The 72,089-nt window shown below is 41.3% G+C and overlaps 1 long non-coding RNA gene across 1 annotated transcript; it reads left to right on the top strand.

The window, feature by feature from the left end:
- The first annotated feature begins 24,054 nt into the window (after window positions 1–24,054).
- LOC311522199 lies at window positions 24,055–67,565 on the top strand. The gene is made up of 4 exons (XR_014712076.1): window positions 24,055–24,140; window positions 28,563–28,629; window positions 31,342–31,488; window positions 67,260–67,565. It is a non-coding gene; the product is annotated as an uncharacterized lncRNA (long non-coding RNA).
- Window positions 67,566–72,089: the final 4,524 nt, after the last annotated feature.

Below are 72,089 nucleotides of genomic sequence, written 5' to 3'. Positions count from 1 at the left end.
CTTACCCACAAAATAATGCATGACATAGAAACAGAAAAATCCTGTTTGATCTTCCCCCTGTTGTGTGAGAGCAAAATAGACTGACAGCATTGTGACTGTGTGGTCTGATGGGCTTTGCTGACGGGCTCCAATCTCACTCTCTCTCTCTCTTTCTCCTCTGTGTGTATGGACTGTGGATGCCTGTGCACTGTTAGACCTGTGGAAACAAATTACATGATTATTACAAGAAAACCAACTTCCTCTGGGTATTGACTGTGCCTTCCTTTCATCATTCTGACTCTCAATGATAGGGAGTGGATAGACAGCAATGGAAAGATGGTGCTATCCCCAATGAGATATTCAGTTTTGCCATCCCTTTTGCATCACTCTCTTCGAACTGCTCCTCTCCAAGCATCTTGCTACATTTCCTCTCTACTCTCTCCCTAAGGCATCCACCTCAGATTACATCAGAATGGAGTCCTTGCCTTACATTTACACTCAATGTCTTCCATTTCTATAGAGGCAACTTGATAAATTCACCAGAAACACCCAAGGCTAAAATTGTATTCTTTATAGAAAAGCTTTGGGCTGACACTTCTGAGTTATTGAAAGGTGGAAAGTAGCTCCTTAATGGAAAGAGTCAATGGAACAAGGTGCTCTCCTCCCCAGGTCTTTCCATTGTTTAATTTCCCGATTTAACACCCTTAGTCCCATTCCACATTTCTTATTTACTCACCAATTCCCTTACTCACCAAAGACCTGCCTTTTTATCAGTGGGCTTAGGACCCTACACCCATATTTAGCAGAGTTCTTCTATCTGAACATAGATCTGCTTCTGAATTTCTGCACTGTTCCATCTTCATAAAGAGATGAATCAAAACTCCAGAGCCAACCCTTCTACCTCCCCCCTTCTCTTTAGGGTGTCAGAAATCTCAGTCCATATCTATTTGGTTTTGGGTTTTAGAATAATTTATTAAAATGGGACTAAGTGGCTAATGTTGTTGGCAATGAGATATTTGGCCAATTTTTAAAAATATCTCAGCACCCACAGGCAGAGCCGGGTTTTCCAACAAATTCACCTCCCATTTCAGCACCTAAATAAATGACCATAGTTTCAATAGTAAATCTGGGTATTATAATGGGAGCTGCTAGAGCTGAGCACTTTTAATATATCTGCTTGTTATTCATGTGCTTAAATAAGAGATGATCTCTTTAGTAAATCTTGCCCTAGAACTTGAAAATTTGAGCACTTGAAAATCAGCCACTGAGTTTTTTTGGAAAACCTAGCTCATGGAGTCTATCAGTTGTGTTGGCCAGAAGGCATCTCCCTCTCATACTGAAGTGCATGGGAGGGAGCCAGAGGTATGAAAAATCTCATTAAAGTTACACAGAGTGAAAAGTCCCCTCCTGCTTCTCCCCAGCCAACTGCTGATAAACCCAGCAGAGTCCTTATTGTTCAGAGAGTCTGCACTAGGACATCTGTGATGTTCCAGGAAGAGGGGGACAGTTTCACAGAGAATCATTCCCCATCTTACATGTGACACAATTGGCAAGCACACAGAGGAACCATTTCACCCTCCTCTGAACTGCAGCCTGTTCACATGTGGTGAAATATGACTTTTGGCTTAGAAATGTAAGGGGACTGTTGCCACCTTACTAACATTCAGTGGGGGTGTTTTACTTGCTAGCTCCCAGTACTAAAAGGGGGAAGGGTCAATGGGGAATCAGGACCCTGAGACTGACAACCCCCAGGTAAAATGGGGAGAGGCCAATGCTCCAGGTCAGCCTGAATGACAGGGTGCGCAGGCTAATCAGGGAGTCAGGAGGCCAGGGAGGTCCTGTCCTCTGTGTGAGCTGGATTTGCCTGGGTCAGACAGAATGGGGCCGGCCTAAGGAGAAAGCAGGGGCTCAAGCTGAGCTGGGGAGCAGAGCTGTGCCAGATCCAGAGGGACCAGAAAAGCAGCCCAGAGAGAGCAGACCCTGTCCTGGGAGCAGAGTTGCAGCCCCAAAGCCAGAGGCACAGACCAGAGAGAGCAGACTTGCCCTGGGGGGAGAGCTGCAGGAACCAGAGCCAGAGGGGCCAGAAAAGCAGCCCAGGAAGCAGATCAGTGCTGGGAGCAGAGTCACAGAAACAGCCTGCAGAGCAGACCTGTCCTGGGAGCAGAGCTGCAGCAACCAGAGGCAGAGGGGCCAAAGAAGCAGCCCAGGGAGCTGGAGGCAGAGCAGCAGCAGCAGTGCAGAGACAGAGTGGTGCAGCTGGGGCTGGAGCAGTCTGGAGCTGGGAGCGGTGAGCAGCTGGGGAGACGGAGGGGGACCCTGGGCAGCAGGCCCAGCACAGGGAGATGCCTCAGCCAAGAGGCTCTGCAGGCCAGGCTTGGATCATAACCCCAACAAGGCAGGGGCAACACTGGGAAGAAGGGTCCTAACACTTAGAGCCTGAGAGCGTGTGGCCACCACCAGAGCAAGTATCCAACCCACAGCATCCCTGCAGCAAAGCCAGGGCCTGAGAAGAAGGCCTGGGACTTACAAGGAACAGACTGTGAACTGCCCTGACATTCCAGAGACACTGTTTGTAATGTTCCCTGCCACAGAGCAGGTTGATGTGTTTCCTTTAACCTTTCTCATTTTCCCTTATTCTTTTTAAAATTAATTGTTGATCAAATAACTTGCATTTGCTTTAACTTGTATGTAATGGTCAGTGGGTCAGAGAAGTATCCAGCGCAGAGAGAGTACCCTGGAGCGGGGACACCCTAGCCCCTGTCCTAGATGACCACAGCAGGGTTGGGGGTCAAGCCCCCCAGGAATCCCGGGCCCAGGCTTGTTGGGGTTATGAGGGTTCTGTCAGACACGAGAGTGGAAGGGGAGTCCTCAAGGGCAGGGAGGCCACTGGGTAAAGGAAGTGGGAGCGAGGACTCAGATCCTTTCGCTAGCCCACTTCACCAGGGTAGTGCAGAAGCCAGGAAATTTCCCTACAATAGCGGGACTATTCCTTCGCTTACAGAAAGATGCCCCTGGAGGTCAGAAAGCAAAGAAGAGTACCACATCCTATTCAAGCTACAGGGCATATCCGGGGTGGGGGGAGGCAGGGTGGTAGAAAATATATGTATTATCTCGTTCAGATTTGTTCAGGATACTACTGCTAACATGCCAGCTCTCGAGAAAAATGCCAGAAGAGCTTTCACAACAAATGGTCAAGACCTCAGTTTTATGTCTTATCTGAAATAAGGAATCACAAGCGACTTTTCATGCCTTATATGGCAAAGTCTAATGCTTGTTAATTCTACTGTACATACCTCTCAACATGACAGGATCCAAATGTTAGACAAGACGCAAAATGAGGGACATTTGCGCGATAAAAGGACAGGGAACTCTAAAAAAATGGTTATTAAATTTGCCTGCCATCAAATGTTCGTTCAGTTTAAAAAAAATAGCTAAATCATGTAATCATTATGAAGGTCTTTAAACTCTCAGCATTCAGAAGGTAAATCTCAGTGATAGCGCTAGCAAACTATACCTTGTATGTCATAAATTATGGTAATTTAAGAAGAAGCATCTCTTGCTGCCTAGTTGTTAACTTGAGTTGTTAACAGTTTTAAAATGTTTCCCGTATATTTGCAAGCCGTTCAAAATATACTCTGGCTTATAACTGGCAACAGAATTTCGCTTACAGAATAAAATATTTTATTCAACAGAATCTTTTACATTTCTGCTGCTCTAAAACTGAGTAGAACCATAACTTGTTGAAAGATAACTATGAATACTCCTCCTCTCATTTTTCCCTTAAGCTCCCCCAACTCCATGGAAGAAATGAATAGTCAGCAATCAACTGAAACGTTATCTGATACAATCAAACTTTTTTAAATAATAGGGTTACATTGAACTATTTGATCTTTCCATAATCTCTAGCAAACATACCCTTTCAAGCATGCATTTCAAGACACAATTCACATTCCCAGCAAACTCAATGAGACTTGGATCAAGCCCTAAGTTTACGGTGAAGAGTGAGCATAACATAACCACTTGACCACTGCCAAATGTTCTGTCTTCATCCAGATAGACTGTACCTGCTATGCTGCCAAAAGCTGCAGGTATACCCAGAAAGAACAGCAGTCATAATGCTGAAAATTATGGCTCTGTACAAATAAAATATATGTGCCATGCTATTAAGCTATTGATTAGATTCTGCTTGTACAAAACAGATGCTTCCATGTAGAATACAATTGCTGTGTTGCGGAACATGCTGAATATATTAATGTAAAATGTAATGTTCTGCTCTTTTGCTGAAAGTATCAGATACACAGAGATAGAACATACAAACCATGCTGGTGCCAATACTAGAAAGAACATTCCTTCTCAGGATGCTGAACCTGACGCTGAATGTACATTCGTTGATGTACTTCCTGAAAAATATATATCCAGGTATTCGCACCTGCCATGTTACTGAGCAGCAGTCCTAACATACTATTGCCTTAAGCAAAATTTCATTTCATTTCCAGTAGTTATCTGGGCAAAGAAATCTAGAATGATTGATCCCACAGAGAAGCAGATGTATGTCACACACTCACATATGCAATTCTGGTAACTGAGTATTGTTCGGAAGGAACATCCTTTTTATTTATATATTTATTTTATTAAATCAAGCCAGTTAGCTACAACTTTTCTTGTTATGACAAAATATTTGAAAATTTTTCTTCTTTCTTTCTTTCTTTCTTTCTTTCTTTCTTTCTTTCTTTCTTTCTAGAATAAATGATATTTCCCACAAGAAAACAAATAAAACGCTCCCTATGTCATTATGTATCCAACAAATATTTTTGTATTGCAAAATAGATCAAGAAAATGATAGTTTCATGCAGATTGATATCGGGTAGATCAATGTGGGAGACATGAAACGCATCAGTAAACATCTGCCACATCCTAAACTCCGGACATTCAAGGCATCATTTCTATGCAGAAAACATTAGTTATGGAGAGGTTTTGGGTTGAGGACACTTTTATTATTAATATTTGTTTATTTATGCGAAGTTGCAAACAGAGGCATGTTTTAAGAAATATAATCACACAGACGTTAATATGAAATACTATTTAAAAGAAAAATCATGTACAATAATCATTCAGTTATAGAAAACAGATGAAACAAAACACCTCAAATTGTGAACAAGGATCAAAGCACAGTAGATTTTCTGGTTTTGAGATATACATTACACAATAAAAATAATAAGCAGCCAATGCACTCAGCTGTGCTGCCAAAGAAGAAAGGACTATGATGCTGATCCAAAGTACAATGAAGGCAATGGAAATTCTCCCATTGACTTTAATGGCCCATGCATTTCAGCCCTTGGTTTGGAGGCACGAAAAGAGTATCAAGGGTTTTTTTCTAATGAAAAAGGATCGACTTTCATTTTGCAGTTCCCGCCTGCCAAAATCCAATTTAATATATCACTCTGCATTTGTTACCTGGCACAGTGAGTGGAAAACTTGGAAAAGGTAATTAATGTGGGGGAGAAGATTCATCATAAAAGAGACAATCCTTGCCCTGCAAGGGGCTTCGTCTGAGGGGGAACACTGCATTGTAAGCACCTCACCTCCAACAGAATATCATCTTGTGTGACTTAGTGTATCTCAGGTGAATTGTAATAGGATAGTGGACAGACAAAGATTCTAAATACCTAATATTGTAAGGCTTTGGTGACAATCATATCTGAAGAGATCTATAGGAACATATTTGTTTATACAGTACCTACCAAATTAAGTAGGGTCCTTGTCATAAATATAAAGGGAAGGGTAAACCCCTTTGAAATCCCTCCTGGCCAGGGGAAAGCTCCTCTCACCTGTAAAGGGTTAAGAAGCTAAAGGTAACCTCCCTAGCACCTGACCAAAATGACCAATGAGGAGACAAGATACTTTCAAAAGCTGGGAGGAGGGAGAGAAACAAAGGGTCTGTGTCTGTCTGTAGTCATCTTTGCCAGGGACAGAACAGGAATGGAGTCTTAGAACTTTTAGTAAGTAATCTAGCTAGGTATGTGTTAGATTATGATTTCTTTAAATGGCTGAGAAAAGAATTGTGCTGAATAGAATAACTACTTCTGTCTGTGTATCTTTTTTGTAACTTAAGGTTTTGCCTAGAGGGGTTCTCTATGTTTTTGAATCTAATTACCCTGTAAGTTATCTACCATCCTGATTTTACAGGGGGGATTTCTTTATTTCTATTTACTTCTATTTTTTATTAAAAGTCTTCTTGTAAAACACTGAATGCTTTTTCATTGTTCTCAGATCCAAGGGTTTGGGTCTGTGGTCACCTATGCAAATTGGTGAGGCTTTTTATCCAACATTTTCCAGGAAAGGGGGGGGTGCAAGTGTTGGGAGGATTGTTCATTGTTCTTAAGATCCAAGGGTCTGGGTCTGTAGTCACCTAAGCAAATTGGTGAGGCTTTTTACCAAACCTTGTCCAGGAAGTGGGGTGCAAGGTTTTGGGAAGTATTTTGGGGGGAAGGACGCGTCCAAACAGCTCTTCCCCAGTAACCAGTATTAGTTTGGTGGTGGTAGCGGCCAGTCCAAGGACAACGGGGGGAATATTTTGTACCTTGGGGAAGTTTTGACCTAAGCTGGTGAAGATAAGCTTAGGAGGTTTTTCATGCACGTCCCCACATCTGTACCCTAGAGTTCAGAGTGGGGGAGGAACCTTGACAGTCCTGGTTCATGATTTGGTGCTACAACAAAGCAAGTAATAAATATTATTGATAATTATTAATACATAATAATTATTTATGTGTTCATTTCCGTTTTACAAAATAGGCAAATCCACCTCTGGTGTTACCCCACTCATTTCACTGACGCTACATCGGTGTGAACTAGGCTCATTGAATCTTGTGTACCTCATATCAAGATCTAGGAGACAGCTGAAAGAGTAGCAGACAACACAAACAGGCACCAGAAAGTTACATATCTGGAGAGATGGAGAGAGAGAGTTAAATATGCTGCCTGTTTCATCTCTGCTAGACAGTCCTGTCTTCATCAAACATTTTAAAGCATCCTCATATGTACAATTTTGTTCAGCATTTAGTAGACCCACCCATCTCTGCTAAAAGAGACTGATTGTGTTGATCCCTCAGGTGGTCATTTCAGACAGGTTTCATTTCATATTGTGTCACTCATCTCAAAAAGTGATGTGATAGCAAATTATTTTGTGGACATCAGAGTTATTGTTGCAACAGTAGATAAGTACTATTATCACTGTTCTACAGATGGGAAATTGAGGAACAGACAGGAAGTGCCTAAGGTCAGACAGGAAGACTGTGGTAGAGTAGGGAAATAGAATCTGGGTCCTCAGGCTAGCGTCCCAAACACTCGATCTCCCTTCTTCCAGCTGGCTAAGTAGTGGATGCAAAAACCAAAAGAAAACCCCATCCCTACAGCGGGGAAAAAAAAGAAAAAAAAAAAGATTAATCCTGTCCAAAGCTGTAGATCTCCATGATTTACTGTGCATTTTATGCCACATAGCTCTATGGTTATCGATAAGGTTACACCCAGACTTGGTGGATGTGGGTAATCATTTATATTATCATATTTTTGGCCCTTGAGAATAAAAAAATATTTAATTATTGCCATCTTATGAACTTTTTATGATGTGCACCCCTCAGTTCCAAGCAGGGATTAAAACAGTTTAAATCACACACACACACACACACACACACATACCCTCAGTTCCAGGCAGGGATTAAAACAGTTTAAATCACACACACACACAAACACTCACTTTAAAAAAAAACACAAAACATTTTCCTGCATTTTGTTTACCCTGTAAAAATCAAATAATTAAAAAAATCCTCCTCCATGCCGTATGTATATTCTTACATTACCTTTGAGACTGACAGTGTTAGTAGACTTGGCACATATCTTCTGCGTTTTGAAATACAAAACGGTGAGCAAAGGTGACTTATTCTCCTGGAATATAAATGGCAAAAGTTTGTGACTGGCTTTAACTTCCTAAAAGTGTTCCTTCTTTCAAGTGTTTTGGGGCATCCAGTGAAGCTGACTGAAATTAAGCTGTCATTCAGAGCTTGTGAGGGGCAGCACACTTTCTTCTCTCGAACCCTTGGCTCCGCCTTTCGTTGATGTGATATTTCAGTGAGTAATTCTGCCAAAGGTGAAGTGGAGAGACCCCTACCTCTCAGTAAAAGATCCCAACTCAGAGTGGTAGGTTTCATATAGGGATGTCTTTACACTGTTCAAGCCAGCATTGACTGGCAGTCTGTCTCTAAGGGAAGAACTGATTTAAAAAAACAAAACAAAAACCCAACTCACTCTTGTGTCATTTTACATACCTTGACTTAGATCGGTGTTAAGTGCAGAAATAGGCTCAAGCCCAGTTCCAGTGTCCATGGGACAAGCATAAACCTTGAGTTCCACCTTCCCCAGATGGTGAACAGTACATTAAAAAGAGTTTTAAAGACAGCTTGGGAAAGATTCAGGTGGGAGTCACCTGAGCCTTTAGAGTCAGATGAAAGCTACTAGTGAACTACTAGACACAGTGTGTTGGTTGGCACATTCTATAGAAGGTTTGGGACAAAAAATTCAAAAGTGCCTAAGAAACTATAGCTCATTTTTCAAAGCTGACAGACCCAGATCCTCAAAGATATTTAGGTGCCCAGTTCCCATTGGTTTCAACAGGAGTTAGGCGCCTCATTGCCTTTGAGGTTTTGGGCTTTAGACACATAAGGTAATATTTTAAAAAAGGTCTAGTGGCCAGATTCACACAGGTATTTAGGCAAATGAAGATAGTAATAGGCACGTGGGATTTTCAAAAACACCGTAAGTGAGTTAGATGCCTAATGCCCATTGACTTTCAATGAGACTTAGGCTCAGGTGAGCCAGGTTTTTAAACGCAGTTAGGGGTTTGGAGATGTGGACAGGCGCCGAGTGGGTTTCTGAAAATTGTCTCGATGCCTGCTTCCCACTGATTTCAGCGTAGCGCTCTGGAAGTGACAAGCTTACGCGCTGCCCCAGTACGTTGTGTATTTGCCAGGGACGCCTGTAACATTGTTCAGATGTTGCCATTCTTCATCAAGGAAAACTACCACTGGAGTCAATCAATCAGCACATGATTCAATATAGGACTGCAAAATTGCACCCTTGCAATTGTAACACAGATGGGCACAGCACTTTAAAGTATTTACTTTCTGAGGCTCAGCACATGCTACGCAGCTAGGTTCACTCTTTTGACTGCCACAATCAAACAGATAAGAGTCAGACTGCTAATGAATCAGAGTGCTAGCATGTTGGGCTGCTGGGGAGTGAGGCTACCTTCTAAATGCTGGATGTCTGGCAATATAGCTTATTGGCACAGCAGAACCAAGAGAGTGCTATACAAATTGGGTCTATGAACATTACAGTGACACATTCCACTGATGCATTAACATCTGGCAGGAATAGAGAGTGAAAGCAAGAGAGAAAGATGGGGGAGCTGGTCACAGGCCTCCGTTAGTCTTAATTATCTTCCATTTCCACTCCTGCTTCCCAAATCAGGAACACAGATGGAAAAGTAATTAATGCATAAACTAATTAGCAATCTCATTTGCCAGTTGCTACATGATAAAGTAGGCTGTGTGCAGACAGGCTTCTGCAGGTAGAAAAAGAGGGTCTGGAGAGTGAAGCTGGGAGGAGGGTGGGTAACTTTTCCATGTGTTAAAATGCTGCAGCCAGGCTGACAGTTTTCAAAAGGTCCCAGGGAAATGTCAGCACCACAGCTGGTGCAAGTATAAAATCGCCAAGTCCTTGCTCTGCTCTGCTGTAGCAGAGAGGAGCAAAGAGATGACTACTTGTGCAGAAAAACCCTGAAAGGAGCAGCAGAAGGAGCAGTGACTCTATGGCATGTTCCCCCGCCTCCCCAGGGGCCCTCAAAGGATCTTTCACAGCATTTCCACATGGCAGGGCATCCATGCTGCTTTATAGAGGGGTCAGATTGTTTTATGGTGGGAGTGTAGAGGGAGGGGGGACTAAGGTGAAGAGTAGGCACTTTGTATTGCATGCTGTCCTGTGAATGGATTACAATGCTACTGGGAAAACCATCAAAAGTACATGCTGCTGCTGCTGGGTGATGTGTTAAGGTGCAGATATGGCAGGAGTGGCCACAGCTCCCACAGGAACTATGCAGTTAGCAAAAGGGGATGGGAGGGTGAGCCACAGAACAGCACAGAGTGGTTAGAGTCCATGAGATTAAAGCTCCAAGGATGCTTTATGGCTCCCAAAAAATCATTCTCCCCTGAGGGGAACACTGAAAGGAACAACTGCAATGTGACCCTCATGCAGTCTCCTGGGGCCTCTGTCCCCGAGCCATGGAGGATAAATGGTCTACAAAATTAGAGATGGGAAAGACCTGTTAAATTCCATAGTCTGTATCCCTGCCTGCTGCAAGATTGTTTCCTTTATTGTAGCTTGTAGTGTGTTTTGTCCTGTTTACTTCCACTTATAACTGACTGAAATGCCAAACCTAAACCCCTGATCTGAAGCAGCTAAGAAGTGCCATTCTTAGGTGATAATTGTTAACGTTGTTTAGTGTATTTGGAGCAGAAATTTAAGAGGATATGGTTTGGTCACATGCTGATGTAGATGATATTTCTTATCCACCCTCTTGAAATCTACTAAGTGTTTTCCTTTTTGCTTGAATTCTCGATTATATTTGACTGTCTCAGTAACAGGAGGATCTCCAGTTCTCATGCAAGTACAATACTCTAAGAAACCTCTTACTTAGCAGAGGGAGATCAGGAAGCAAAGCAACATATTTTTCACTAGTTTATCATGACTGTACTTCAGTGCTTTCTAGGGAATATTTCTTGAAATGCCAAAGCAGGTGTCTTAAAATGCCTCAGACCTTCAGCAGTAACCCTCTATCATAAAAATCCTGCTATGCATGTTAAAATGTAATAGCTGGAATATATCATATTAACACATCAACAGGTACATAAAAGTAACATTAGAGGATGGACTTACACCCAGCAGAAGCCAGGAAATTCAGAGATAGTGATTCCACTCAAGCATTACTTCTCTTTGCACTCTACCTGAGCATTACAGGGGCATGTAACTAGTGTGTGATGGTACATAGCTGATGTTCTGTGAGACCTGGGCTGAGCAAGGTGAATGAATGAAGGCAAAGAAAGCATGATAATTGCACGCTGGTGGCCAATTAGAAGGATTTCAGAGGAGATTGACTAAAATGATTAAGGAGCTGGGAAGACTGGTATGCAATGAATGAGGAAATGAGGACTAAAAGAATGTGAATCAACCCTACCTCAAAGCTAAACCTCCACCTTCCCCCTCTTTCTGTTCTACACCCACATTCTTTCTTTTTGTCCTGGGAGAACAGAGGTGACTGTGTGTCAGGGAACCATAAAGTGGGGTTGTGTAGGGAATGATGGGGTCATTCATTTTGGTGGGATTAGTCTGCAGAAGTTTCAAATAATTGGATAAGCTTCTCCAAATTAACCCACTCTCTAAATGTTTTGAGGTTCCTATTGCTGCCTATAAGGAATAGTTAAAATAATTAAAGTCAGTGTGGATAGCTTAGCTAAATGGTGACCAATACCCAGAACATAGCTGGCCCTACACAGGTGTGAAAGAAGGGGACAGGGCACAAGGAGCTTTCAAACAGAAGAGCTAGCCATCATGTGGCTGAGGCACAGAGAAACTGACCCCTGACAGTACTGGTGGTACCAGCCTCATCAAAGGGGGCAAGTAAGAGGAGCAGGAAAGGAGGGGCACTATCACCTTAATCACCACTGGCCAGATGATTTGATTGTGTACAGAGAAGAACCCACATCCTATATCTTTACATACATGATGGTGGAGCTACCGCTGTTCCTCAGGAACCCCATGAGGAATTGCAATATGGCCCATCTGTAAGCTCCCCAATAGAACTCCCCAGTCTGAGGCCCATCTGTAAGCTCCCCAATAGAGGGATGTGCCTTTGAGTCACAATGTGTTTGAAACCATCTTCAGTGTTTGAAATATGGACACTGAGAAGGTATAGGAATGGCTTGGGTGGTCAGAGGAGATATGGGTAAGCATAACAGGATGTATCTGAGCAAAAGAAAATTTAGGCTGAATATTAAGCCCCATTTCCCAATAACAAGATTTTCTGGGCTCTGAAGTAGCCATCCTAGGGAAATGACAGAAGCCTCATCTCTTGAGTAATGTCAAAGTAGATGAAACAAAGCCCTGGGGAATGGTGAGTCCAGCACTAACTAGAGGGATGGACAAGAAGATCTGACAAATCTTTGCTGCTCTTTTTTTTTAAATTTTCTCCACTGTGGAGGTGCGTATTTCACACAAACAGACGATGATTTTTAAAGCTCAATATCCTCCTCTTTAAACTAAGCTATGGAATCCTTTCCAGTTCTTTCTAATCCCACTATCTTTTGCCTCTCATTTTTTCTTCCTCTGAATTCCCAAACAAACTAGATACTCTTATATGTACCCATACATTCATCCATATCCTCCAGCAATACTCTTTTCTTCTCTGTAGGCCTGCCAGTTGTTTTCTGGTTCCTCCCATCACCTTCAACCAGCCAGAATCTGGGAACTTTAGAACGGCAGAAAGATAGATAGTTCCTCTCCCTTCCCAAAGCCTCAAACAGGGTCTCTGCCTTTCTGCAATACCTCCAAGTTCCCTGTATTTTTGAGGCTCTTACCTGTATCTGATTGGGTATGGCCTATGCTTCAGTCACGCCTCGCACATGCTAGTGTTCCCCAGATTAGAGACTATAGTCCATTCTGTGCCAGATTGCATTAGATTTACCAGGAGCCTAACACATACACTGGCAGGCACCACCATGGAATCGTCAGAGGTAGAATAGTCTCCTAGGCTAGGTCATGGAGAGGGAGTGGGGTCCTGAAGAGTGAAGCAGGGCTAGCAGGAAGTTAGCTAGAAGTAGCAAGAGATCCAGGGATTTACTTACAGGAAAGAAGGGGGTGTGGGTTGATTTTAATGGGCCATGTTTTGCACGAGTTATGTCTTCCAAATGTGTTTGGCCAGTCTTACTTGAAGTGAGTTCAGTTAAATGCATTAATCGCATAAACCTAGAATCTTCCCCGGGAGTGTTCCACATTTCAGCACCATGTGAACTTTTATGACCAAGTTATTTCCCCCGTAGAAATTCAGCAGGGCTTTATAATGGAAACAATGACAGACAGACTCTTAACTATTGTAATGCTAGTTGCGGGCTGTTCAAATACAGAGACATTATTGGAGTCCTAGGAGGAACTGCAGCTACTTTTCAGTGTATATATTGGCCTGACAAAAACTTGTCATCTTCACTTTATTCAGGAAGTCCCGGAATGCTGCAGTTTCTGCTGCCCTCTAGAATCTAGACCTCTTAAATAATGCATAGTTTAGGACCCTTACCTACACTGATAGATTAGGTATTAATATAGCATGGTAGTACTCAACATGAGTAAAGGGGGTGAGGGGAAATAACCCTTGATTAGGCACCAAAACATGAACCAGAAGTAAGATAAAACCTTTCTACAGTCTAAAGCAGGTTGATTAAGTTTAATTTAATTATTTTTCACTCTCACTATCTCAGCAGTTCTCAGTTTAGAGAAACAATTAGAAATAATTGTCAAAATCCAGAGGGAAAGGTTCTTCCCACATTTGCTGCCCAGCCAGAGGCAGAAGGTTCTTGGAATCTCAAGAGAAAACCTGTCCTTGCTTTAAAAAAAAAAAAATCAAAGCCAATCTGACAGATTGAAGAAACTCAAGTAGTTTGGTATGATACAGAACAGCATCCAAGCTTTTGAGTGATTATCCGCAGTGACCCTGAACTCTTGAGCCTTCCAAACAGTAATTTTAATGTAGGTGAACTGTGTGCATTTTTTTGAGGTCTGTTATTAATAAAATTTGTTAATAGACCTACTGATGTTTCCAGCTCATAATCTTTGTACTCAGAGGCAGAGGCTGAGGCCTATACAGTATTTTCATCTTCAAAAACCTTATACAAACACGAGCAAAAACCATCTCCTTACACCACCCCAGTATTAATCTCATTTTACCCATGGGGAAATGAGTCAAACAGGTTAAATGATCTGCTGTAGGTGACAGATGGAGTCACAATCAGGATGGGCTGAGAAGTCAGACGTTTCGAGCTCCCATACCTCTCTCTGACACCTACAGTATGAACTAAGACACATGCCTGAGATCCCCAGCACAGTTTAATAGCACGTTTATGCCTGACCTTTCCCATTGCTGGTGGGTTTCTGTGTGTTGTCAGCAGGCTATCTTAAAACCAGGGAGGATGTGTGAATGATTCCCACATTACTGCTCACCTCCTCTCCCACAAAGTAGCAATGCTGATGAGACTGGAGACAACCCCCATATCATCTGAGATGAAGTAAGCTCTTTTTGCAACACTTCACACCTCTGTCCTCTTGAGCTGTGGGATTCCAGATTGGTTCTGCATTTCCCAACTCGTAGTTCAGAATAGCAGACATCCTCCACCAGGCCAGATATGTGAGCATTGTTTGCTTTTTTTTTTTAAGCTATTTTTCTTTCTCCCCTCCTTGTTTCATATTATTATCATGACAAATGCAGCTGAACTGCCATTAGAACTGAAGATTTATTCTTTCTTTTCAATAAAGTGAAGATTCAAGACTAGAGGTCTAATTGAAGGTCAAAGAGTTCCTAATAACACTTGAAGTTTGGAGTTCAAAAGTCAAATGGCTTTGGACTGCCATCTGGGTCCCAGGAAAATAAGAATGAAAACTAAGATATCCCTCCCACTATGGTTTTATTTTCCCCCTACACCATTCAGTCTAAGCAAAGCAATGCTACAACAATATTAATACTTTGCACCTTTTATTTAAACTTCAAAGTTGAGGAGGTATCACAATTCCCACTTCACAGGAGAAACTCAGTCCAAGAATTATTAAGTGATTTGTCACAGAGTAATTGAATTGGTAGTAGAACCCAGATCTCCTGACTCCAGTCCTCTGCTCAAACCTCTGAATACACTCCCATCCCATATTGTACAGTGTGGGCCAGATTCTCAGCCCTGCTTTAAGAAACTCAGGTGTTACACAGAAGCAGAAATTACTCACATATCCATAGCTGGAGATTATCCCAATGTGAGGAAGTCCCAAGCTGTCATAGAACCTGTGTAGGTGGCTCCTGTGTCAATCCCACTGAAGCCCAGGGCAAAGGGGATGAAAGTACATGGGGAGGGGACATAAGCAGAGCCCTGTTTTTCCTAGCTATCATCAGCTGACAAATGGTTTATGAACTAGGGTGGACCCAGGCAGACAATCAGCAGGCTGTAACCATCTCACCAAGAAATCCACTTCTCCGCTTTGCCAAGCAGATCTCATCTACAGAAGAAAAAAAAAAAAAAAGCCTGCCTCTTCTTATTCTCAAGCAGCCAAATGTTGAGCTCCCACTAATGTCAATGGGAGTTTGAGTAAAGCCATCATTAAAACCTGATCAAGGAGCTCAGCATATGTCCAGATGAGAAGAAAAATGGTTTATATGTAAAAGTCTGAGCCAGTATGATTATCAAAAAGAACCTTGTACATTTTATATGATGAACTGTTCTTCATCTGAGTTATATTTCAACCTTTTGATTAACTATTTAAAAAGTATAACACCAGAAAACATGCAGTAAGCTTCGCATTTTCTCTCCTTACTTAAATGCCATTCAATTCTACATGATTCAGCAATTGAGGTACCGGCAACTGGGAAGAGTTCCCAGGGACAAGTGGTTCTCTTTTATTTGTTGTTCTACAAAGTGCTTCGCATGCTTTGGTCTCCACAATAATAAATAATGGTAGTTAACCATAGGGAGAATTGGAGGCAAAAACCACAAACTCTTAAAAAAAACGAACACCACAGCACCAACTCTCTCAAGCTATCTCCCCCCACGCCCCCCCCCCAAAAAAAACACTTCAAAACTAATCTCATAATAGTAAACCATTAAGAAACTAAAAATAAATCAATGCTGAGCCTTCTGTTTTCATGAAAAAAGGTTTCTTCTGTCCCCCATGTTAATGTTACCACAAGATAATGAGCTTGAACATTTATCTATATTTATAAAACCTGTTTGACATGTTATTAGTATAGAGAATTTTGTAGCTGAATAGAATGTTACCTAGGGAAATTTACATATGTAAATTAGAGAAGTATGGAGATGACATTGCTGGAGTTTTCTGCTTTCGTTGATAATTATTCAATGTAACATTGTTGCTCAAGTACAAATTTACACAGTCTTCTATATGACTCTTATTTTAGTATATTACTTTAATAACTAGCCACTATAAGTCATAAGAGACTTTAGCTAGATCGGATTGGCTAGCTCCCAAGGGCCATTAGGTCTTATAATTTTAATTCAAAATAGAGTTTATGTTCAACATATTTGAGGAGTAAATTAAGTGTCAATCTGGTGCTGGCTGGTTGGGGAGGATTATGTGACTGTGATCATATAATGCAGAAAATGTTTCCAGAAATCTAGCATAGCAATTAAACTAATTGAAATTAGCTTGAATTTTATTTTTAATACCAGTTTGATTCATTTATAAATCAGTTTCATAATGTTACCATAGAGCTACAGTCTTTATTAGTGATCACACATTTATACATAATATAATCTTTGGGTTTTCATGGCTAGATATAGTAGAGTGGCAGAGTTTCCTTACCTTCTTACCAATTTTTAAACTACAGTGCATCACACCACTGTAGTGAAGACTCATTCCTATGCAATGGGCTGATCTGAGGTGGGTCAGGGTGCGGGCGGATTTCTTTCATCCCCTGGAGCTATGAAGTGGCAGTACAACCTCAGGGCTGCAGTAACCCACATATGCTACTCTCCCCCTCCTAGGCACGAATGGCCAGTACATCAGCATATTTACTCAATCGGTTCCCTAAAACTGATTTAGCTCTGTCCCTAAAACTGCCATCTACCTGGGGCACAGGGATGCCCACAGTGCCCAGTCCATGAGCAAGATCCCAACATCTTGCTCAAATACTACTGCATCCAAGGCCCACAGTTAAAGGCAGGAGAAGGAATTTCCCATAGGGACCCTGGATAGAATAAATCTGTGTCTAGTGAAGTAAAAAATGAGCATTCCCAATTGATTCAATGTCCTGCAGTGTGCTGAATGCAGTTGTGCTTAGAGTGGGTTTAGGGTGAAGGTCTTCTCTGAAAACAATGAGTTCACTCTAAGAGAGCATCGTTTTATGCCACATTGAAATCATCACCCTATGAATTGCTGGAATTGTCAATTGCTGGAACACGTTATTACTGCATGATGGTGTGTATTGCTAAGTGCCTTATGATGGAAATCCTGTGCAATAGTACAATAATAATGTGCAAATTATGTTAAAGCAGAGATAATTCCACTCCTCCCGTTGCTGCAAAAATAAAATATGACATTGACAAAACTGGTGTTGGATAATCCAGCACCCTGGAGGGAGCAGAGCAGGAGGAGAAGACTGCTTTACAGATACTGCGGCACTCAGAGGATACAATGGTCTCACATTGAAACCATTTGTGTCAATTACATTTCCAGATTTTAACATTCCATGGAATTGACTTGTCAATGTGACAACTGGGAGAAAAGAGATGAGGCAGGACAGGAAAAGGCAAAGTTGAGAGGAAATTAGATCAACTTTGCATGCCAGAGCCATAGTGCATAGTTGTCCTAGATCAGTTACAGGCATTAGTTAGGGGCTGCTAAAATTGTGGGCCAGATTTTCAAAAGTTATCAGCACCCACAGTTGGGATCAGATTTTCTAATGAGCTCAGCTCCCATCTGGCTACTGAAATAAAGTAGCCCAATTTCAAAAGTGCTTGGCATCCAGCAGCTCCTATTGATCTCAAAGTTTTCATGGGCAGATGCTAGACATTGAGTCCAATCCCTGTTATCGTAAGCAATGCCGTCATATAGCCCCATTTATAAACATATCAAGCTCCATCTTTTAAAAAATTGCCACTGCATGATTCATATGGGGTGTGTATGTGTGTGTGTATGTACATATACACACTCTCTCACACACAAATAAAGAATTGGCTGTGTGAAATTACTTATTGACTCTAATTAGAGCTCATCAACTAGGGCTAAATTCCTTGGCTGTTGCAAATTATGGACCAGATTCTGACATCCTTACTTACATTTTTTAATACCTCACTTGTTGCGCTATCCCAGTGAAATCAATGGGGCTGCTAACATAGAAAGGGATGGCACAACAAGTGAAGTATTACAAAATGTGAGTAAGGAAGTCAAAATCTTGTCCATAATTTGCAACAGCCAAGGAATTTAGCCTCTTTTTCTGCTAATCTAATAGCCTCAGATATATTGGGATCTCCTCAAATTTATTCTTTATTTGAAAATATTCAGGAAAATATTTTGCATTTTTTTACCGCTGTGGATTCATTCCCATCCTGTAGATATGACATTTGCTATTCTACGGGGATTGTTTGGTTGTGATTGGTCAGAGAAATCCCATGGTATTGTTTCTGTCCCTTAACTGAATGAGGATCCAAGCACTTCTGACGTAGCTACTGATGTTCACAAATTAAAAATTTGATTTTTTCCAGGAATTGCTCACACACATTTTTTAAATTAAATTCACTTTTGTTATGCTCCCTCTCCTTTCCTCTTTACTTTCCATAGCCTTTCATGAGATGAAGTTTTACTTGCTTTTAATGATGAAGAAAATGAATTCCAATGGTGCACATATGGATATTCATGGAAACCAAATTTTGCATTCAAACAACAAATAGTCACTTTGGAAGTGCTTGCACTTTTATATAATTGGGTAACAATTTAAAAATGCCACGTGACTTATCTAATTCCTCAAATTTAACCAGCAGAGATTGAATTTCAGACATTCACGATCAATCCATAGATTAAGAAACTTGATAATTCAGCACAAAAAATCCCAATAATAATAATAATTAATAAGAATCATGAAATTGAAATCTGCTTGTACATGTTCCATGATGAGAAAAGAATGTTATGTTCTCTGAATAAATTACACGTCACTTTATTTATTCTGTTCTGCTATAGTTTTTGGCTGAGACCAGGAGCAGAAATATCAGGAGAGATGCTAAATTTAAGGTATTTCTGAAATGGATGAGATCATCTTAACTTTTGTATAAACTATTGCTGAATAGGACTCAGTTTAATATAAGCTGATGATGTTTTCCTTTGAATTCTATTTGCATTGTGTCTTTTCCAAAGGACTAGCAGTGGGCTCATTCTGGCTTCAGTAGAGCAATGTCAGTCCAAATTAGGAACAGAAGGATCAGATTTAGATATTCCCTTACCAATTGCCATCCTGTTTTTCTCCAGTTTACAGAGTCAAAACTGAGTCTGAGAAATGGTGAGAAAGTTTTAGTAACTTTGTATAAAGCAGTTAATGTAGCATACTGTATCAACAGTTGTGTACTGAATATTGTACATGTTATACCCACCATGGAGCATTAATATTTACTCTTGTTGCAGAGGCAGAGAAAGTGCAATGGCTTTGATTAGATTTCAGGAAAAGGAAATAATACAACACAATGAAAAACTGCTAATCTGATGAAATAATTGTACAGGTAGATTGAATGGAAATGGTCATTTATTTTTTAATGAGCAATACTGTTCCCTAAGTACAAGTCACAAGTGAAAGTACTGAGTTCTTTTCTGAATATTTTTCTTGGTACAATCTCTGGACTGTATCCAAGGTCAATGAAGATTGTGGGTTCCCAATCCCTGGAAAAAATAGATGCTGCATGACAAAGGAAGAAGAAAACAGAGAGTGACTCCTTGCTAAGTATGCCACTGTGAGGGAGGGAGGATTAGCTCTCAGCAAACACAGAGTAAATTTTACTACAATGAAGGAACATGCTGGAGTTCTACAAATATAGAGGCTTGTAATTGCATGAGTTTGGAGTTTAGTTATTGTGTCTCATTTGGCCTTTTGGATGCGTCTTCCTCACCCTACATCCATACGTAGGCTCAGTTTGTTCCACTGATTCACACCTGTATCTTGCTTCAAAGCTACCATACCTAATAATAGCTGCTGTCTCACCAGCAGGGCTATTCAGGACTCAGCTCCTCCCACTAGTAGGGTAAGAGACCCCCATCTTTTAAAAATCTTTACTTAGGAAATTGAAACATCTTGCCACCATGCACACCCAAATTGGCTGGATTTATGACAAATATATTTGCAAATACTTGTTGGTGTTGTATTTTTCTTAGATTCAATCATAAAAACAGAAATGTAGGGCTGAAAGGCACCATGAGAAATCATCAGGTCCAGCCCCCTATGCTGAGGCAGGACCAAATAAACCTTGACCATCCCTGACAGATGTTTTTCCAACCTGTTCTTAAAAACCACCAATGATTGGGGATTCCTCAAATTCTCTTGTAAGTGTATTCCAGGGTTTAACTACCCTTATAGCTAGAAGGTCCCCCCCTCCCCCGCCCCCTAATATCTAACCTAAATTTCCCTTGCTGCAAATTAAGCCCATTACTTCTGGTCCTACCTTCAGTGGACACGGAGAACAATTTACCACCATCTTCTTTATAATAGCTCTTTGTTTTTCAATACTAAACATGCCCAGCTTTGTAAATATTTTCTCATTTTTGTTGGTCTCCTCTGGACTCTCTCCAATTTGTTCCTATCTGTCCTAAAGTGTGTTGCCCAAAATGGACCACAGTACTCCAGCTGAGGCCTCACCAGAGCCTAGTAGAAAAAAGACAATTAGCTCCCATATCTTATATTCAACACTCCAGTTAATGCACCATAGAATGATATTATCCCTTTTCTCAACTGCGTCATATTTTGACTCATATTCAGTTTGTGATCCAGTATCACCTCTAGAATCTTTTCAACAGTACTGCAACCAAGCCAGTTATTCCCCATTTTGTAGCTGTGCATTTGATTTTTCCTTTCTTTGAAGTACTTTGCACCTGTCTATTGAATTATCCCCATTTTATTTACATTGTTGCTGCACACTATTTAAGAACTGCTACCTTTCACTACAGAGGTTGCTGCAGTTCAGCGGCATCTGAGGTAATACAGGCATTATATATATTAGGCCTAATCCTGCTTGCCGTACTCATACTTATAGTCCCATTGAATTCAATGGGATTTTTGTTGTGCATAAATTGAGCAGGATTTGACATATTTTGAAATTCTACCTCCACAGAAAGAAATAGCAAAACTCCCATCGTTTTTAATGGAGCCAAGATTTCACGCATAGTTTGTAATATGGTTTTGGTATCCTTTGCAATGATACATTCTATAGAAATGTCTGATACAAGATTTCTGTCACAAGTTGGCTGGAACACTGTGATTGAAATCGGTCCAGCTCCCCTGTGCCACAGCAGGAGATCCCAGTTGAGCCTACTAAGAGGACAGAGCTGCATGTGGGCTGTAAAGGGTCAGAGGGAATTTTAGGGTTGACAGAGCTAAAACGGGAACTTCAGAGTGAAGCTGCAGGGAGATAGGGTCTCTTGTAGTGGTCCCTAAGGACGGGAATTGAGGCTGAGCAGAAAATTTTGTGTTTCCTTTAGGAGCATGCAAAAAAGGAAGGCTGGGTCTTGTGTCTTCTCTGGCTGGTCAGACAACAGAAACTGTACTTCAGGGAGTATGGGTTGGGCCCAGCTTAATGTGATGTGGAAAATTTTTGTATTTGCTTTTTTGGAACTTAGTGTTAATAAAGAAACCAGACCCCAAGAAGGGCTGTGATTGGATGAGCAAGACTATGTGGCATTTTGTCTAAGGAGCCCTGTGGAAGGGGAAAACAGGGGCAGGGTACAGCAGAGTCGCCCTTGGCCACAAGGAGGTGTTTGGATGGCATTCAGTGTATTGCAATGGTATTAGAGCGAGTATCCATGCATACATCAGTTCCTTAGTGAAGGGCCTATCTTTTTATTGTGTTTGAACAGAGCCTAGTTGGTGTTCTGGTCCATGGCAAGAGCTCCTAGCTGCTACTGCCACATAAGTAATAAAAGTAGCATAAGTGAATGGTTATTCAGCCTTGGAGTTTAGTTCCCACCCTAGGTGTGCTGCATATTAGAACACTTAAATGGTTGCATGAATGATTGTGCTTTGGCAACAAAACCTATCAATTTCTATTTGTTTTAGAAACTTCTCTATGCTCCTTCACATAAATGTCTCCTCTAATTGTAGTCAATGACACTTAGCACTTCTGATTTAATTTGTTGCCACCAAGGAGGTTTAATAGATGCCCTTAATCTTCTTTAGGTGACACCCCTTTACAGGTGTTCCCCAAGCATAAAATCCTCATTCAGGAGCAACCACATGAATGTTGATGGTGCTTCAGTCCACAGTGAAATTTTGAAGAGCCAGAGCCCTTTGAAGCCCCACAACTCTTCCCAGACTCACCTTTGAACAAGAAAGTGGGGAGAAGTATTGCGGGGGCGGAGAGGGGAATCACATGTTGAATATTTAGAAGAAGGAAAACAGGGCCATCATCTGCCATTGTGTGAATGGAAGACCAAGGAACTTACTAATGAGCCTTTAAACTCTCTTTGGAGATAAAGAAATGTCATAATAACAATGGATGAGCAGTTTAAGGATATTAAACATGGCCCAAAAGCCTCAGCCTTGGAAGATAAAAGAAGCAGTTACTCAAGTTGCCTGAGATAATTTTTCTGCATGTAATAATAGCATTCCTCCTCCTGATGTCTCAGCCTTGAAACCTGGCACATGCTGATAAGGTTCATGACTGAGAATTTCCCAGGTTTAGGCCACTTGCCCTCCCACCCCCTTTCTTTTTTTTTTTTTTTCGGCTGCTTCAAAGTACTTCATGTTATCTGCTCCTTGACTGGGAGACAAACACATGGCAGAGCTGATATTTAAATTCCTCCCAATTCTTCTAATCGCTTCACCCTGTCAGGGAAAGAGAGAGAGAGAAAAAAACCCTCTGGAACTTGGGAACTGTGAGCCAAGGGTCAGCTCTAACTGGTTTCATCTGCAATCAGTTTGTGCCTGCCAGATTGCTTATGGTGAGAAAGGAATAAAGCTATAGTTTGAACTGTGTCCCTTTGGCTACTGTCCAGGTGTTCAACCAACAGAGATACAAGCAGATCAGTCCTTGTCATTCCCTGTCATCTTATTTCTCCCTCAACCCCCCTTTTTCTTTTAATGATGCTAAGCCACAGAATCAGGCATGTGATGTTACAGTTATTCAAAGACTGGTACCCTCCATAGGATCCAGTGCTCATCTGGAGGCCTTAATAACCCATTTCGATTAGCACATCAAGCATAAATTTGAAGTGTCTCCAGAAGAAGGAAAAAAAATACAAAACAAAGTTTTCTTCCTTATGTGGGATTAGATTTAAATGATAATAAAGCTGCCAAAGTGATCTGAAAGTTGTAGCCAAAAGGGGTGATGCCCTTCCTGGCTCACTGGTTTTCTATTGGGTGCCTGTCATAATTTATAAAGCATAATCCACAGAACGATCAGAACAAAGGGACACCCGGCATGCCAATGTTGATAAGATAACTAGGGAAGTACTAATATGTCATGGGGTCGTTCAACGCTAGTGATTTTTGGATCCTCTCTCTCAAATACCTTCATGACCCAATCTAGTCTGGTCAGATTAAATGAAAAGCGAGGAGCGGGGAGGGGGCGGCGCAGGAGAGAATGGTGCGGTTTGGGTTTTTTTAAAAGAATGTTACCTCTTCTGTGCAGCCACAAAGCAGCTGAAATTCCTTTCTGCAAAAATAAGAGAGAGTGAGTCTGTTTTAGATAAATCTCCTTCTCTCTCTCCCTCTCTCACTCTCTCTCTCACACACACACACACTTTCAGTATTTTTTTCTTTTCTTTTCTTTTTTTAGTTTAACAGAGGCAAGAGCTTAAAATAATTATGCTCGCAAAGCCCTCCCTTCAGAAATGGTTGATAACATCAATGATTCATGTGTTCTTAAAATGGATAGATAGGATACTGTAGGCAAAAAAAAAAGGCTTTTACTTGTGTTCTCTTCGATGTTGGAGGAGTTTCTGCAGCCTCGGCTAAAATCACTGAAGCTGAAAGTCAATTTCCCCAGGGTCCATCCACAGTATCAGTAGCCTGCCGGAGAGGGGTTACATATCTTGTCCTCATCCTACTCATATTCTCCATCAATAGACAAGCTTCTGTTCTTTACCCTTGTTGGCAGGTAAGGTACAATGCTCTTTTAAAAAAAAAACAATAACAAAAAGCAATTGCTTAATAAATAAAAGAGTTGATGGGATCCTATTTTCTGGAGATCAATTCCTCAAGATATTTGCTGTAATTTTCTACCCTTCTTCCCCCACATACACTTTCTGGTACTTGTTAAGGAGCTAGTATATATGCCCAGATTTCTCTTCTGCAAATGGATTCTGGCATACATTTAATCTCTTTTCCAGGTTAGTTCATTAAAAGACTGTATAACCCCATGTTCATAGGATATCTTGTATGACCTTAGGTCTCTTTGTTTTTACACAACACTCTGGCTGGCTCCATCATAAAGGTACAAATAGGTATCACACATGCAGTAAAATATTTAATAACTGGTTACCGAGTGAGTGACTTTACATTTTGGAAAACGTCACTGCCTAGGGCAGTGAAAGTCATATTTGTGCATTCAAAGACATAAGGTCTGAGTATTTGCTCAACTGTTTGTTTTCCAAGGAATTCTGACCGATTGTTCTAAAACTGTTAGGCCAGAATTTGACTCTGGAGAAACAGAACCAGTCTGAAGAAACAGAGAGCAGAAAACAAAGAAAGAAAAGGCTTATGTTGCATAGAAGTAAATGAGATAGAATGTAATGCAGGCTGAAGCCAAGTGCCTCTGAACATTAATTTTCACTGGATATCTTTTAAACTATTGACCCAGGAGAGTTGCAGGATGTTTGCATGGCTACTGACACAGATTTCCAACTGGAATTCTGTGACACTTTAAATCACGTGAAACACTTGCTAAGGTAAAAGTGTATATTATACCCTTTGTAAAAAAATAAAATAAAATAAAGTAACCTTTCTTTCAACCACAGGAAAGAGATGTTTTCTTTCTCATCGTTTCTTATCATTCAAGTTAACAGCAGTAGTTCAGGAGTTAGCACTGACAATGGGGATAATAGAAGAAACCTTATAACTTAGAGAAGAGCCTCAAGAATCCATTCGTGGCCTGAAACCTCCTCCAATCACAGAGAACATAGAGGAAATATATTGGGGAATCAGTCAGACATGATCGTTAGCCATTGGCCAGTGAGAATGTTGCAGAGCAGAGTCAGGACACCAAAGCAAGTCTGGAACAGTTACCATCTTCATCTGAATTGTACTGGACAGAGCAGTGAAGGCCTTACAGCATTTGTCCAGACACAGGAGGTGACAAATGGATAGCAAAGCCCCTTTCTTTTGTGATTAGAAGTGTCTGTATGAGGGGCATATTTGAGCCAATATCTCTGTACTGTGCACATGGCTGTCCCAAGGGGCACAAGTGAGAGGGAAGACTCCTTATATATCTCCACCTCTGGTGTACCCATGAAGAGATAACTGTAATCTAGCCCAAAGTGTTTAAGAATAGAAGAAAACAATGTTTACCTTGAATAAGGAACTAAGATTCCATGAAAAAAGAAAAGGAGTACTTGTGGCACCTTAGAGACTAACCAATTTATTTGAGCATGAGCTTTCGTGAGCTACAGCTCACTTCATCGCGAAAGCTCATGCTCAAATAAATCGGTTAGTCTCTAAGGTGCCACAAGTACTCCTTTTCTTTTTGTGAATACAGACTAACAGGGCTGTTACTCTGAAACCTAAGATTCCATGTACATTTTAAGGAAAGTATTCAATTTGGAAAGAAATCTTTCTGCCTCTGAGAATTTTCCCTATCCAGGAGAATTGATTAACCCAGCAGGACTCCATGACTGTGCTTCATCTTTACACTGTGAGACAGATAACATCAGTAGAGGGTGAGGTCATAACTCCAGTCACCTCAGTAAGGTGATTGATTCCCCTTCACACCAGCCTCAGCTTTCTACTGTCTTGTAAGGTTTGAGCCCGAGGCTTTTCACTCAGCTGTCTGTCTCTTATAGGCTGGGGGAAAGTTGGGTTATGGCACTGTCTGTACAAGACAAAATATCAAGTTGGATATTGCCAGCATATTGCGAATACTGAAGTTCATTATGTCTCACAATCTCCTCCAGAGGGCTACAATATGCGCTGAATAGGAAGGGAAAGAAAAACAGGATCAAATTTTGCAAAATTCCATCGGTAAGAGTTGTTAGGAAAAAAGAGTAATTGCCCATCAAATTCAAACAAAAGGTGCACAGGTATGGATAGAGTCCTCATGCTCAATATCATGGTGCAACCAGGTTACAATCTTCACTGCATGATACATGGAAATAGCAGACCCAGCCTTGTACTCATCACACCACCAGTGAGCTGACTCCCTTGTCTTCATTTCATTGTGGAGAATCACTTTAGAGTTCTGCTTCACAGAGTCCTGATTGGAGGAGCCAACAGTGCAGGCTTTCTGCTGCCTGACCTCAGAACCCTGTAAGTTTGCATCTAAGGTATTTTGGATGTTATGCAGCAACACAGGTCATTCAAGATTTGGCCTTCAGTCCTCAGCTCGATTCTTCAGTAATGGCATTTTTTTATTTAAAAGATGTATGTTACAGGATATATCTGAGTTTCTGAAAACATACTTTTCAGATCAAGATTTGATTCTCCTCTGAATTTTAGCTTTCTCATAGTATGTTTCATGTTTTCACTTAAAGTTTTGCTTAATCTCCTGAACACCTTGCTCTATGCTGGTTCCATTTTGCTGGAGTAGCATGAGCCACATGGGATGTTTCTCATAGAAAGAAGGAAGGCAGGATTGAATTGCAAGACTTCTTTCCATCGTCTTTCTCCTCCAACCCCCTCACGCTTTGATTAACTATTTGTTAAGTTCTTTGTGCTATCTATAAAGCCTAGAAACTATCATTAGGCTGCTTATTTTTAAACAAAATATAGTAATAGGGGGATGTTCACATCTAAAACATAAAATCAAAAGTAGCACCAGTGCCAAACTGACACACTGAGAAAAGAGCTTCTAAAAAAAGTATAGGAAAAAGAGAAGCTGCACTAGAGGGGTTTAGAATTAGATCCATTGATTACATACCTAGCAAACAGGATTCTTCTGCTTAAGAAATGCTGACTTTTTAATCTCGCTTGGTATCAGAATACCGAAGCAATTCAGAAAAGCCTAACTGTGTTTAATTCCCAGGATCCTTGAAGAATCATGGGGGAGGATGTCAGAAAACTGCTCAGTGTGTTCATTAAGCCACATGTGTAACAGTGTTTAATAAACTATTTTTAAGACATGAAGATTTTGTTTTGCCTAGAATTAAAGTGGAGGAGTCCTTCAGTTATTTAAAGATCCTACCGATGAATTTAATGCTTGGAAAGGTATCGGAGCAAGCACACTAGGGCTACATAGTGGTCCCAACCGCGAGGAATAAGCTCTCTAAATTGATGGGAGCAACAGGTGCTTAACCTGGCCTGGCTTTGCTCAGTTCCTCTAAACATGTCTGTATGTCCTAGTCAATCCTTGGTCAAGAAGGGTGCCAATAGTATTTTGTTTTGTTTGCATTATGACCTGCTATCAATTGTACTGAGGCTATCAATATATTTCCCATATATCAATAAACAGCCATTTGTTGATAACTTTTATCTGGCACTCTCTGGGCTTGATTTAAATGAATGACACAGAGAAGGAAGTTTTCCAACTCAATAAAGAAACTCCAGTCAGTTCCTTCTGTCAGGATAGGGGAAGAGAAAGGGTAAAAATATCTTGATGTTTTGCAGTAGACATTCTACTGAGATAACACAATTCTTTTCCGATAATGGAACAAATAAACTTTGGAAAGACAGTACTGGGTCTGCAGTTTCAAGTTCTTAAGTGTGAGCTAAATTTTCTGCTGGTGTAAATTGTCACAACTACATTGAAGTCAGTGAAGTTACACCCATTTGCACCAGCAGATAATTTGGCCCTATATTTCTGCCCGTCAATGGTTTTGTTCATAGATTGCATCACCAACTTTATAGAATCACTTTTTCAAAACTAGCTGCATACAAATCACACATACAATTGCATGAACCCATGTTTTGCATGTTAATACCCACTGGGTATTTATGGGATAATTATGCACGCACATGGCCAGTCAGGCACCTATATGAATATGTACATGTGCAGATACTATGAACCCATCAGATATTCATGAGCCAAACTTAGCTGTACAGTACTGCATGTGCCAATGTCTGAAATAATTGCCCATAATGTCAGTTTATCCAAGTCCCTGAGATAAGGAAGCCAGTGAAAGAGGGAAGCTTATCTGAACAGCTGAGGGTATTTGCTTTGTTTGGGGGAAAAAAAAACAATTATTTTGCTTACCCCATGAACTGTAAAGAAAAGAGACTTCTATAAAGTTTTAAATGGCTTCAAGTAGACATATGGAATTTTTTTCTTCTGTATTGCTCAAGTTGCCTCTGTCTGTTTGATATGTACAACTAACATTACAACATTTTTCATTTTCTTTATTTTATTTCTATTTTGTAAATCTCTTCTCAGAATGAATTTCTCAGCAGGACACCCATGACATGAATATGATTCGACAAGCTGACGTGAAAGCTGAAAGGTTTGTAATCCCAAATTGTTCATATGTTGTGTTTTACACATCATGGGCTGTTGTTCAGATGCTTTCAGACACTCAACCTGAATTCTGGTGAATGCTTCTGACAGGCATTTGTTCTGCCTCTTCCCTTGTGACGACGGGTCTAGGAGAATATTCCAAACACTTCTCTGAATTGTTCACAGGCATGGCTGACATATGGTTTCTTACCCATAACTTCCCCTAATTTTGTTTTTACAGAAAAAAAACATTGGAAAAATTGAAATGAGCCCTACTATAGTCACATCATTGGTATGCTCACAAGGCAGCTGTCAGGGGTTTAGTTCATGTAGCTCATACACACTGGAACCATCAGATTCTCTTTGCAGATCACGCAAGTGGGAAAGTCCTGCAGGTTCACCGAGACACTTGGTCCTCAGCCGAATGCACTCATCTTGGGAGCTCACCCACTCAGCTGCTGTCAAAGGCCCAGATCACACAACAAGGCTTTAGTTATTCTGAAAGTGAATATTATATCCCTGATTTTTTGAGTACTTTATGAAGAGTAGTACATTTTTGGGGCTGTTTCTCTTTCTTTCAGTTTTTGCATTCACTTTATAACATACAGGTGCTTTTGTATTAGAGGCAATGGCTCTGGTCCTCTGGTGCTGCATGGATTGCAGACTGTAGCCTTAAAGTCAGCCACACTGTCAATGGGTGAATCACGCAAACATAGGGGGATCCTTTGATTCTGTAGAGATGGTGTCATGGCTCCTACATCACCCCTTCTTCCTGTTCTCAGTGTAGGGGGTCATGTTGGGGGGAGAGGTGGTGGGGTTGGAAATTCCCTGAACCCACTGATCCCCATCTGCCTTACGAGCCTCTTGTAGTTTTTGGCAGCTGTCATAACTTTGAGCAGATGGAAAGCTGCTCTAAGTTAGGCCAAGGAACAGGACAGAAGACAGAGGGCTAGGTAGAGCTAGTCAGAAAATGTTGTTGGGGAGGAGATATTTGACAGAAAACGTAAAGTTTTTGTTGAAAAACTGAACACTTTTTATCAAAAACTAAAATATTTTAACTGAAAAATGAAAGATTTTTGTTTGGAAAAACAAACAAAAATCTTTTAATAAAAACATTTTGTTTTAAGTTAGTTTGATGTTAAACTCTGTCTGCCTGGACTGTCATCATGCCTTGTGGGAGCAGTAGTTTGGGTTCCTCCTGACATTATTTTCATATGGGCTGAGTGCCCTAGCTCAACTGCATCTCCCATGATGCACCACAGTCTCCACTCTTGCTGACTCATTGTAGTGTATCATGGGAGTCCCATGGCTTTCTTGCATCTTGTGAGATGTAGTCCATCCAGGGAGCCAAATCAATAGAGCATGAGGCACCCGAAGCACAATTCTTATGCGGCACTGTGGCAGCTCAGGAGGACATAAGTTAAGACTTACCTGACCTGAAACAAAACATTCTGACATGTCCAAATTGCAAGTTTCCATTTTTGACTGAAATTCGCCTGAAAGGCTTTGGTTTTCACTACAATATTTTGGTTTTCTTTCAGCTGTTAATTTTTTTGATGAAAAATTGAAACTTTCCACAGAAAGCGGACACTTCATGAAAAGTTTTGTTTTGTCTATAAGTCAATTTTGCATAAAAAACAGTTTCCACGTAATTTTTTCAACCAGCCCTAGGGTTGGGGGTTATCACTGAGTTAGTTACAGTAGCCTTATTCCACAACTGTGCTGCTGTAACTTACAACAGGTAACTATAGTCCCTAAGTGACCATACACAACCTGAGAATTGCTGTAGGAGAGAGGACATCTACCCCACTCCATCTCAATCTATCCCCATCCCATCATGACCCCTCTCTTCCCCAGCGTGTACATATGTGGGTGGATGGGAGAAAGCTGATACAGGAACCATCTCCAACAGATTTATGTCAGTTGAGATTTTCCCTCTGGAGGGAGAATTCTTAGAAGGTCAGTTGTGGGCATATTAACATCCCCTTTGAGCTGCTCATGTGGCACCAAGGGTATGAAATACGTCTGAAGATATTTCCCTGTATTACTTAGTGTTCACTCTCCCCATGGTTCATTGCTTCCTTGTACAGAATAAGCAGATTTGTTGTGTGTGGTTATACTCGATGTGGGAACACAGTTTGCAAACAATAATTGGGAATGTTTTGAAAAGCTTTTGTGATGTTGTGGTTTCTTTTAACATTTTTGTTTATAACACTGCTAAATGAAATGATTGGCTTCTGCTCACTTTTATTCTGTCAAATAAATCTATATAAGATATTTTTTCTGGAAGGTTAGAAGTCACTAATAAAACCAAAAATAGATACAAAAAAAATTTAAAAACTGAAAGCAAAATATGGAACCCCACTACATAAGATATTAAGTATATAACATAGCTTAGAGATACCACCATTTTCTATGACAGAAAAGTAGAAGCGAATTGGAATTCTGAAACCCAACTGATCTGTATGTGCAGCAGATTACATTTAGCTGTATTTGCCTCTGGGGACAGCCCGTTCCCATTATGTCTAATGACCATTTTCTGGCTTGACCTCTCCCAGCCTAAAATCCCTGATGTAGTTGCTGACCAATGAACTGCTCATAGCTGGCATCTGTTGATCCATCAGCGGAAGGTCCCTTTGTGGCAATGTAATCACCTACTGTAAATGACCCTAGCAGAAGTAGCATCTATCATTCGTTAACAAACCATTTCTTCCCATAGCAAGCTGTGCAGAGGGAGCATCACCCCCTGGAGAAATAGTTGGCAGAAGCATCCACTATATAATGCTGGTGTCATTTTTCCCACAGTCTCCCTCAACAACATATTTAAGGGCACACAGCTGTATCGTGAAGTGCTCACAAAGCAACGGTTAGTAACAATTGCCTCATTACCACCTATCATATATATACACACATGTTATTTTTCTATATGGCCTAAAGAGTGGGTGTGGTGGGAATGGAATGACTATGTAAAAATGGTACATTCAGACATAGTGTACCTGCTTCCTGAGTCTTTGAGTCATGTCTGCTCACCTTACCGAAACAAATGTGTTTTCACTGGTGTTATCCCTACAGAATCAACACAGCACAGAAAACATGCACTGGCTTCTAGTCTAGCAGCAAAGTTGTCAGTCAAGTTCTGTCACAGAAACTTTATTGTTGGTGGTAACCAGACATCCTGGTTTAGCAGGCCTTTCTCTTTTTTCCCTTTTTCCCTCAGATTGTGACAATGTTCCAGTTGATTCCATTGTAATTTGATCAACTCCCATCCCCCCAAAGTTCCAAGGGATTGACCCAGCCCTATGTTGTCTGCTTGTGACTGTGTGTCTGTGTGTGAGTCAATAATAACAATGGTACCTAGCATTTGTATCGTACTTTTAATCCATAGATCTCTAAGTACTTTACAAGGGAGGTCAGTATCGTTATCCCCATTTTAGAGATGGGGCACTGGGGCATAGAGGGGTGAAATGACCTTCCTGAGGTCACCTAGCCAGTCAGTGGTCGAGCTAGGAATGGTCCCCAAGTCTTCTGAGTCCCAATCCAGTGGTCTATCTATTAGATCACACTGCAGCATGCCACCCAGTGGGAGATGGACAGAATAAACAGACAGATGAGGAACAAAAAAACAGAGTAGGACTCAGAATAGGACTTCAAGGGACAGAAAACAGAAAACTGGGTAGAAAACAGTAAAGGGGACACAGAGAAATAAATACTGTTTGCTTTGATTGACCTCTTTATTGAAATTCTACCTTTAATGAGGAGCTGAAAAGGAGGTGTCTCACAAGGCATTTTAGTAGTGATCATGGGGGATTTCACCTTTGAAGCACTGACCAGAGATCATTCAGTATCCCACAGGATCAGTTTCTTATGATGGCATTTATGAGGCTGGCACTGATGGAGATCATGCTTTTCCATCTTCTCTGTTTCTAACACAGTTGGATGATTAATCCATATTCTCCATGTATTGCAGTAAAGCTCATGAAGTGGATTTCTTTCCAAGCCTGTTTGTGTTCTGAACTGAGCTTAGCAACTGAGACAGGTGAATTTTGGGGATACAGAATTTGTTCTCATCCTACCAGCCTTTTCTCAATTCATGACTCCAATATTACATTTTGTCTCCACAGGCAATTTATCACCCCTAAATATATCTAAACCACGTTTCATGAAAGATCAAAATTCAGTTGTCTCCAATTATTAACATGACAAAAGGACATGAGAAGAACTCCCTTGACTTTCTATAATAGGGAGAGTTAATGCCATTAAACTGAATGCTCTTCCAGTCTTTCATTGTTCCTTCAAACACTCCCTCATTATATTTAGATGAGGATTTACAGCCACACCAACAGCTGTGTAGCTCACTGGGTTTGTCTGGAGCCACCCAAGATAAAAGCAATCTTTTTGGTATCAACTTGACAAAAGAAGGAGATGCTGGTCAGATTTCAATTTCTGTTATTGTTCAGTTCAGTTGTGATGGCTGGTTTATTTTTTTAGGCAGCTATCATCTATTGCATCACAACTGTAATTTCGCTACATTGTTTTTCTGTTTAATTTTTGTAGCACTCATGAAGATAAGTGACTAATAGCACCAATGTGATCCACGCTGAATGCAGGCAGGCAGAGTGCAACCTTTCCCTACCATTCGCTACCAGCTCTACAATTGCCTCCCTCCTCCCCCCCCCCCAAACTATTTCAGCCTACTAACTCTCTTGAACTGAATCATGCTGGTTTGTGCATTGGTTTTGAAATTTATGAAAATGGGGCAATAAGATCACAATACCAGCATATTGAGCAATAACTAGGATTTGAATTACAGCCCTCTTATGTGAAAAGTAGCTACTGCTTTCCCCCAGGTCTTTCATTTTATTCAAATGTACTAGTGCAATTGGCACTTGTTTGCAATAGAATCTTGACTAAAGAAGAGACGACCGTCTATACCAGTTAGTTCAGATATTCTGACCTTCTGTTTGCAACGGGATGGAGAAACTTGACATCATTGACAATTTTAAATCAAGAGTGTATGGGTTTTATATTTTTCTAAAAAAAATCTGCTCTAGGAATCATTTTGCAGGAGTTCTATGGCCTGTGTTATCTCGGAGGTCACACTAGATTATCACAATGGTCTTTTCTGGCCTTGGAATCTATTAATCTATGTCACAGTGTAGTGTTTTCTATTGAAAGGGTCTCAAGATGACTGGATTCCATTTCTGGTTCTGCTGATGTTCCTCTATATGGATTGGGGTAAATCATTGAGACTGGGGATGATGATATCTTCCTACCTCAAAGGTAGGAAGTGAGGCTTTGTTAATTAAAATTCATAAAAAACTGAGTTTCGCAGGAGAAAAGACTTTCAGAAGTACAAAGTATTATTATGCCATGCACATATTGTGCTGTGTTGAACGACAGCAGGATGTGACCACCTGTCACTGAATCCAAGGAAATGGGTGATAGATCTAATAACGAGTATAAAATTCTCACATTTCCCCATTGCTTATCTATGAAAATTCCTAACGATTTCACTTTACCCCTGTCTGCCTTCATCCAATTTTACCTGAAATTTTCTAATCCCCCAAACTAAAAAGATGCCAGGTGGTATATGGTTCCCTGAAGATACTTTGAGTTCTGTCATGCAATTATAGGTGTTTTTGAACACATGTTTCAAGAGATTATTTACCACTGTGTAATGCATTATTTAACAGTGTTTACCATTTCCTGCCTTGTAGGGTAATCAACATTTAGGACCCTTTCCCTCAAATCCTGTGATTTTAGAATCTTTCTAAGATTCTAAAATAAAAATGGACAATGAAGTGGACATGAGTGGCATCTGAGTATATAGATCAAATTAGATTTCATTACTAGGATGATTCTTGTTCATATACACATGATTAAGATCATTACCAGTTATAGGGTTGGGAAAGATTTCTACTCCAGCCTCATGGACATTGGTTTTGTTTGTTATCTTTTAACCTTCATCTACAGGAATCACCTTGAGTAGGAATTGTCGGTACAAAGATAGCTGGAGGGTGGGGGGAATTGAATTGTAGATCTAATTTCTTTCCATTTTCTACTGTATTTCTGAGCAAAAAGAATCATGATTCACTGTTGACAGCTAAATGCGTCAATACATTGAAAAGACTGCGTATGTGAAGGGTTAACAAACTGAGACAATACCCATGTAAAGCTGATACAGAAGACTGAGCAGGCCAGACTAAAAGTGAGCAGGGATTAGAATTAACACTTAAATTTACAGAGTGGAAGTGACTGTCTCTGGGCTGAATTCATCCCTGGTGAAACAACACTGAATATATTGAGCTGCATGGGAGAATGTGACTGACAGTATGATGGCGTATTTGGTGAAAAAATGAGAGGAAAAAAGTAGGATGGGGAAATATAATGTCAGGGTTTGTGAATCTTTAGGAAAGATCTTGAAATTCTTGCTTTGGAAATAGAATAATAAAAAATAGAGAGAGAAAAGACCTGTTAGGTGAGATAGTCCATCCCTTAACCCACGTGCAGTGAAAGATTATTGCTTTTTTCCAGTTCAACTTAAAAATGTTCAGTTAAGAGAAAGACAGCTCTTGCTTTAGGAGATTGTTACACCATTCAATATTCATCTGAAATTATGCTGTCTTTAATTTCATCCCATACTTGTAGTTATATGCCCTACTACTGATCCAAACAATTACTCTCCCTCCTTGGTGTTAACACCTCCAGATTCTAATCAGTAACTAATGCAGATCAATAGGGATATAAAACAGATCCTAAATTAGCTTAGCTGTGCTTTGATTTTCAGCCTTCTGGAATCACTGAGTTTAGCTAGCTATTAAAGTATCACATTTATTGCTGACAAGTACTAAGCCTCACAGTACTTGACGCAGGAACCAACAGAATATCCATGCTGTACAGAATGGCTAAGTGGGATTTCACAATGTGAAAAATTAGAGCAGTCTCTTTGTGGTTGCAGAAATAGATTGGCCTTCATTTGTTCAGATACTATGGATGAAGTTTTATTAACTTCACTGATCCCATTAAAGCATGCTGTGAATCATAAATGTATTGCAAATATCACCAACAGTTTTATAAGCATTTAAGGAAAACAGATCCAGTTTTGTATCTTTAGACCTGACTTGAGATTAGACATAGGACAGAAGATATTTCTGCTGTCTGCTGTCTCCTTTTAATTGATAGAGGACAGTATATGTTATTTGTGTGTATATATATATATACACATATGTATCTAGATAGGCATATACATTCATCTATTGTATTATATATGTATAGTTAGACATGTGAAAGCATTAATCTAGTGACATCACTCTAAATTAAAATTTCTATCTATGTATCTGTCTATGTGTGTGTCTATCTTTTAGTTTTGGTAAAAACTTTAAAAACTTTTATCTCTCCCCCTTCCATGAGGGATTAGTCCATGAGCTGGTCTAAGACCTTACATTCTGCTCTGGGATGGGCAAGCCTTGGAAAGACTAATTTATGGGGACTATATCACTAGGAAACCACACAGCAGCTGAAGGTCCATTCAGTCTGTATAGGATGGGGTGACAATTCATAGAGGAAACTCAAGAACAGGGGGTGATCCTAAATAGATATCTGTATCATAAGAGTTTTCTTATTATGTTCCATAACCACTTATTTAAATCATCCTAACGGTTGCATAATGAGATACAAGAGAAGCCTGGACTATTTTCCCCCATTTTAGAATTCTTGCTCCCACAGTTCAGGAGGCTAATAATGGTCTTGGAGCTAAGATGGTCTATTGTCTGAGATTGTTAATTGGACTGCCAGTCTTCTGTCATCAAAGCAATGGACAGTTTGAACTCATGGGCCTCAGAGGTGTTCACTTGTGCTTGTCCCAGCTAAGAGAAAAGGAATGTGGAGAAGTCTCAATTCTTCAGTCACTTCATACTAGACTGGCCAAAGAATTAAACATTTAAAATTTTTAAAAGAATTTTAAAAATATAGAATAGCGTCTACATAGCTAGCTATAAAAGGCTGATGACCTGTTTCTGGACTACAGCGAATTAGGACTAGATTCATGAAGGAACTTAAGTGTTGTGATGCTGAGTGTCACAAAACCTAGCCACATACAAAGTCACTGGGATTGGAAAGCCTGCATTAGGTGCTCAGGCTCCCTATGCATGGATGGAGGGATACAGACACCTAAGAATAGGATTCACAGAAGCCAGCATTCTAAGTAGAGCCCCACACAAGCTAGCCAATGGGAGATGCCAAAGAAATGGGTAACTTATGGCCCACCCCCTCAGCAATTTCAGTGCCCAAGCCTAGTCTAGAGAGAGACTCCTATCTCTGCTTTGAATTCTTATCTGTGAACCCTCTCTTTGAGTTAGGCATCTAAGGTATTTCTTGAAAGCAACAGCAGCACCCTCATAACTTTTAGCCCAGGGGTTAGAGCACTCACCTGGGATGTGGGAGACTCCAACTCAAGTCCCCTTTTTGCCTGATAAGGAGAAGGGATTTGAACACCACTTAGGTGAGTGGCCAAACTGCTGGGCTATGGGGTATTCCAATGCAGCTCCCTTAATCTCTCCTGCTAAAGCTGTTCCACTTTGGATAAATAGTGAAAGATTTATTGGCTCTGGTGGACTGAATCTTGCACCTCCATATCCTGGGTGTGTGCTCTAACCACCAGGGTATAGAGCAGTGGTGGGCAACCCATTGGCTGGGAATGGAGGACTCCGGCCACTGGGAGCTACAGGTGGTTGTGCCTGCGGATGGGCAATGTAAACAAACTGTCTCATGGCCCACCAGCGAATTACCCTGATGAGCCATGTGCAGCCCGTGGGCCACAAGTTTCCCACCACTGGTATAAAATCTTTCTCATACTTGCTTGCTCTTTCTATCTCTGTCTGTCCCAATGATAAATTAGGTATTTATACACAGTGGAACAGCTTCAACAGGAGAGACTAAAGAAGCTCCCAATCAGAATATCCAATAGCCTCTGAGGTGGGGCAGTCTCTTGAGTGGTGGCAGATCTCTGTTTAAATCCCTTCTTCACAACAGGTGGGAGGGGGATTTGAACTGGGGACAGCCTCCTCATCCCAGGTAAGTATCTAACCACTGGGATAAAGGTTATGAAGGAGGTCCTCTTCCACCACCCTATTGTGTGGGAGTTAAGTGTGCTCTTTTCCATTTATAACTTCTATGAGGCTATGAAAAACAGGAATAAGAAGTCAAAAGAGGACATGACTGTTTCTCAGATGACTTGAGCCATTAAGGAGGTTCAGCTTCATAATACATTTATTAAGTGTGGGAAATCTGTTTTACTGAGTTTGTGATTCCATTTGAATATTACAGTGAAGGGACACTGTGCACACACCACCTTGCTGATGTCAATGGGAGAGGACCAAACAGACCAAGGAGGACATGAAATGGCCACAACAGTTCAGTTGTTCTTGATCTTCTCTTCTGATCATATATATGTGTTAGTCACTTGGCATTGTTGGGTGTTCTTTTTTCTTTTTTTTTTTTGGGTGGTCATGTAAAGTTCCATTTGTCCATCATCAGTATTGTTTAGTGACTACCCATAAACAGAGTAGACAGAAGTATCACAGTAGGGGAAGAAAGATACCCAATACACCTTTTTAGTCACATCAACTTTTAGGGTTGACATTAGTATTGTACTTCTGACAGTTATAAACCAGCATATACATTTGTGGGATGTGCTGTGCGATCTTTTGTCCCATCCTGAAGGAATATGGAAGCCCAACCATCCTCTGCCCAGTGATATCCCTAAGAGGAGGAAACAGAGCTAGACAACAGTAGCCTCAGATTCTGGAAATTAATTAACAACCAGCATTCAGAGGGAGCTCAGAAAGATAGTACCATTTGGGTGCTAACTAGGTACAGCTGAGCCTTAAAAGAAGGGCTTTCCTTTTAGAGAAAGACACAATGGATTGTACTGAGCAACAGCCAGGACAGAGCTCTCTAGGGAAGCTTAGCTGTAATCAGGTGCAACTAAGTCCAGTTAGGCTCAAACCTTTAAAAAGGACAGTCTTTATGGGCCATATTGAATAAAATTTCATTGAGTAGAAACCAATACTGAAAACATAAGGACTGCTCTGTTTCTATTGCTTGTTGTTTTCAGACTGTGGGGCCACATAAAGAAATGTGGACAGACACTTCGGTGGTTTGTGTTGTTCTGGTTCCACTAGCAAACAGACACGCATGAATCGCCCTGACACTCAACACAGGGTTTTCATAGCTTTTCTTAGGACTCCTTCTGCATTTACATCCAACTGCATGTATTCTGGTCCTGTTGTAGCTTCATAATAGGGTGGTCACAAAAGTCTAAATTGAGTGTATTTATGGTTATAAGAATCCAAGACACTCTGGGTATGTGCATACATTTCTGAACCCAAGTCACACAAAAAAGCTGGCAAATCCAAGGAAAGTGTGAATCAGTGACCAGAGCTGAGCAAAAAATGGATTTCCTGTCCCAGGAAAATTTTTGAAATTTCAAAATGTTTTCCCATCCCAAATTTTGTCAAAAAGTCAAAAATCTTTTTTTGTTTTTGTTTTGTGAATCAACAGTTTGAGGTACCCAGTTCCTGTACACTACACTTCTGACAACTGTTTTTAACAGATGGATGGATATTCATGATTTGTTTAGCTCTCTTCTAAAAATTTGGTCAGTGTGGAGTTGTTTCAATCTTACCCACAGCTCTGTTTGGATCTGTTGCCCTGTTTGTGATGACATGTTTTTAATTTACAATATTTGAGAAAGTGACCAGAAAATTCTGGTATGGAGGCAAGATTATTTATTTATTATTTATTATTATTATTTATTGTTTATTTATATCATACAATTATACCCCTTCATCCTGAAGGAGCCTAATTCTACAGACTATGTGCACAACAATTACTTCACATACCCTTCTAATGCAGCTACATCTGAGGTAGAAAGCAACAGTTGGTTAGCTCATAGAAACACTACATAAAGGTATCAATTCACCACTCAGAAACTTTGATAGTGCATAATTAAGATTGACTAGCAATGCCTTACACCCTTCCAGGATGTCACCTGCACCCTTATTTAAATCTCTGAAAACCAGGATAATTGATGGTGGTTTGATAAGTGCAGGAGGTCAGGTTAGAAGCTGATGGTCTCTTCTAGCCTTAAACTGTGTGACTCTATGCATTTTAAACTACATTTCCTGATGTTCACCAATCCTTTGGAACATGCCGACATCGAGTGGCATTTCAGCAACATGCTTTTCTTTGATCACACTCAGTGCCATTGTTCAGGAGACCTTCTGGCCCATTGTTACCATTGTTCAGTCCATTTGCTCAAGTGGGGAGTATGTAGTGTGATTATGTTACCCTACTGCTGCTGCTTACTAGAGGTTTTTCATCTCTCTATTTCATTAATGATATTTCCCCTGAGAATATTTCTAAAGTAAATATCTAACCAGGACTATGTATGCAGGAGGCACCTTACCCGTTAGAGCAAGTTTGTGTGTCTTTGTCTAAGATGTTGTCTTTTCTGTATGCCAGTGTTTCCCAAACTTGGGACGCTGCTTGTTCAGGGAAAGCCTCTGGCAGGCCAGGCTGGTTTGTTTACCTGCCGCGTCCACAGGTTCAGCTGATTGCAGCTCCCACTGGCCGCGGTTCATTGGGGCTTCGGGAAGTGGCGTGGGCTGAGGGACGTTCTGGCCGCTGCTTCCCGGAGCCCCCATTGGCTGGGCACAGTGAACCGCGGCCAGTGGGAGCCGCGATCGGCTGAACCTGTGGATGTGGCAGGTAAACAAACTGGTCCGGCCTGCCAGGGACTTTCCCTGAACAAGCAGTGTCCCAAGTTTGGGAAACACTGCTGTATGCCATAATAAGCAAATTAGCAGTGTTAGTATTCTTCCCATTTCATTTCCCTTACAGATAAGGACAACAGCACTGTCCATGCTTAGTGACAGAGATCAGCTTGAGTATTTGACTAATTTGGAGAGACTTCCTACAATAACACAATAATCATTTTCATGCAGTCACAGCTTCTGTGTTATTTCAGGTCTGGTTCACATTATGGTACGTCATTCAATGTATCTAGTGTGTAAAATATTGCAATGTAATCCCCATTGTGGTTCTGGACACTAAGGAAAAGGCTGGTTAGGAGCACTAATATCAAATGCAGATCTACAGAGGAGAAAATTCAAATTCCTATCTCTTATAATCGAGGGGTTGGGCTTGCTGTTCTAAACCATTGTGTTTCTCGTGGAATCCCACATGGATTGATTCTTGGGTCTTTATTATTCGACACTGTTATCAGTGACCTGAAGGAAAACATTAGGTCATCACTGATAAAATTTGCACAAAGATTAGGGGATTGATAAATAATGGAGAGGACAGGTCACTGATATAGAGCAATCTGGAGCACTTGATAAGCTGGGTGCAAGCAAACAGTGTGCATTTTAATATGGCCACCTGTAAATGTGTACATCTAGGGACAAAGACTGTAGGCCATGCTTACAGGTTGGGGGACTCTATCCTGGGAAGCAGTGACTAAAAAAGGTTTGGGGGTTGTGGTGGATAATCAGCTGAACCTTGGATGCATAAACTGGAGAATCTCATGTAGGAGTAGGGAAGTTTATTTTACCTCTGTATTTGGCACTGATGTGACCACTGTTGGAATACTGGTTCTGGTTCCTGCAGTTCAAGAAGAATGGTGATAAATTGGAGAGGTTTCAGAGCAGAGCCACAAGAATGATTAAAGGATTAAAAAACATGCCTGAGAGTGATAAAGTCAAGCAGCTCAATCTATTTAGTTTAACAAGAGAGGGTTAAGGGCTGACTTGATTACAGTCTATAAATATCAACATGGGGAACAAATATTTGATAATGGGCTCTTCAATCTAGCAGACAAAGGTATAACACAATCGAATGGCTAGAAGGTGAAGCTAGTCAAATTCAGACTGGAAATAAGGGGTCAATTTTTAACAGCTAGAGTATTTAATCATTGGAACAACTTATGAACGGTTGTGGTAGATTCTCCATCAGTGGCATTTTTTTAAATTAAGATTGGATGTGTTTTTTTCCAAAGATATGCTTTAGTCCAAATAGGAATTATTTGGGGAAAGTTCTATGGCCTATGTTATACAAGAGATCAGACTACATAAGCACCATGGTCCCTTCTGGCCTTGAAATCTATTAATCAATTTTACTGTGTCATTCTGATGTCACACTGCCTTCAGGTTGCATATACAGTCTGGCTTACAACTGAGACCCAGTCATGCTGCACATTTGCAAATGACTTTTTGTAGCTTGACAGCTTGTTTTGAGCCACATTGCAGAGCTAATTTTATCCTGAATAACTATTTAAATATTGGCAAAGAGTTCTGTGGCACCTTATAGACTAGCAGACGTATTGGAGCATAAGCTTTCGTGGGTGAATACCCACTTCATTGGATGCATGGAGTGGAAATTTCCAGAGGCAGGTATAAAGCAGGTATGCAAGCCTGCTTGCATATTTATACCTGCCTCTGGAAATATCCACTCCATGTATCCAACGAAGTGGGTATTCACCCATGAAAGCTTATGCTCCAATACGTCTGTTAGTCTAAAATGTGCCACAGGACTCTTTGCCGCTTTTACAGTTCCAGACTAACACGGCTACCCTTCAGATATTTAAATATTGCTAGCCTAAAGGGACTATGGGTTCTGGACACTAGCTGAGATCAGTCCCAACATGGTGATACCATTTTGTGAAGGACAGAGCAGTCTGAATTCCAGATGTGTGTGTGAGTGGGGCGAGGAAGTTATGAGAACTATAACATTTTGCCACATGATCTTTAAGGGGATTATGTTTTGTTCAAATTTTTCAAATTAGCTCAAATTTGGACCACCAGCCCTACCCTGGACTCCCATGAGGCACAGCAACTTCAAGACAATCCAAGTAAAGCATGTGGAATTTAAAACCCTCAGAATAAGCAAGGTTTAAAGAGCAAACTAATCTCAACATGTATGCTAGTGGTGCTGCAGCCCCACTATAATGACAGGAAGTGAAAAAGAAATACCACATAGTTTAGGATGGGAAGTGAAGAATATCCTATCCAGCTGACTCTTCTGGGGGGAATTTAGGCAGGATGCTGGGGCAAATCTCCTTTTCTTACAAAAAAAAATTCAGGGGATATTTAATATCTCCTCCAAAAGGAAAATATCTCATGCCTATTAATAAACATATTACTTGGGTCTCTACAGAATACATGTTATCTCATTCTTCCAAGTCATTGGTTCTTTTGTTCTTACCCATCTATGGAATTTTTCCCCCCACTTATTAACAGTGCCCTTCAATCTCTGCATTAGTTCAATGCTTTAAGATCTCTGAGACATACTGGTGTGAAAAGCCTCGGTGACTGACAGACTATGTTCCTCATTTTGAAACAAAAAGACCAGTAATTACCACTTTGCCTTGACATGTATTAGACAGTTCCCCAATCCTTCAAATGTCATTCAAAATAACAACATTTGCCTATTGAGCAGTCCTGATCTGTTCTCCGTATTTTTAAAAAGGTGGAAAATATCCATATCATCCCATCTCCACAGCACTACCAGTGCTAACTCCTTCTCAAGATGTTTATTTGTTAAATTGCTATCACTGGGTGACATTTATCTGCTTGTCTTCAGTTTGTCTCCATTCTTTACCCTGTTCCTCCACACTTTGTATTCACCAGGAGTCAGACCTTTGATTACAGTATTCTTGATGTCAGATTTACCATAATGAATCATATTCCCTCTCTCAGGTCTGATACTTTCTAAGGGTACAGAAAGCCCTTACTACTTTGTACAAATCTCTGTATGACAGTTGGAAAGTACATCATCATCATGCTCAGACATTTCAACAGCTGGTTTAGACAGAGGGTGAGCCGAGGACTTTTCAGAGTGTTTGAAATCTTTAAAGTTTCGAAATGGTTCTTTCTTTTCTATTTTCATTCATTTGTACACAGCTTAGACTTTTTTTTTTTCCTTTGTCGTCTGGAGTCCTGTTTTGAATGTAGTTTGGTTTGGGGAGGTCATGTTTTTGTTCTATTTGTTGTTTTATTTTGCTTCTCTTTTCATTTACTATACTCACATGTTTTCATTTTTATATTGGTGGCTAGCACACTATTTAGTGTTCTTTAAACTTTTAATATTTAAATTTTGGTGTTCACTCTGACTAGCTATTTTGACATTCTACAATCCATGCAAAATTCAGGATATTGCGTAATTCTTTTAAATTGGCAGGAGTAACAAATTCATTGTTTGTTAAAATGTGTCACCTAAATTCCTTCATCCTCATCACTGGTTTCCTGATCTCTTCTAGCAATAATCTTGAGATGACTTTTTTACTCAAGTTCTCAGTTCTTTACTGTATATGGTAAATGAGCCTCATTTGATATGTCTATACTGCAATTAAAAACCTCCAGCTGACCTATGCCAGCTGACATGGGCTCATGGGCTTTCAGCTAAGGGGCTGTTTAATTACGTTGTAGATATTCAGGCTTGGGCTGGAGGCCAGGCTGTAGGACCCTGCGAGGTAGGAGGGTCCCAGAGCTCAAGCTGCAGATCAAGCCCAAATGTCTAAACCACAGTAAAATAGTATCTTAGCTCAAACTCCATGAGCCTGGGTCAGCTTGCACCGGCCAACCGTGGGTGTATAATTGCATGTAGACATACCCATTTTTTCATCTGACAATAGTCTAAGTACAATCAGTTTATACTAGTGAAGGACAAGTCTGAAAGAGGTTCAGATCAAACCAAGCATCCAGTTTGTTAATGTTTACCCAAATATTAATCCAAATTCATTCATGCTATAACGCTGGGATGGCAAGCTCACGTGAAAAGGCTTTCTCAGAAGACTTATGGCACTTCTGTCTCTATTCCTAGCTAGACATTCTGTGGGATCAAACTTTTCTCACTGTATTTGTTCACTTCTGCTTCCAGGCCCAAGTAGAACAAATCCAAACTTTAGAACAAACAAATCCAAACAAATCCAAATTTTAGAAATTCCAAAAAAGGTTTGATATGAGGTGAGTTTTTAAATGATCAAATGATTGTTCAAAAGGCTGTTCTTCGTGTTAGCTCATTTATTCATCCCTAATTTAGACCTGTTTATACGGTAAACAATAATGGCTACTATATATTTTTTATTATCTAGTGTACCGTCGTTATTTCATGGACTGAGATGGGTACAAATTTTGCTTCGTTTATTTCTAATCAAGACTAATCAATATACTTTTCTGATTCTCATATCTCTTCAGTGTCTTCTGCTGAATCATTGGCTGTATCTTAAGGTTCAGCTGATTAATTAAAAGGCTGTACTGTATACATCATTGCTATGTTATCTTTGTCTGAGTGATGCCCTCCTAGTATTTATGGGAATAATATAAATCCAGCTAACAGTTTGAGTTTTAGATGGCCCAAACTGCAATTCCCAATCATTTGGAGCCAGGGCTTTTTACCGCTGCTTATATGGAATAAACTTCAGATTGATAGATGACGTGCCTATTCTGTGTAAACTTACACAGTCTTCTCAGGGTAGTCTACTCTATGTAAACTTAAGCCTTCTCTGCTTTATCTGGCAATCCAGTACTCTCTGTGAATGTATTTGCTATGTAAAATATTCTGGAATGCTTGCCTAAGGGCATCCCTGTATAACTTTAAACTGGTTTTATCCATGTTCTGAGTGTAGTAAAAGGCCACACAAGGCCTATTTCATTCATGTACTTTTCACCTCCAGCTACATCGTCAGTATTTTTCAAGCATAGTGAACATCATGCTAAATTTCCCTTTCTTTTATTCCATATAGAAAATAACATGTATACACACTAGCTATGCCCCCTGGACAGCTTACTTTCATTCTACAGGCAACTGTACACTGTGTTGAATGGTTTTCTGTGCAGAAATGATGCATAAGTGACTCATTGGGAATATGACTGTCTATTGATGCACCAGTACTGATTTCTGCAGAGCCTTAGGTTTTCCTTAGGGGTCTCCTATCCAAGTACTGAAAATATATGAACTTGCTTAGCTTGTGAGATCCAGCGTGACCACTGACATGGTGATCTGACCACATGTACTTGTTAGAGTTCCAAGGAGCCTGCTGCAATGCACAGCCTATCTTGTCTGAAGCCATAAATGCCAGCAAACTCTCTGTGTTCCCTTCCTGTGAGGTTCTTTGCTGGTAGTAGCGCAAATCACGGTGTGTGCCAAGATTCAATGAAAAATGCATCTGTAGTCATTTATCTGGAAATGGTTGACAACATACAGAAACCTTTTCCTGTTTCCATGAGGTCTTTCTCTAATATTCAGCTTTGGTATTTATTTTAATGTAAGCAATTACAAATTAAGTGCCATAATCACAGACACAAAAAATCAGATGAACTGAGATATAGGAGTAATAAGGCAGAAAGAAACACACAATCTTTTCTCAGTGGTTCAAAATGCAGAGGTATCATGAAGAAATAAGGAGTAGACTTCCCTGATCATGGTGCTGATCTGTGCATTTCTCTTGTGTTGTGTTAGAGCAGTTTAAAAGCTGCTCTATCTTCTTCTGACCTTTAACAATGCCAGAGTGCTGAAAAGAACCCAATTTTAGCATGAGGTAGGGGGTATCTTGGACACACCCTGGTTCTGTAATCACACCCTCTTTTTCTTCTCTGTGTCAGCAGCAGGGAGGTACAAGGTGCATAATGCTATGGTGATGGGAAGCAGTGTAAAACCCTAAGATAGGCAGCTGTCAGATTTACTCCTCTGCAGGATCATTCACACTGGGTCTACTTATCTTGGGCTGGTTTAACCAGATTTATGGTCAAATTACACTACAGTGTAGCACAAATTGGTTACTCCACACCCAGGGATTTAGCCCCAGGCATTTCATCCAAGAAACCTGCTTTGTTCACTGTTCCAAGAAAGAGTGTGTATGTGTGAGTATTGGAGGGGTTGCTCTATTCTTCCTTTATAAGCAGCACATGTAATTATTTAGAAGGCAAAAGAGCTTTCCACTAAGTCCTCACTTGTCAATTCATTGTGTCCACAGCGGAAACTTCATTACTTCACTAGCAGAGAAAAAAGCCCTTTTGAATTTGCTTAACAACACAAATTCCCGGAATCCTGCATGGTCCTTTGCATGGAAACAGACCTATCTCCATCACATGTCTGTTCTTTCTGGAAGCTATGAGTTGTCTGGGAGAAACTCTGGTTATTTAAAAAAAAAAAAAAAAGGAATGAAGAAAAGAAGCAAGCAGGGAGTTTTCCCTTGAGTAAGGGGGAAAATTACCATAATTCACCAGCTCTTTGTGATTTTAGTCAGTTCAGAAGGGACCTTTGAAAAAACGCTAACTTGTAAAATTGTGTTATATTGATTTCAGCTTGCATGGGGAGTGAAATTGGTGTCACCTGCACAATAGTTCAGGAACTAAGCAATGCAAGGTGTAGCTGCCCCCCTGCCCCCACCAGTGAACTCTACAATTCAAAATCTGGGGTCACATCATTGTCAGACAGCTGTTATGGTTCTAATGAGAGGCTATAGTGCTGTCAGTGGCAGATTCCCTGTACACACATCACTTTGCACCAATATGTTCCAGATCATTCAAAACCTCATTCTCCTTCATTATACACCCACCCTCACTGTCCACATGTGGCAGCCAGAAACAATAACACTCTGTATGTGTCATTAACTCAGATTCATTACTATACTATTACCAAACAGCTGACACAGTATTAAAAACCAAGTCAAATGTTCTCAGATATCTAGGGTTAAGGCTTTTACAGCCACAGCTGTGATTGGAGGGCAGGGTGTAAAGAGCCATTGTTGAAATGCCCCTGGCTGGAGACCTTTTATCTGCTGAGGTCAGGGTAGCATAGTGCCTCCAGGGGCACTGAAGTGGGGAGAGCAGAGAAGTAGAATCACACAATTAGTTTAGAGATGAAGCTTAGTGTGACCATATTTTCACAAAGGGAAAACGGGACACTGGACAGGGCCGGCCCAAGGCCACCCACTCACTCCCTCTACCCCACATGACCCCCTCCAGCCCTCCCTGCCTCCTGCCCATGTGGGGCCAGCTGAAGGCTACCCTCTCTCCCCCATGTGTGGGGCTCGCATGAGCCCCCACCCCCGCACTGCTTTCCCATGTGGAGTCTTCCTGAGTCGCCCATCTCCACGCTATGTGCAGGACTGGCCTGAGCCCCCTTACTGCCTGCCCCAGCCACTCTCCCAAGCCCTCCCTCCCATGCAGGGCTGGCGTTGCTGCTAGCTCTGCCTCCATGCCCTGCTAGGGGCCACACCCCACATTTTTGGCAAAACTATGCATTTGTCCTGTTTGCTCTTGCCAAGTGATAATCAGTTTTGCCAAAAAAGTCGAGACAGTCCTTAAAAAAGAGATTGTCCTGGCCAAAATGGGACATATGTTTATGGTTCTACCAGGAGTATTCATAGGGTGGGGGAATCATTAACATTCCCTTACACCTTGTGCTCAAAGTTCACAAGCAATAGGATTCTACCTGTTCCCTGCACAGATTCTGACACCTTTCCCTTTCCACCCTGCAGGAACAACCAGATTCTTGCTCTTAGTCTTGATTGGGGCTGGGGGGTTAGCTAGTGTGGAGTGAAAGTCAAAAAGTTCAGAGGTGTGGTTCTGATAAATACCCAATAGCGTGGATATTTGTCAGAAGTAGTTCAGGTTGAAAATATCACTACATCTGCTCTCTTACAAGACCTACAGTATTTCTTCATTTGGCTTAACTGAAAGCCTGATCGTGCAAACATATACTACCAGTCATAAGGCATGACCCAAAGACCATTGGAGTCAATGGAAAGCGTTCCATTGACTTCAAGAGACTTTGGATCAAACTCATAGTCTGAGGAGTCCCACATACCAGATTCTATTTCCTTTACAGGTATTGAATAATCCCTCTCAAATTAAAGGAACTACCTGTCATGTAAGGTGCTATCCGACATAAATCGGGGGATCAGGTAGCAATCACCCATTAGTAAAGTGTTTGCAAGATCAGGCCCTAACTTTGTAAATAGCATCTCGGAAACTAAAGATGAGGAGGAAATTATTATATTATTTCAACTAGCTAATGATTACGATGTTATTTCTTTTATTTTGTGTTCACGCGTTACCACATCTTTGTGCACAGGGGGCCAGAGCTGACTTCCACTGAAGTCAATAGAGAGGCTCTCACTGACTTTGCTGAACTTTGGAACTCACCTTGAATAAATGAATATTAATAAATAATTATTTTCTCTCCAGGTTCATGGGAGTTATTGTATGAGCATTAAAAGTATCAGGGCCAGCCTTAAGGGTGGGCCACCCGGGCGACCCCCTGGGGCACCATGTCAAGGGGGGCACTGTGCAGCAGCGCAGATGTGCACGCTGCCGGTGTAGAGACAGAAACTGCTCACAACTGACAAGGGAGCATCATGTGAGGGAGGAGGGGTGCACAGATTTTGCTGCGCTTCCTCCTGGCAGAGGAGCATGGTGGGTAGAGGAGAGCGGTGATGCACAGATACTGCTCACGCCCCCCTCCAATGTTCCTCCATGCCTCCCAGAGGGCTCTGAGTGGGGGGAGCAAGGAGCAACACCAAGTGCTCTGTGCATCCAGGTCACTTGGCCCACCTGTGCTGTGCTGTGAGGCAAGCGTCAGGAACTGCTGCTCTCTGCCTTCTCCTTATTCAGCCCAGGTGGGGAAAGTGATCTGGATGCAGAGAGCTCTGACATTGCTCCTTAGGGTGACCAGACAGCAAGTATGAAAATTCAGGACAGGGGGTCGGGGGTATTAGGTGCCTATATAACACTAAGCCCTAAATATCAGAACTGTCCCTATAAAATTGGGATATCTGGTCATCCTATTGCTCCTTGACACTTCCACACACACAGAGCCCAGTAGGGGTGCAAGGAGAAGCAGCATTCGGTGGGGGGAGGGAGGAAGGAGGAGCAATGCCAGCTGCTCCCTGCATCTAGCTCAATTTCCACACCTGGGCACAGGAGGGGAATGAAGGGGTTAAGGGCACAGGAGGGGAGTGCAGAGATTAGAAGCAAAGAAGGGCACAGTGCAGGGGTTAGTGGTGGAGGAGGTGGCCAGGGGTTAGGGGCAAAGGAGGCACAGTACGGGGTTGGGGTGAAGGGGGGAGCTTGGGGAGCCCATGGGGGCCAGGGGGAACCTCAGGGGCCAAGGGTGCCAAAATACAAGTTCACTCAGGGCACCATTTTCCTTAAGGTCGGCTCTGAAAAGGAGAATGCAAACGACATCCATGTTGAGCTTTTTCATTGTTTGCAATCATGTACTGACTTTGTTCCCTTTGTTAAAGCTAATGACATTCAAATAATAATTAAAGCGATCTTTCCTAATTCCATGTACATCCCTGAAAATTGTTTTCAGCTAAGCAAGTTAATTGTCTTATTTGGCCTGTACTCTGCTCTGACACTAAAAAAATCCTCCATCATCCTCATTATAAATTTTCCTACTGTTGTTCATTATTACCAAATGTTTTCCTTCTCCACCACCATTCATTATATAGTTATTGTGTATCTTATGATTTAATTTTAATTGCCCTCCCTTAATTTGTACAGTATAGCAGTTCTTTATGGAAACAACATAATATATACTCTGTGTTTCCAGTCAAGAGGTTTTCCTAGCTCAGCTTTTTAATGTTGTGTTTGTTAACATATTCTAATCATTTTCATACTTCTTGGTTTGCAATTATATTTATTCCCCTGACTGAAGTCTCTACATAGCTCAATGAGGATGCAATCCTGCTCACTCAGGGTGATGATTTCACTTGGAGTTGAAAGTGCTCAGCACCTTGCAAGATTGTCTTCATTAAGGCCTGATCTAGCTTCTATTTAAACCAATGTGAGTCTTTCTTGAATGGGAGTTGGAGCTAGCTTAATATATAAAATAAAATAATGATAACAATTATTATTATTATTATTCATTATCATCACACATCATATTAATATACTTCAAACTTCTGTAGTAGGTTCCATCTGGGAATCTTAAACTGATTTATAAACATTTGTGATTTAGGCCTCAAAATACCCCCTAAACTAGATACATCTTATTATTCCCTTTCTACTAATGGGGAACATAATCAATGGAGAGTTTAAGGGCATAATCTGAAAGATTCTGAGCTCAGTTCCTTCAGTGAGCTCACTCAGCACTATGTAAGATGAAGCCCTAAGGACCCAGTCTTTCTCCCATTGAAGACAATGGCAGAATCCTGCTCGACTTCAGAGGATGTGAAACCTTAAATCTGTGACACATCCAACAACAGTATATATATATATCCTGGCACATAATCTTGTACTTTTACCACTAGACCACAATTCCATTCTCTGGGCTACTTATGCTCAGGCTAAGTAAATATTAATAATTGTCTTTGTATATACATTACTACTGAATTTGGAATTAATCTGAAAATTCCTGAAGCATCTCTGCTGTGTCATAGTATCACTCAGTAGTACCATATATAGATTTTTTCCCCAGGCTGTATCATGCTTATTTAGATTAAATTATGGGATTGATGTTTTACGAAAATGCAAAGCTTTACAGAGACTGACAGTTATAGATACACTGAAGTGTTGTAAAAGAGCAGGGCAACCAAATAGGGCTAGGAACCGGAGAGATCTAGCAGGTCACTATGTGGTTAGAGGGGAACTAGCCTGAAATCTTAATGATCCTTTTTCTCCCCCCATTTAGAGATTCCTAAGAGTGGCAGGTGGTCTGAGGGTTTCCACTGAATGCTCAGAAAAGCCAAATTCAGCAAAGTTCATAGTTATTGATTTTGTTCTAATAGCTCTGTGTTTCAAAAGACTGAGTCTCCAGGGAACAGCTAAACTATTTGTATTTGTTTGTGTTCTCCCATCAGTGAGGGTGATCCATTGTTCACAAGAACTGATTATTTATGCCGGCTGTCCACACTACCCGCCACACAATTTTTTTATTGACCAGATCCATGTGTGAAATGACCACTGTGCACATCCTTGTTTGGAGGAATTGTTTGAAAACTGGGCTGGCCTTCTGATTCATCAGACTCCAATCTGTCATAAGAGCAGATGTTCAGTCTGTGAGTTGCCTCCCTCATTAGTCCTAATGCCTGAAACAGGGATCAATCTTCATGCACATTCTATAGGGAGGCAGCACTGTCAGGTGGTTACTGCAGGAGATTGGGAGTCCGTAAATCTAAGTTCTATTCCAAGGTCTTCCACTGATTTGCTACAGGGGTTGTCAGTAAAAAGAAGCTTTTGCTGACATGTGCCTGAGATACCACAGTGATTTTCTCAGACACTTTTATTTTCATAAGATTATGGACCCCATTGTGTAGATGCAGAAACTGAAGCTCAGTGAGGTTATATAACATATATGAGGTTTGCAAATGGAACTTCACTGTCTGAAATAGAACATTCCCTGTCCTCTGTGGGGCAAAAAGAGCATGGAAAGCCAAAGGAGAGATGATCATTGGAAGGACAGGGACTGAACTTATCAACATCATCTGACACTCCCTGCAGCACCGGGGATGCACTCTGTGATTCTGAAGTCACAGAAGTCTAATGGGTTGAGCCAGAGAGCAGTCAGAGCCAGAGCAAAGGGTCACTCTCTATGGCATACCTTACTTCAAGTTCACAGGTATTTTCTAGTGCACGGTAGTGCAAAATGTCAGTTATGTTGTACTCATTCTATACACTGAACTGCCCTCTTGACAGGAAGTGATTAGGGCTGCTGGCACGGAGGCCCTGGCAGAATGGCTGCCAGAGATCCTGGGTCAATGGGAGTGAGGAGAAGTTCTCTGAGAGTACAAAGCCAGCAAATGACACAGTCCTTCTTTGACGTAAAAGACCTGCAAGTCTTTCCTTTGGGTTACAGCACAGCTATTGGCTTGGAAGGCCACATCCTCAGCTTCCTCCATTGGAAACGGGCTAGGGAATATCCCCTTCCACATAAAAAGAAACTGTAAGGCACCTTTGGACCTTCTTATGATTTTTTCCCTCTAGAAGGGATTTTTGACCCACCCTGCTTCCATCCTCTCCCCCACGTTTCCTAGCACACTTCCTAGCACAAAGAAAGCAAGAAACAATGTCTGATTGTTTACCACCTTCCAAAATAGTATATCATCAAAGCTAAAGGAATGTCCTTCCTTACTGGACACAGAGCTGGCCAAGCCAATTTGAAGCACTCTCATCAATGAAGAACAGAGCCTTCACCATCAAATTTGGTCAAAGGGCAGTCATAAGTGATGCATGCCATTCTCTGTCTTTGGCTACATGTGCATGTGGGATCCTTTTGTTCACCCCAGATGTGAAGACTGGCTGCACATTGACCATGGCCCATTTGAAATCTGTTTACAAGGACCCATGAGCAGCATGGCAAATCAACGCAGTTATAAGAGACTGGTCTCTCATGTCAGCTGCAAACCATACTTCATGCCACATCAACTGTACAGAGAAATCTGAGCAAGTCAAGTGTCCTCACAATGGGTGCCTCAAAGACAAGCACACACTTGGGTGGTCAAAGTCTGTGTGTAGAGGTGATAGGGTCAGGTTTGTCCTGATTTTTTCAGCCATTCTGGCTGTAGATTCCTCAAGAATGTGTGGAGGAATGATGATGCTTGACAGGGGGAGCCATGGTACTGCTGTGTATCAAATCATCCCAGTTATGATATGCATGGTTGAGTGTAGTTCTACATCAGCCAACTTGATATGCGATGAATGGAGCCAGACCAGAGCCCAGTATTCTGCTGCAGAGTAACAAAGGGCCAAAGCGGATTATCTGAATGTTTCCTCCCCATGAAGTGTAGGCTAATTTGTTTAGAAGGTTGATATGTAGTTAAGATATGTGAGACATCTACCTAAGGTTACTCCGAGATAAATTGGGTGGGATTCATGTTTCAAGTGATGTCCGTTGAGAAACTGGTTAAAAGAAGGCTATCTTTGAAGAATCAATCAAGATCTCTCTATCCATATTCAAGTAGATTAAATGAATGAGATCTTAAAAACCCCATTGAGATTACCCCATTTGCTTGGTGTTTCTTTCTCAATGACTGGCAAAGCTGTGGTGTAATTATTTACATTCTCCTATTTTCTAGGTATTTATATACTTGCCTTAGGAAAGACTGTGTTATCTTAAGTGAATATGACAAATGAGCTGAGCAGTTGAACAGATGGGTTGAGAGTCTAACAGATGGTCCTACAGTTTCATAGGTGAGGTGATCCATATCCATTTCCCCACATTACAGGAATGCCAGCAGGGAGAAAGAAGAAAGAGCAAGAAGAGACCAAAAAACAATATTATAAAATATTACTAACACCCTGTGATGGGTTAAAGAGCTTCAATTAGTCATTCAAAGGGAAATGTATTTGACAGCCCATGCTATGACATATTACAAGTACTATCTAAGGGCAAATTGGGCTAAATCATAGTTAAAATTAAAAGGGATCATGGTTTAATTTAAGCTCTGGCTACACCCAAACATCATTTGTCACAGCAAGTTAAAAGAATATAGGAGTAGCTGCTAACCCGATTAGCCTTTTAATATTCATTATATCTTTTGAAAAAAGGCAGAGCCAGAAATCTGAAGGCATCCTCTGATCAGGTCTCCAGATAGTGCTAAGAGTGCTACTGACCAGGAAGAGGACTGTGCTCCCAACAGTCATGGGAAGGAAGTGTGTGCAAAAGAAGGGATAATCCTAACAATAAGTGCCACCCTTTGGTTGGAACTCGGAATCTTGATGGGGCGTGCAGGAGCCATGTTCAGCTCTAAGGCCTTAGATACGGAGACCTTATAACAAAACACTTTGCCTGCCCCAAGAAGGTTAATTACTGCCATTAACATTGCCATCCTAGATTCTATCTAGCTCCTTACTAGCTAATGTATCTCTCTGCCTGGAAGTTTCTCCTGATATGCAGGCTAAATTTCCTTCTTCTTAATTTCATCCCCTTACTCCAATAAGCCTACCTTTGTAAAATCCTGTATATAATCTCTCTCCCCCTTCTTGGTCTTTATGTAACCCAAACAATGCCTAGGTGTGCTGTTCTTTCCCATCTAGTGGCACTGGGGGGAGAGAGCTCTATAACCTTAGCTAAGGGCCATATGGCTTTTAGCTCATGCACTAAGCTCCAGAGACCCCAGGTTCAATCCTGCCTGCTGACGACCGGGGTCTGTCAGTGTTACATTTACACCTTTGAATTATTTGTAAAATGTTATCATGTCCTCCATTAGTCAGTTGGTGCTTAGCCAATCTACACGTATTTAACTCTTTTAATCTTTCCTTATAAGTCAGCCCCTCCAGCACCATAATAATTTTTGCTGCTCTGTGTTGAACTCCCTCCAGTTTGTCCATCTTTCCAGTAATGTGGTGGTCAGAAGTGAAGACAGTTCTCTCATGTGTTTTTCAGTGTGGCAAAAAGCTACGGATTTTTATCTGTTGCAACAAATACCTCATATTTATATAACTGAGGGGGAAATTACCATCTCCATTCTATACACTAACAAGTTCCAGTTCTGTATTTCCAGGCCTCGAAAATGATTGCATGACTGAACGCTTTAATAATCTTTTGCCATATTAGCAAATATATGATGATTACATAATCTAGAACAAAATAAATCCCTACCCAAATGCTATTAAGGATAATCTGTGGCACTTTGTATGAAGTCCTTCATAAATATTATTCATTTGGAGCAAGCCTTGCAAATTCCAAAATGAGTTCTCTTATTACTTATCTGAGAGCCAGGAGACACTTCAAGGTCCAGGAATGGCCAAACCTGCATTAAGCACTTAAGCCAAGTGATCAGAAGAAATTAAGATATATCCAGTTTAAACACTTAACGTTTACATTAAAGCCCAGCAGACATTTCTTCATGGAATGTAAACACTGGGGAAATTTTCAATTTGAATTGTCTTCATCCAAATATAAAACTGTCACTCCCACACATGATCCCCACAATCCACATGTGCGTACCTTCACAAACACTTCACACCCCACAAGGTGAAGTGAGGTGATTTGAGCTGCAGAGGGCTCTATGGGAGCCCCTAGTTAAGAGACCCAGTCTTTGGGCCCCAGGAAAAACAATCTCAGCTTTCACTTAAAGTTGTGGGGAGGGACGAGGGAGTAAATGTCTAGCCCTTTCCTTTGCAGGGAGAGCCTTGGAAAAGTAAACTAATGGGAGTTAATATAAACCAATGTAAACCAAGCAAGGAACAAGCAGCTGGGCTTCACTTCAACAGCAGGAAGCTGTGGGGAACCTGAAGTCTCCTCCACCCCAATACACATATACACTTTCAATGAAAAATGAGTTGGTTATGTTTAAGATTCATCTTGCTGAGCCTCCTCAAAATCCAGGCAGACCCCTGTGAACGGCTGTGGGAATGTGACAGATGAAAAACAGTTATGTTTGAGGGGACAGCAAAAACATTGTTTCACAGGCTCATCCTAGAGAATGCTAAGGCCAGCTCTTCCATTACCAAAAAAAAAAAAAAAATCCTTTTTCCATCTGTATCTGATGAGAAGACTAAGTCCCCTCCTGGTGGATTCAGAATTATCTATGGTCACCCACACATTTGTGACCTTCAGGCTTGATTGCTGTAGCGCTCTGATCTCTTACAAGGATAGTGGGTTTTTTTATAGGGATGGAAGAAGTGGGGAGAGTGTTTTGTCTAGGGATTCCCAGCTTTATCTATAACACTCGTAGAAGAAATGCTAGGGAGCTCTTTGTTAAACACTACTCAGATGTCAGTCACATCACTTAACATTCCTCTGGAAGTAGTTCAGTTGCTATGGTGCTTAGGGCCATATCAGAACCTGAATAGGATGGACTATAATGCACTTATCACCTGTGACCTTTTGTCATTAAGCGTAAATAATTTTCCCTTTACTAAACTGAATGAAAATGACTCTGTAAAACATTCCCAGGCTTGATGGTGAATTGTTCACAAATATTCATACTTAAGTGTCAAAGTGGCAGAAGCAGATTTGGTGCAACTGTGTCCATGGAGTCTGTTGAAAGGAATTGTCCCTAGGGGGGGCAAAGAAAACTGACAAAGCCACTCATAGCCATGACTGTAGCTATGAGGCTGTAGTAACTCCCATTGGTACTTCAGGTGCAGTGAGCAATGCAGTGGATGGTGGACAATGTAAGTTGCAGTAGGCTGTGGATCAACTGCTCTGCTTCCATTTCTCTCCCCATGCTTAAAACATACCCTGTCTCCAGACTTAGTTGTATAAGGATGTCTAGGGCTCCCTCATGGAAATGAGCTTCCCAAACATTGTCTTATCCCCTACACAGAACTGCACCCATTATCCTGCATGTGGGGTCTTGTGAGGCTGCAGACAGGGACAGGGAAGACAGGATTGGCCATTTTGGAGGTATAAATTCTCCATCATCTCCATTCCATTGGGAGAAAGGAGGGACTTTCCTTAGGAAAGTACCCTCTTAGAATCATAGAATCATAGAATCATAGAATATCAGGGTTGGAAGGGACCCCAGAAGGTCATCTAGTCCAACCCCCTGCTCAAAGCAGGACCAATTCCCAGTTAAATCATCCCAGCCAGGGCTTTGTCAAGCCTGACCTTAAAAACCTCTAAGGAAGGAGATTCTACCACCTCCCTAGGTAACGCATTCCAGTGTTTCACCACCCTCTTAGTGAAAAAGTTTTTCCTAATATCCAATCTAAACCTCCCCCACTGCAACTTGAGACCATTACTCCTCGTTCTGTCATCTGCTACCATTGAGAACAGTCTAGAGCCATCCTCTTTGGAACCCCCTTTCAGGTAGTTGAAAGCAGCTATCAAATCCCCCCTCATTCTTCTCTTCTGCAGGCTAAACAATCCCAGCTCCCTCAGCCTCTCCTCATAACTCATGTGTTCCAGTCCCCTAATCATTTTTGTTGCCCTTCGCTGGACTCTCTCCAATTTATCCACATCCTTCTTGAAGTGTGGGGCCCAAAACTGGACACAGTACTCCAGATGAGGCCTCACCAATGTCGAATAGAGGGGAACGATCACGTCCCTCGATCTGCTCGCTATGCCCCTACTTATACATCCCAAAATGCCATTGGCCTTCTTGGCAACAAGGGCACACTGCTGACTCATATCCAGCTTCTCGTCCACTGTCACCCCTAGGTCCTTTTCTGCAGAACTGCTGCCTAGCCATTCGGTCCCTAGTCTGTAGCTGTGCATTGGGTTCTTCCGTCCTAAGTGCAGGACCCTGCACTTATCCTTATTGAACCTCATCAGATTCCTTTTGGCCCAATCCTCCAATTTGTCTAGGTCCTTCTGTATCCTATCCCTCCCCTCCAGCGTATCTACCACTCCTCCCAGTTTAGTATCATCCGCAAATTTGCTGAGAGTGCAATCCACACCATCCTCCAGATCATTTATGAAGATATTGAATAAAACCGGCCCCAGGACCGACCCCTGGGGCACTCCACTTGATACCGGCTGCCAACTAGACATGGAGCCATTGATCACTACCCGTTGAGCCCGACAATTTAGCCAGCTTTCTACCCACCTTATAGTGCATTCATCCAGCCCATACTTCCTTAACTTGCTGACAAGAATACTATGGGAGACCGTGTCAAAAGCTTTGCTAAAGTCAAGAAACAATACATCCACTGCTTTCCCTTCATCCACAGAACCAGTAATCTCATCATAAAAGGCGATTAGATTAGTCAGGCATGACCTTCCCTTGGTGAATCCATGCTGGCTGTTCCTGATCACTTTCCTCTCATGCAAGTGCTTCAGGATTGATTCTTTGAGGACCTGCTCCATGATTTTTCCAGGGACTGAGGTGAGGCTGACTGGCCTGTAGTTCCCAGGATCTTCCTTCTTCCCTTTTTTAAAGATTGGCACTACATTAGCCTTTTTCCAGTCATCCGGGACTTCCCCGGTTCGCCACGAGTTTTCAAAGATAATGGCCAGTGGCTCTGCAATCACAGCCGCCAATTCCTTCAGCACTCTCGGATGCAACTCGTCCGGCCCCATGGACTTGTGCACGTCCAGCTTTTCTAAATAGTCCCTAACCGCCTCTATCTCCACAGAGGGCTGGCCATCTCTTCCGCATTTTGTGATGCCCAGCGCAGCAGTCTGGGAGCTGACCTTGTTAGTGAAAACAGAGGCAAAAAAAGCATTGAGTACATTAGCTTTTTCCACATCCTCTGTCACTAGGTTGCCTCCCTCATTCAGTAAGGGGCCCACACATTCCTTGGCTTTCTTCTTGTTGCCAACATACCTGAAGAAACCCTTCTTGTTACTCTTGACATCTCTGGCTAGCTGCAGCTCCAGGTGCGATTTGGCCCTCCTGATAACATTCCTACATGCCCGAGCAATATTTTTATACTCTTCCCTGGTCATATGTCCAACCTTCCACTTCTTGTAAGCTTCTTTTTTATGTTTAAGATCCGCTAGGATTTCACCATTAAGCCAAGTTGGTCGCCTGCCATATTTACTATTCTTTCGACTCATCGGGATGGTTTGTCCCTGTAACCTCAACAGGGATTCCTTGAAATACAGCCAGCTCTCCTGGACTCCTTTCCCCTTCAAGTTAGTCCCCCAGGGGATCCTGGCCATCCGTTCCCTGAGGGAGTCGAAGTCTGCTTTCCTGAAGTCCAGGGTCCGTATCCTGCTGCTTACCTTTGTTCCCTCTTCCCTCTCTTCAAACCTTTATGAAGTCCAAAAACCAACTGAGATTCCTATGAATAAAAAGCAAAGGCGTGGGTGGGAACCTTAAACACTACTCAGTAAATTTAACACAGCATTGAAAGCGATTTTCCAAGGCCTTGAATACACCATCAAAACAAACACAAAAGGGGAACTCAAAGGAGCCAAGTCAGTTAAATACTGAATCACAGTCACCAAAAGGATGATGTTTTTCTTGACGCTTTCACAGATTATCTGCACTGTGATAATGATAGTGTGTTTGGATCTGAATTGTTACATCCCTTGATCTTTGAACTAATCCACTAACTTGCATTCAGTTCTCATAAAAGACGGAGCTCTGTATGCTTTTTGTTAGACACTGACTTTCTCTCCATGTAGGCTTCAAATAACTCAGGCCAAATCCTGAGCCCGATCATTTCTACAAATGTATCAGCCTGGAGGATCCTTGCCTTGTTGATTTCCTCCCATCCTGTGTGAAGGGAAATAAGCCACCTGTCTCTGTAGCACCGTCTCCCCCTGGTCAAAACACCTGGGGCTGGGGATCCACAATAAGGAAGGGGGCTGAGGAAAAGGATCCTCTGCCTTCTAAAGTCTAGGGGAATTCAGTGCACAGTTCATGCAGCTTGAGAAAGTAACCAGCTCAGGATTCTTTAACACTGGCTTCAGGGGAGCTGCACTGCTCTGGAATAGGAAGGGAGTACAGGGCATCTCAGAGTCAGCACAAAGGCATAAGACCTGAACAAAGAGAGTCTTGCTTCCTGCAGATCTCCAATATCCACTTGGCTTTGGATCACAATCCTTACATTTTTTATATGGGGAGAAGGCACAGTAAATTGCACTCCCCAGGGAAACTCCATGAGAATATCTCCTTAATCCCTCTCCTGGGGCTATTTTCACAGGAGACATCATGAATCCTCTTAAGAGGTGCTGAGAGTCTCTTGAACAACTGCTACTAACACTAAAGCCAATTGTCTAAATCCTGTAAGGTGCCAACCTTGCTAGGAGTTGACAGAACTGAGTACTTCAAAGATGGGCCCACACACTGTACAATATGCATTAAAATAACAAATTCCCAGTTTGTCTGGTACTACAGCAAATAGAGTGATGAAATAATACATTGCTCTTGTACTGATACAACTTAGCATTACTGTAGAAGACGGATGAAGGGAAGTCAGCTTCCCTTTGAGACGCATGGAGGTGATACTTAAATAGCTTAGGCCAATTCTTGCTCACCTTACTCTTGCAAATGTTCTTACCAGGGTCAATAGGACTAGCTATGTGGGTAAGGAAAGTAGAATTCAGCCTCCTTCCTTGTGTGCTTGTAGTGTACTGCATTTGGATACACATAGCCATGATTTGCTTATTTCAAAGTTTCAGTGAGGTTTTAGCCTGCAGGGAAGGAAAGAAGGAATAGCTACTATTTACATTATTTTGACACCCATGGGACAAAAGTTTCAGAACACCTGAAAAGGGATAAAAAGTCAGGGCAAAATTCATTCATTGTAAAACAAGACACATTTCATACCCTGAGCTGTTAACAATACCTTAAAATATTAGAGAAGAAACTTAGGGCATGACTACCTAGCTATTAAAAACCCCATGCCACTGAGTCTCAGAGCCCAGGTCAGTTGATTTGGGATCCCAGGGCTCAGGCTGCAGGGTTAAAAATATCAGTCTAGACTTTGGGCTCTGATTGGAGCCAGGATGTGAGACTCAACCCCCTGGCTGGGTCTCAGAGCCCGGGATCCAGCCCAGGCCCAAATGTCTACATTGTAATTTTATAGGCCCACAGCCTGAGCCTGTGAGCTCAAGTCAGCTGACCCAGGCCAGCCACGGTCATGATGTGGGTCTTTTATTGCAGTGGAGGTATACCCTACGTCCCGAGCCCTAAAAGTTAGTGAGTATACTGAGCCCCGTTGACTTCAATGGGACTCCACAAAGGTACAAAGGTCTGCGTAGATTAGAGTTATTTGCAGGATTGGGGTCTAATTTTCTATAACAGTGACAGTGTACTAGACCAACTCTTTTCTCTTTAAAGAGTTACTGGAAAAACAAAACAAAACAAAACAAAAAAAAACCCAACAACAAAAATCAAACATGACATCCTCCCCAATGATAGAATCTCTAAAGAATGGATTTTTAAAAAGATCTCCAATTCCATCGTGACTTTAACACCAGAATAAACAGGGCAGCCATCCAGCAAACCGATGTCCACATCTGAAAACTAATTGCAAAGTCTTAGAAGAGCAAGCAGACCTAAAGAACAAGTTATCATTTACAATGCAGCTTTACACAATGCTGCAGTAGAAATGTCCCAGCTCAGGAGAGGAAAATGGAAAGCAGAATTTGAGCAAAGTGCTCCAGAAAATAACTTCAGAATAAATAACATTCAAAATGTGCCTGTCAGCATCCATTTACCATCAAAGAAACAATACCTATGGACATTGATCACCACAGCAATTAACAACAAAATGAACTCAATCAGACTCCAGCTTCTCCCTAAGAAGATAGGGGCAGATAGGTGTCCAATACAGATGAGCAAATAACCTGTAGTCAATAATTTATTTATTTATTTTTGTTTTTTTACTCTGTTTTTTAATTGTCCATGAATATATTGCACAACTCTCCAGATTTAATTATTCCTTGATATTATTCATGAATAATTTCAGCAACTAATTCCTAGTCTGAATTGAGGTTTGTTACACAATTAACTATAGATCTGATCAAAAGTCAGTCAAGGTAAATGGAAAGAGTTCCATTTACTCCAGTTGGCTTTGGATAAAGCCCAGTTTGTGTTGTATTGTATTATTTATACAAGTCACTAAATTAAAGTGAATTTGAGTTTGTCTATGTGATTCTAAAATTTAGAATTTGCAGTTTGCACAGTAGTTACATCCAGGTGCAGGATAGAAACACTACTGCATGACTTTGTTATTACCTAACAGTACAAACTGAGCTGTGAATTTTACTTTTGGGTGCCTAATTTAAAGACCACTTTTGGCTGATATTTGAACATTCGTTCTTCGTGTTAGTGACAGAAAAGAGGCACAGACACATTTGAATTGAATTGTCAAATATATCCCTAAAGAAAATGTTTCCCACCACTTTTTCCATAGTAGTCACCACACACACTATTTTCTGGGGTTGTACACAAAGCCAGACATTTTGGTTACGCAGCCAGATATACAGGTTTAAAGAAAACCTTTGAACATATGTTTTTATAAACACCCAACCTATTATGTTCTAGGAGACACTCTAGGAGATCTATAAAATAACAAAAGAAGGTATTTATTATGAATATTAACAACAGCAGCAAGAAAATGCATCCTCCCATTATGACTCAACCCTACAGTAACCGTGCAGCTGAACTAAATTTTAGACATTTGAGATAGGAATAGCTGGCAACCTAGATTAGACAGTCAAGGGTTTTTTTTTTCTGAATCATGAATCACACAAAAAGAGACAATGAGGCAAAACTAGAAAGAACTTTTGTTGTTAATTTCTCTTTTATGTGTTGAATAAATCACACCTGCATACTTACCTGAGTATAACATTTCTGCACAAAATGTCCACATATCTATGTGTATATAAAACTTCTATGACAACTACTTGTGGACCAGTTACTGTGTACATAAAATATGTGTGCATATGCGTGTGCATTAGCCATTTTGCACCAAGTACTCATGTATATTCTTTTTCAGAGCAACATTTCACCATATACCTGTGAATATATATTCTTATCTGTATGTAAACATAAACTTCATATCTGAAATCTAAAACTTTTCCCTTATGCTTACTTGTCTGCCTGATCCTGCACCATGCAACTCAGTAAGAGTTTTGTCATTGACTTCAATGGGCTCAAGATCAACCCCGTAAATGTGCATATACAACACAAATAAAGAATGAAATATAATTTAGAGGCGTATTTAAGCTCCTGAAAACTGAGGACTCATAACACTGGCTGAAGGTGTGCCACGGTTGTGCAAGTTTCCCACTCTGTGCTATTCTAACACCTCATTGACTAGAATCGCCTTCTCCTATTCTAGACCTGATCCCCCAAACAGCTCTACCAAAGCATCTCAGTCTTGACCTACAGAATTCATAGCTGAATTTCATTCCTGTCACCACACAATAACACCAGTACAATTCTATCCTGACTTGAAGCATGCCTTCCTGTTTCAGGCCTCTGGCCTCACACAGCTATGCTGATGTATCTTAACCCTGACTGTAACATCCTCTGCTGCTCAAAGAATCATGGAAACATATAAAGCAAAGGTGAAAAAGAACTATAAAAAGAACTGTAATATCACCTCGTCTCTCTGCTGGCCAATAGTTTGTTCTTTGTAATGTATATTTTGGTTCTTGGTCCAATCTTGTTTTAATGGTCTTACTCCCTGGAACACTATTCCCCTACCTAATAAAGCCCATTGTCAGGAAGTTTCGTTTTTATATTCTACCTTTTTTTTTCTCTCAATTTTCTTTCATCACTGGCCTGGCCTCTCACACAGCATGTTGCACTAGACCTGCAGCATTTCCTACTGCTCTCATCATTAGAATCTTCTATGTGGAAATTGCCAGTGGTGCTGATTTACATCAAAGTGTAGGTCTACACTAGAAACGCTATAGCGGCATTGTAGCACTCTAGTGTGGACACTTACTACAGTGACAGAAGGGTTCTTCCATTGCCATAATAAATCCACCTCACCGAGAGGCAGCAGCTGTTCTTCGATTGACCTAGCAGCATCTGGGGCTTTGGGGAGCTCTGTTACATCACACAGGGCATGACATTTTTCACACCCCTCAGTGATGTAGTTAAGCCAAGCTAACTTTGCAGTGTAGCCCAAAGTGGTTTTGCAATGTGGACAAATGGGGAGTAGGAAGAAATCCACTAAACTCAGTTTCACTTGTTCAATTCCAAGTTTGAGTCCTCAGTTAAATTAATTTAAATCCAAGTGTCCAGAGCAAATGGTTCCCTTTACTAAGCAGTCATTTAAGAAGGATCTGCTATCATTAAAAATAATTATAGATGGAAAGAAAATATATTCTTTTTACAGATCTTCTGTTCCATACAATGGCACCAGACAGATATTTCCAGTATGTGCACCAAATTCTGATCTCAGTGACACTGAGGTAAAAAATGAAGTAATTTCCCTGATTGTTTTATCAGCCTGGGTTTCCTGTGCTGAAAATGGGAACATTATTTTGTGAATGAGAGATTTATTCTGTAAACAAATATATTAGTTGAACACATATTGATTTCAAAGAAGCTCACTACATTTCTATATTATATATTTTGGTTTAGTGCATAGAAACCCAACATTCAAATCTCATCCAAATTGAACCTTTGGTGGAGTTCAAGAATGCTACTTTTAATCAATTTTTTAATTATATTTTCCCACGTCTTTGTGTTTCCTGATTCTGGCTGGAAGTGGAGATGCTGAAATATCTTCAAAGGTTCTGCTAGCAATTGTAAGTCAAGCCCAAGAATAAACTGTAATAGAAGAACTCTCACAAGAAAGACTGTTAACTCAAGAGAGCCAGCTGAGTTCTGAAGCCACAAGAGGCAAACCTCTCAACCTTTTTATCATCAGGCACCTAAATATGATCTCTGGTCTATTGGTATAAATGAGGCATAACTCCAGTCAGTCAGTGGAGTTCCCCCAGTGTGAAACCAATGTAAGCTAGATCAGAATCAAGCCCCCAAATTGTAGCAACAACCTCCTAAATGTCTAGCAAAGGATTAATGTTAATAACAGATTTTTCTTCCTTTTTTCTTTTTTTGCCATGTAAACCATATAAATGTACAGCTAAATCTCTAAAAACAATAGCTATTATTTTCTGATTTCCTTATTGGCAGAAGTACACTGTATGTGTGCATTTTGTTTTATCTAATTATTTTTATTTCAAAGGAAAAGATACCAAGGGCCAGATCCACAAGTACTATCTGTCATCCTGGCTCCATTGCCCCATTGAGTTCAATGGAGCTATGCTGATTTACATCAGGTGATCTAGACCAGCGTTCATCAAATAAGCCTGATTCTCCTCTTGCTAAGTTTTACACTGGTGTAGCTCCATTGATTTGACTAGAATTATCCCTAATTTATACTAATGTCAGTGAGGAGAGAATTAGTACCCTTTCCATTGACTTCCATGGGACCCCAATCAGGCTCCAAATATGGAGCACTTCACAAAATGGAGAGATTTGTCTATTTTAGCCAAACATCCCAAACCTTGAGGTGCTTAGTGCAGCGAAACTACCAAACTCTTTGAAAGTTCTCATCACAATTTCCAACAAATCTTCCTCTCTAAAAAGTATTTGATGTAAACATGCCTATGTACAGCTTTGTAGAGTGTGATCTGGTCCAAATTAACCCTAGTCCGTTAAGCTTTAAAGCATGCTTCAGTGCTCATCTTCCCTTCCTGGTGGGGAACTCTGTTGTGAGGTAGGTAAGGGAATATGTTTTATTATCTCTTTTCTTCTTCCAGGGGTGCTATGTTTTGAGAACAGGGCCTCAATTTAGGACAGCATTTAAACACTTGCTTAAGTCCATCCCTATTCAGCACAGTACTTAAGCACATGATTAATTTTAAGCCTGTGCTTAAATCTCATAGAAGTCCTATCCACATGCCTAAAGTGAAGCACATGCATAAGTGCTTTTCTGAATAGGAATGTAGGAGTCTGCTTATGTAAACATACCTTGTGTATTTTGAGATGGATGGGAGTGCCCAGAGTCTGGAATGAGTACTCTTTTTTTAGTTATAGTATAAATAGAAGTTATATTACTTTGGGACAAATTCTGCTTTCATTTACCCTGGTGTCTTTTACACTTATTGTCCATTGACTTCACTTTATTCACTCTGTGTTTACACTGATATAAATGAGAGCAGCAGTTGGCTTTTGGCATTTAGAACGAAAGGAGACAAGCAGAGTTAACTTGCCAGATTCATACTACAGTCTCTGCATTTACAGAAAAGCAAAGTTCATTTGAGAATCATTTGGGGGTGGGTGGTTTACGAAAGGAGAGGGGCAGGTGATGGTGAATGTGATATATCACCATTTATAATGTCAAATATATATTAACATTCCTTTCCCTCTCAGAAGCAGACCTGCTTGTAATCTCTGGGACTTCAGTAGGTGTCCTCAGATAGTATAAAACCTCAAAGAAAAATAAATGGAGCTTCCATTTCAGGGAAAGAGACTCAAGATTTTGGCAGAATTTGGAGAAATCAGTTGAAAGCCTTCAATCCCTCTTTCTCTGTTAGACGTACAGGAGGTTAAACCTTCAATGGAAGAAGTGAAACTACCAAAGCCCACTAACTAAATTGAATCAGTCAGTATCAACATGTGTAAGTGACAAAGAGGCAAGATGAAAGATTGGGGTAATTATTTATTTTCAATTTTAATGGCCTTTTATTTGTGGTTTTCATGCCGATGTTTTTTAATGGTAATTGCCTTTCCCTCTACTATTTACTTTTAATGAGACCCTTAAAACGGAGCATAAATATTGTAAAATCACAACAGTAATTATCCTGGTTGACTTATAAAGGAGTGTAAAAACAGGACATTGCTGAATTTAGGGGTGAAATGCACATTTGATAAAATGATTTAAGATATGGTTAAGATCACAAATCAGAAGCATAACTGATTTTCAGACTTAACATTTACAAATTGATTAGGAACATTACTTTGAGACTAAGACCCAAATTTTAAAGGTGTTTAAGCATTGGTCTGCTTAGCGTTGCAAGGTCTGACTGTCTTAGGTGGCAAAGTTCCCGTAAGCCAGATGCATGCGTGCAGTGACATTAGTGCCAGAGCAGGGACAGAGGGGAGGCAGCTTGAGCAGCCCCAATTCAGGAGCTTCAGTCCCTGGCATGGACTAGGACATTCCTATGGGGCTTTGCAAAGACACACATTCAGTGTGTAAGCACACTCCACCTGCATCCCCTCTGATTCCCTTCCGTATCCTGCCTCTTCTGCTTCCTCAGGCCCTGCTTCTGATCTGCCCCAGGCCTATCCTGGAATGCCCCCTGGACATGGGGCTCCTGTGGAGACAGTGCACAACTGCCAGATCTGCTCCTCAACAAAGGGATCTTCTGCATTGGGGATGTTTCCCAGGTGGGGAGAAAGCTTATGCCAACTTTGGACCCCTTTGGTACTAGGAAAGATGGAAAAGTGCAACATGTAGAACACAAAGACATCACAATAGCAGAATTACCTACATGGCAGCACTGCAGTTAGTTATTAACTACAGTGTATAGCACTTGCATAGTGCTTTATGTTTTCAAATTACTGTACAGGCACTAATTAAACTGTGGGGTGGTCACTAGTTACCTATTTGGAATCTTTTTCTTTAAAAAAAAAATATTATTTGGTGAAGTTTTTTCAGTTGACCTCCAAAGTGCTGCATTGTCTCCCCCCCCCCCCCAAAAAAAAAAAAAAAAAAGCAAAAGCAAAAGCAAAGGACAAACAATGGCATCTGTTTTGTTGGTTTTTAATGAATATTATGCTTTTTTGTGTGTGTGGTAAGTAGCTTCTGTTGCTCAATCCAAAAGCTATCAGAACTAGAAGCAAATGTCTTTCCCATTTTTCCATGCAGTTCTTTTAGATAACTCACTGAGAAATGTGGCCTAAAATTGGGTCTCCATTGGCTCTAATACTGCCTTCTCAACCACAACAGAGAGAGGATACACAGAAACCTGTAGTCCAGCATACATTGGACAAACAGTGACGAGTCTCAGATGACTGTTAAAGGCTGATCTTGCTACGTTTTCGTTTATATATTATCACTGGTACTGAAGGGTATGCTTGTGTTCATTTTAAACAAAATGTGATTTGGAGGGTACTTATGGATAAAGAAGCATGCTGTGGCTCACCACCCTAGGAACATTCTAGAAAAGGCCAAGAGGAGGGCGGCGAGCTCAACATGTGGGGTGGAGAAATATAATCATGTGATGACAAATCCATATAGAGAAAGGTTAAATATGATTGGTTACAGGTTTGTGTTATGTAACTTGTTATGTAACTGCCATGTGCTATAGAATAGCAATGGGAGGGGCTCCTTGTTGGAGGGACTCTGGCTGATTTTGTACCAGGGGCTCTCCCTTTGTGCACATGGAATAAAGTCTTGTTGAATTTAATTGAATTGAATCAAAGACCTTTGATTCTGCCCGGCATCTGACTCATTTGCTTATTATTGGGAACCACAAATCCCAACAGTATCAAACATTTGATTTTAAGTTGAGCAGTTTGGGGCCATGACTGACCTTTTGCCAGTAGGGTTGAGTTGATTGGATCACCTCTTTTATTAATTATTATTTATTTAGTGCTAGAATCTCATCAGGAGTGTGACCCCTTCATACCAAATGCTTTAAAAAACACACCATGAGAAATAATCCTCCTTCAAAGACCTTAAAATCTGAGAGTATGTCTACACTGGCAAGTTTCTGCACCACAGGTTATACCATTTTTATTAAAATGCTGGAATTAAACCACTGTTGTGTGTCCACACTGTGTTCCTTGTGACGCTGGAGCGCATCCACATTAGCAGCTCTTGCAACGGCAAAGAAGCAGTGCATTGTGGTAGCTATCCCACTGTGCAACTGGCCGCAGGGTGCTTTGGGAAGGGTTTGCAATGCCTCATGGGGCAGGCACAACATCACATGGTGCAGGTTTCCCAATCCCATTGTTCCATGGGCATCCTACTACATTGCCAGCTGCTTTTCAACTGAAGTGGGGGGAGGGGGAGAGTGTGTCAGGGAGTGTGTGTGTGTATGGAGGGGGGGAGAGACAGTGTGTTTTGAGGGACAGAGAGTGTGTCAGATGCTGTCTTGTAAGTTCAGACAGCGGCGGGAAGCAACCAGTCCTGAGGCATGGGGAAGGGGAAACCCTGACATCAGCCCCAACCTCCCTCCCTAGGGTCTCTGCACAGCCATCTCTCTTTCTCTCTCTCTCTCTCTCTCTCTCTCACACACACACACACACACACACACACACACACACACACACACACACACACACACACACACACACACACACACACCCTGCCTTTGTGTTCAACAGCACGGGCATTCCACATTAATGGTTTGCTTTGTGTCCCAGAGCAGATTAGCACAGCACGCAAGGGATGTCAGAAATGGTGCTTTGAAAGAGGGGAAGTGCATGTCTCCAGGGCAGCGGAGTTCAAAACAATGAGCAGAGCCGTCACCTGAGGCATTACGGGACTGCTCCAGAGGCCAATACAGCACAGAAAGCAATCAAGTGTCTACACTGGCAATAGAGCGCTGGAGCCTCTGCGCAAATAGCCTTACAGCTCTCACAGAGGTGCTTTTTTTTTCAGCACTGCAACTGAGGAGTTTCTGCGCACAAAGTGGCTTGGCCGGGTGTACACATCTGCAGTTTGAGCGCAAAACGCTGCTTTACTGTGAAGAAATTTGCCAGTGTAGAGAAGTTCTAAGTAGACAAAGGGAGAGAGGGGAAACAGTTGTGCTGTATGGATACACAGGAACACACCATCCCTGCCCCCAGCAAGTTTCCAATCTAAATCCCAGTCCATTAAGAACTGGATTGGGATCTCCAACTGATTTAATGCCATCAGAACAGCTCTCCCAGTTTATCCGAGTTCCACATGTCATATAGGTGAAAGGATTCATGTCCCATTCCTAATCTCCTGCACCATTCAGCCCCCTGACTAAAAATCAAACAAAACAAAAGAGAAAAAACACTTTCTAACGTGCTTTCACAATAGCGTGAATTAATAGACTTTATAACTGAGAGGCAGACTTTTGCAACTAAATAAACCATCACACAACAGGGTGATATTTTCTCTGAACAGATCACCTGACAACAAACGCTGCCAAGTATTTTCTAAACCCCATCTTTGAAAAGATTACTGTGAGTCCTTAAGTACAGCATATCAGCATGGAATCATTTGCCTCCAAACAGAAGAAAGTTTACATGCAGAAGCCTCATGCAGTCAACCACAAGGAGTAAAGATACCAGAGGTGTAGTATTCAAAAGCCCGGTACTTATGGGGTGTTCAAAGAGATTGCTACCCCAGAGATTTGGCAGCAGCTCTGCAGACTAAAGAGATTTTGAGAAGTGTGATACATCTTTTAAAAAGGGAAGAAGGAGAATCCAGGGAACTACAGACCGGTCAGCCTCACCTCAGTCCCTGGAAAAATCATGGAGCAGGTCCTCAATGAATCCATTTTGAAGCACTTGGAGGAGAGGAAGGTGATTAGGAACAGTCAACATAGATTCACCAAGGGCAAGGCATGCCTGAGCAACCTGATTGCCTTCTATGATGACATAACTGGCTCTGTGGATATGGGGAAAGGGGTGGAAGTGATATAATACAATCTCCCACAGCATTCTTGCCAGCAAGTTAAAGAAGTTTGGATTGGATGAATGGACTATAAGGTGGATTAAAAGATGGCTAGATTGTCAGGCTCAATGGGTAGTGATCACTGGCTCAATGTCTAGTTGGCAGCCAGTATCAAGCTGAGTGCCCCAGCGGTCAGTCCTGGGGCCAGTTTTGTTCAACATCTTCATTAATGACCTGGATGATGGGATAGATTGCACCCTCAGCAAGTTCACAGATGACACTAAACTGCGGGGAGAGGTAGATATGATGGAGGGTAGGGATAGGGTCCAGAGTGACCTAAACAAGTTGGAGAATTGGGCCAAAACAAATCTGATGAGGTTCAATAAGGACAAGCGCAGAGTCCTGCACTTAGGACAGAAGAATCTCATACACTGCTACAGGCTGGGGACTGACTGGCTAAGCAGTAGTTCTGCAGTTCTGGGGATTACAGTGGATGAGAAGCTGGATATGAGTCAACAGTGTGCTCTTGTTGCCAAGAAGGCTAATGGCATATTGGGCTGCATTAGGAGAAGCATTACCAGCAGATCGACAGAAAAGACTGTTCCCCTCTCTTCGGCACTGGTGAGGCCACATTTGGAGTGCTGTGTCCAGTTTTGGGGCCCCCACTACAGAAAGGATGTGGACAAATTGGAGAGAGTCCAGCGGAGGGCAACAAAAATGATTAGGGGCTAGGGCACATGACTTACGAGGAGAGGCTGAGGGAACTGGGTTTATTTAGTCTGCAGAAAAGAAGAGTGAGGGGGGATTTGATAGCAGCCTTCAACTACCTGAAAGGGAATTCCAAAGAGGATGGAGTTAGGCTTTTCTCAGTGGTGGCAGATGACAGAACAAGAAGCAATGGTCTCAAGTTGTAGTTGGGGAGGTCTAGGTTGGATATTAGGAAAAACTATTTCACTAGGAGGGTGGTGAAGAACTGGAGTAGGTTACCTAGGAGGTGGTGGAATCTCCATCCTTATAGGTTTTTAAGGCCCGGCCTGACAAAGCCCTGGCTGGGATGATTTAGTTGGTGTTGGTCCTGCTTTGAGCCGGGGTTTGGACTAGATGACCTTGTGAGGTCTTCTATGATTCTTTATTCTTTTCTTTTTCTTTTAAGTGCTTCTTCCCCACCCCCCCGTGCTTGTATGTGTGAAATTAGTGCTAATAGATGGCACTTGATTGACAGCCTTGGAGGATAAAATCTTATATTTATTCACTGATTAGGTACAGCATAGGCAGGGGTAGTTCTAGCATTTGTCACATTGCCCCAGCAATGTGCCACAACGTTGATATGGAAGGGCCATCTCTGGGAGTCAGTGTCCATTCAGTTATTGAATTCTGTCTACTATTACGGGCTGGGATATTAAAAGAAGCTTAAGAAAATTAGGTCCCCATATTTCAATGAGATTAGGGAGTCCAAGGACAGGTCTACACTATGGGGTCAAGTGACCTAAGT

Source organism: Lepidochelys olivacea (assembly GCF_965140295.1).
Source record: "Lepidochelys olivacea isolate rLepOli2 genome assembly, chromosome: 6".
Taxonomy (NCBI): Eukaryota; Metazoa; Chordata; order Testudines; family Cheloniidae; genus Lepidochelys; species Lepidochelys olivacea.
Note: the sequence above shows the minus strand (reverse complement) of the source record. Positions and strands in the feature narration are given on the sequence as shown.